This window comes from Taudactylus pleione, unplaced genomic scaffold (assembly GCF_031769625.1).
Source record: "Taudactylus pleione unplaced genomic scaffold, aTauple2 ptg000026l, whole genome shotgun sequence".
NCBI lineage: Eukaryota > Metazoa > Chordata > Amphibia > Anura > Myobatrachidae > Taudactylus > Taudactylus pleione.
This window is the reverse complement of record NW_028284428.1, coordinates 30,185,958-30,258,046: the sequence shown is the minus strand read 5'-3', so window position 1 is coordinate 30,258,046 and position 72,089 is coordinate 30,185,958. Positions and strand designations below refer to the sequence as shown.

At 39.8% G+C, this 72,089-nt stretch overlaps 1 pseudogene; it reads right to left on the bottom strand.

The window, feature by feature from the left end:
• Positions 1-14,187: 14,187 nt before the first annotated feature.
• Positions 14,188-58,732, bottom strand: LOC148539283 (uncharacterized; annotated as a pseudogene).
• Between the last annotated feature and the right edge of the window lie 13,357 nt (positions 58,733-72,089).

Below are 72,089 nucleotides of genomic sequence, written 5' to 3'. Positions count from 1 at the left end.
GCTTGACTTGGCCTTCACTCACCATTGTGATATTTCTGACTACTCTAATTCCCCATTCCCCCTCTCTGACCATCACCTTCTCTCTTTAAACCTATCCCTCTCTCCTTCCCTTCCTCTACCTCCTAAGGCCACCATCACCAATCGTAACATTGAGGCTATTGACACCATTTCTTTTTCTTCCCAGCTTGACTCATTTCTTTCCCCTATCCTGTCTCTCTCCTGCCCTGAACAAAACATTTCCCTATACAATACCTCCCTTACTTCTGCTCTGAACTCTGTTGCGACGGCGATCACTATTCACCCTCACAGTTTTACACCTCAACCCTGGCATTCCAAATGCACCAGATGCCTGCAAAAGTGTTTGCAAACTGCTGAGCGATAGTGGAGAAGATCACGCTCTAAGGCTTATTTTCTCCATTTCAAATTTATGCTCTCATCAAACAGTGCTATCCTTTCCCTCTCTAAACAGTCATATTTCAAGAACCTCATCTCCTCTCAGTCCTCAAATCCCCAACGTCTCTTCACCACCTTCAATTCTCCCCTCCACCCACCCCCTCCTCGACTCACCTCCTCGCTCTCTGCCCTTGACTTTGCTAGCTACTTTACAACTAAAATTGACTCCATACATCAGGACATCATATCCCACCAGTCCCCCTGCTATCCACCGCCACCTTTCCCAGATCACCCCTCTCCTTCCATTTTACCGACTCTAACTTTCTTCTCCCCTGTATCTTGAGAGGAAGTAATTTCCCTCATCCAGTCCTCCCCCCCTTCCACCTCCCCCCTTGACCCTATCCCTTCACTTCTCCTCCGCTACCTCTCTCCTTCTGCCTGCTCCCATCTTGCTCATGTCCTTAATCTCTCCCTCTCTTCTGGCACTGTCCCGTCTGCATTCAAACATGCCCTTGTCTCCCCCATACTAAAAAAACCTACCCTTGATTCTAACACTCTCTCCAACTACCATCCTATCTCTCTCCTCCCTTTTGCCTCCAAGCTCCTTGAGCATGTTGTTTACAAACGCCTTACCACCTTTCTTTCCTCCCACTCCCTCCTTGACCCTTTTCAGTCTGGCTTCCATTCTCTTCACTCCACTGAAACTGCCCTTACAAAAGTCAGCAATGACCTCCTTGCTGCTAAATCCACGGGCCACTGCTGTCTACTCATTCTCCTTGACCTCTCTGCTGCTTTCAACACTGTTGACCACCCCCTCCTTCTGCAAATCCTTCGCTCCCTTGGTCTACGTGACACTCCCCTCTCCTGGCTATCCTCCTACCTCTCTGATTGATCCTTCTCTGTCTCCTTTCATGACTCCTCTTCTCTCACACAGCCTTTTGCAGTAGGTGTACCCCAAGGTTCTGTTCTTGGACCTCTCCTTTTCTCACTCTATACATCCTCACTAGGTGAACTCATCAGATCTTTTGCCCTCCATTATCTTCTCTATGGCTGATGACACTCAGATCTACCTTTCCTCCCTTGACCTCTCTCTCTCTCCTCACTCGTGTCTCCAACTGTCTCTCTGCCATCTCTTCCTGGATGTCCCAGCAATTTCTTAAACATAATATGTCAAAGTCTGATCTAATCATCTTCCCACCCCCTACATAACCACACTTCCCACCATTTCTTTATCAATTGATAGCACAACTATCTCCTCTAGCCATAAAGTGTGCTGTCTTGGAGTTATCCTGGACTCCTCCCTCTCCTTCAAACCACATATCTATAATCTCTCACAGTCCTGTCATTTTCATATATTTCCAAGATTAGACCCTTTCTCCCCCATGATTCCACTAAAACCCTCATACACTCATTGGTAATCTCCAGATTGGACTACTGTAACCCCCTCTTATCTGGCCTCCCCAACACCCTTCTCTCCCCTCTACAGTTTGTCCTCAATGCTGCTGCTTGGCTCATCTTCCTCTCAAAATGCTCTGCATCTGCCTCCCCTATCCTACAAACTCTCCAGTGGCTCCCCTTCCCTTTTAGAACCCAATTTAAGGTTCTCCCACTCACTTACAAAGCCCTCAGCCATTCCTCTCCCATTTACATCTCTGATCTCATCTACCTTCACTCTCCTGTCTGCTCTCTTCATTCAACAAATGCACGCCGCCTCTCATGCAAATTGATTACTTCCTCCCACTCCCACCTCCAAGATTTTGCCTGCGCTTCTCCCCACCTTTGGAACTCTCTCCTGCTTCCTATCAGACTCTCCACCTCTCTGCAATCTTTCAAACAGGCTCTCAAGACCCAGTATTTCATCAAAACCTTCCAGCTCTCATCTTAACTTGCTGCTATATACTCCTTCCTCCCTGCCCACCCCATCTGTGTGACCACTGTTTGTTTGTCCCTCCCCTTTAGAATGAAAGCTCCTATGAGCAGGGCCCTCTACTCTCTTGTGCTTCTCCTTACTCTACCTTCATCTACTTCTTACTCTCTACCAGGGCACCTAACACTTGGCTGCTTTGCATTGTTGCTTATCTGGGTGTTATGGTCGCGAATGTAGCAATGTATATTATCCATGTCCGGTATTGTATTGTATTGTATTGTACTGTACTGTAAGTCACTGTAAATCAACCTTTTTGTTTATGTACTTTATAAGGCGCTGCGGAACACTTGTGGCACCATAAAAATAAATGATAATAATAATAATAATAATTCTTCATCAGATGTTGCACCAGGTGTTGTATGGGAGGCCAATAAGGTACCTCTTGCAGACTCCCCCATGTCTTCAAATTTCCTCAATTCCACACCTCACAATTTATTTGGACGGGTAAGCGACCTTGTGTGTGCTTTCGAGTTCTCCAAAAATCTACTCTGGGGGGTGGTTTGGGCATCCCTGATTTTAAATGCTATTATCTTTCTGCACAGCTTGCTCAATGTGTCTTTTGGAAAAGCTCTGGTTTCCCTAGAGTGTGGGTCCAGGTGGAGGCAGAGGCGCTCAAAATGATTTCTCCCACTTCATCCTCTGGCTCCCTCGGGCTAGTAGCCCAAAAAAGGTTTGCAACCACCTTATCATCTCCCTTTCCCTATCACTATGGTACTCCACTGTTCATTTATTTGGTTTCTCTCCATCTCCCACCCCAGTCATTCCTTGGTTTAACTCCCTGGATTTCCCCCTTAGACTGCTCCCTCTAGCTTTCTCTACTTGGTTAAAAGGTAGTATTAGATTTATAAATGATTTAACTACATACAGCTCCTTTCCCCTATTTTTTGACATTCAATCTAAATGTGGCATCCCCTCTACAAACTTTTTACAGTACTTGCAGCTCTGAAATTTTTATGACAAAGTTAAACACCATCTTGCTTTTTATTTTTATTATTATTTTATTATTTGAATTGCTGTGTCTCCATCAGTCTTCCACTGCCAGTTTGATCTCAAAATTATATCTGAATTTTCCCTACCATCAGCACCTACTTGTGATTCTCATGAGCTGTCTTTAGAGCAAAGACTTGGTGAGTCCATAGATCCTGATGGCTAGGCTGAGATTATCTGAGGTGCTGCCTCTAGCTCAATCTACTTTAAGATAAAAGAAAATGTCTTTAAAATCTTATATAGATGGTACTTGAGGCCTGATTCAGTCCCGCTCGCACTCACTATGCGCTCGGAAGCGGGTCGATGTTAGGCCACTGCGCATGCGCATGTCGGAGCCAGATCGCACCAAAAGGGGGCGGCTGTAGATTTTGATCGACAGCTCACACCGTTTTGGAGGCATGGTGTGGGTGTGGCTTCACAAACGGAGGTGTTCCCATGTCTATTAGAGGCGGTAGCTATCTGGGGCTTGTGGTCACGAGACCCTACCACAAGGGTCTTCACAAGCCCAATGGTCACGATGGTCTTGACAATCGTGACCATCATCCTGGCCGCTCGCAATAGCTGTGGGTGGTCATCCAGCCAGGAGGCCGTTCAAAAAAAAAAAAAAAACGCCCTGATTCAGAGCGAGCGCTCTTTCAGCTCTGAATCAGGGCCTTGGTCCCCTCTCAGCTGAAAAATATGCTTCCTAATGCCTGTGTTTATGTGTGTACATTCATATAGTGTGTGCACAGCCCTGCTATGCAGCGGTAGCTGTCACACTCTTAACATACATAGCCCTCACACTACATCTGCGTATGGCATCCAGTGGAGACTAGACCCACTACTGTTGTACTATATCAATGAACACAGGATTTGTCATCACTAAAGCTTCAACAAGCCCTCTAGTGCCAGCTGACACTAACCTTGCATTCCTTTCACATTCTCAGTGAACTGCAAGCTAGTCCTCACTTAACAACCAGACCTCATCAAAAGGGCTATGGCCCTGATTCAGACCCACTCGCAAGCAGCTGTCCGCTCGCAAGTGGGTCGATGGTCTGCACTGAGCATGCGCACGACGGAGGGAGCTCCGTCGTGCGCATGCGCCAGACGCAATGAGCGAAGGAAAGTCCTTCGCTCGTTGTGTCTGATCAAAGGGGGCGTGCTGTCGATGTTGATTGACAGCATGACCCCTTTGGTGGGCGTGCCGGGGGCGTGCCTCCCTGATGGGGGCGTTCCCAAGGGAACGCCTACCGTCAGAAGCCGGCCCACTGACATCACTAGTGATGTCAGTGGGAGTGATTTTGGCTCTGATAGAGCCAAAATCACTCCGGGCCTTGCGGTTGAAAACCTCAACCGCAGGCTCCGGCTCGCAGTTTCGATGGTCGCGATGGTCACAACCATCGCGGCCATCAAAATGCACGCTCGTATAGCCTGTGGGTGGTGACCCACAGCTATATGAGCGTCCAGGAGGACGCTCCATTTTCATGGAGCCCGGCCCTCATTCAGAGCGTGCGCTCTGCTCAGAGCGTACGGCTCTGAATGAGGGCCTATGTCTATAGGAAATACCTCTGGACACTCAAGTGTAAATATAACAGTATAAATATACTGAAAATAAAATTACATATATCCAAACTAAGGAAAATGATATTAAAGAATAATGTACAAACTGTATAAACTATATATAAAGACACATACAGTACTGTGTCACAAGGGCAGAGGCACTGAAAAATAAAACGAAAAAAGGGAAAAGGAGAAAAAATTTAAATTCTATGCTCCAAATTCGATTCTGCTTTTTCCCTTTTCTGGTAATTCTATTTACAGTTTACCCTGGGCATATACTACCCATGTCCACAGTGTTGTCTATTATTGTTTCCTTATGGCAGGTTATTTACTGCACAGTTTACCTGAACAATTGTATTGATGACCACCCCATTCACCATTGTCATTTATTTTTCAGTCCCCCTGTCCGTGTGTCATTTGACACTGTACTCCAGACCTGTTTCATCAGTGTTTACTTGTTGATCCATACATAGTTGTTATATGTCTGCAGTGCATGTCTCACTGTGGTTTAATCTCTATGTTTATTTAATTTTGTCTCCTCCCTTATATTCATGTCCACTATATGTCATTTATGTCCCCCATTTTTCAACTAGGTGTTTCCCACCCATTCATTTATCAGACTGTCTATGGATCTGCTAGCAGTGCTTATCCACTCTGTGATTATATTCATTATGCTATGTTTTACTTATATATTGTTGGTCAACCTCCCATGCTAACTCCACCACTCTGGCAGTGTATGTCACGGAGTGCTTACAGACCAAACAGCTGTGTTTGGTGTGGCTATGTCACTGAGCTGAGGTTGCTATGGCTGGTTGCTAAGGTGATGATGCTCATGTCCGCCACATCATGATGGTGGCGCCGGTCTCACACATGTGATGTCACTCACCCAGTGGACTGCGCTGGGCAGGCTGCACACTTTCACCATTGGATGTCTCTTGGTATTTAGGTATGTACTGTATCACTTTGTCACTTGTTCTTGATAAGTTATACAGACTGAAACAGTGATTGCAGACCATCTAGAGTTGTTAGTCTTTCTTATCAGGTCCTGTGAGTGCCGCTGTTTATCCATATGTATATGTATATATATATATATATATATATATATGTATATATATATATATATACATATACATGCAGGAGAGGGAGAGAAAGAGAGAGAGACCAACCATGTCGAACATATGGGCACTGAACACCCTTATATAAATATATAAATGTTAAAAAATATATGTATATACATAAGAAAAATAGCCTTTTTTTGGATCATAAAAAAAGAGCCACAACCTACATTATTCCAAAAGGAGTGACAACTAGATAAAGATATTGAAAGGATTCATCTTGTTCAATCCTCTCGGGGCCACCGTCCAGTTGGTGAATCCACCTACTGTAGCTTCCCTTTTTAATAACAACAAATCTCTGTCACCACGTTGGACCAGTGGAGGGATCAAATCAATTATCATATAGTGCAAAGTTGTTAACTGATGATGTTCTTTCAAAAAATGCAATGCCACAGGTTTATCAGTAGAGCCCGCAGTACATGCGAGATGGATTGAAGAGCGGTGCTGCGACATCCATTCCTTAAATATACGGATTGTTTTCCCCACATACATCAGCCCACATCAGCAGAGTTGGGAGTCAGCCCCTGTTATCAGCTTTGTCGTCTAAATAGACCACAAGCTGATCACTTAAAATAAAATAGTAAAAAACAAACACTAAAGCTGCATACACACACAACGTGTTTTGTTACCAATGAATTAAGAACGATTTTCTGTCAGATTATCTTTCAGATTTTTTAAAATGTAATGAATGATTTTTTTGAACTACAAACAATTTTTGCATATTCCCTTAATGAAAATCGTTCAGTTGACAAGTATGACTGAACTACAAACTACAAACTACAAATGTGAACACACATGAACGATAATCATTCATCATTTGACTCAGAAAGTGAACGATTTTTTTAAAAGATATCATTTAACGATAATCGTTCAAAAAATCACTGTGTGTGTATGCAGCTTTACTGTACTATGTATGTGACTGGTGATTGATGCTTTGGTGATGTTTTTTGGGACTCCAGTCAGCTGGTCTCTGGGCTAATGCACTGTGACACTGGTCAACTGCTACTGTACATGGAGCAGCTGACCAGGGTCACAGTACAAGTGTCCAGAGAGGAGACCAGTTGACTGGAGTCCCAGAGGACCTCACAGGAGCACTAAGTACTGAGCAGGTAAGAGTAAGATGAACAAGGGGGGGATCACGGGGATGTGAGAGAAAGGGGGGTGATTGCAGTCAGGGGGCTTTGGTGAGCTGGCAACACATGCGCAGTCACCTTCTAACTTTATTTTTTATGATAAAGAGTGAAAAGTGTGTAAAGTGGATGCATAGGGACAGTGCATTATTACAAGCTCTGTCTTTGCAAGCAATATTTGCTACATCCTTGTGATGTATTCAAATATCACATTGCGATATTGGGTGAATTTATCACAGCCGATCTGCATCTGAGATGTGGATTGTGATAAATATGCCCTATACAGATAATAGATATTCAATTTGCTAATAGAAGAGCAAAATAAGAAACATTAACAATATTTTTTCTTTCGTTTGTAGAAATCATGACATATTTATCATGCAACATTCCACTTTGCTATTGCAGTAATGTGCAATGGCACTGCCATCAAGCACATTATATCGCATTGCAAAATTTTTGCAAATTGTTATGTTTATACTTAATTAGTTTAACTTGTGGAACCTTTAATCTGTCAACAGTTGCCATAATGAAGCAATAGATGTGTGCATGAGCAGGTAGGCCCACAATCATATTAAAATTATTACTGAAGTTATAATTATATTTAGTGTAGAACAGCTCAGAAGCAAAATATTTTGGTGGGAGTTGATAATTTTGACATTTCTTGCAATATTCTTTATACAAAGTGCAGCAATAATAAACACTAATACTATGGGGCATATTCAATTGAGCGCTAGGTTTAGTGATGAAAAAACCTCATGCCCCTCACGCCCAATTTTGGATTCCGACTGGTAAGCATGCTCCCTATACCCATGGTATCCAATTTAAAAAAGTGTTAGCGTAAAAAAAAAAAATTCTGCACTTAACCTGCCTTGGTAATCTCTCTGCAGCACCCAGTGGCCTCCCCCCTATCTTCTCACTGGAGAGGGGGCTGCTGGGAGTCCTAGGGGCTGCTGGGAAGTTCCAGGGGCTGCTGGGAGATGTAGTTCTCCCAGCACCCATTCCGGGGGGCACACTGAAATTGGGGGGGTACACATACACTGGGGGCCATGCACCACACATACACTCACTCATACACACTTAAAAACACTAACAACACTCACACACTGACATACTCACCCTGCTGCAGAAGACCCGGCTTCCGATGCTGGATGCAGAAGACAGCGCTGCAGAAGGTAAATAATTAAGGACTAATTAAGCTAATTGGAGACTTTCAATTGCTTACTTAGTCCTCAGGGGGATGCCGTTGGGGTACCAGAGCAAGTCCTGCTGATTTTTTCTTAAATTAACAATTTAAGGAAAAATCACGCTTGCTCTGGATGGATGTGCGAGAATAAAAAGCTCCCAGCGAATAAAAGAGAACAAAACTGCACTTAATGGAATAGCAAAAATCCCGCACCTGCAGGAAAAACCTCGCATGTGTAGGATTTTTCCTATCCTTGCACCCAATTGAATATGCCCTATGTGTTTGATTTCACAATGTGTTTATATCCCTTTTGCACCCAAGTTTTCAGTTAGATTGTTTGCATTCATGAAATACTACTAGATCACAATCATTTGTACACTTATATGTGCCAACGTGGAGTTTATTCCAAAACTACTGTCTCAATATCACACACACCAAAATAAACATTAGGTGGCAAGTGTTATGGCTTTGGATTTTTTGAAGGTGGGGTGATTCTGTCAAGATAATCACTAGATATAAAGCATTTATTAGATTAAAGGCAAAACCACCCTGGTTTACTTTAAATTCTGAAAATCTCAGGCTATTACTGTACATTTGGCCCTAGATTTAATTTACAAACTGTTCTTGATGTTAACGAAAACAACACCGTCTGCTAGTTGCCTAGCATCTTGCTCTGTAAATGTTAATGCTTTAGACAAAATCTAGTCATGCTTGTGGAAAACAATGAGCTCAGTGGCACTGAATCTCTCTCACTATCTCATGCAATAATACAAACACTATGCTATATGCACATGTGCTTACTTCTTTAGATTTATTATATGCCAGTTAAGGCTTTTGTAGTCTGGATTAAAAATAATGAATCAGAGATTATTTATTTTGTTTGAAGTCTCAATAGCCTGACACTAGTGGCTTATTTGAATAGATGTCATTTTTATGGACTAGAATATAGACATACTGTATGGTACAAAATATTTTATCATGTCTTAAATTATATTGGTGTATATTTTCCTTTTCAATACTTTAGTGAAAATTATACTCAAGATAAAAATGTTCCTAATTAATATCAAAACCGTTTAGCAAATTTTACCAGCTTCCTTTATTTTAATAGTAACATTTTATTCTTTTTTTTTCTTTTTCTTTTTATCAGACACATACATTGCCACTTGACTGCTGCAGTCACTGAGGCAGGAGAATGGATCTGGAACAGTTACTGAAGTGTAAATTCGGCTTTAAGCTTTCTTATGGCCGAATTATTCTTTCTAAATGAACAGGTGGATCTCAGCAGCGGGATAAACACAGATGCAAAATTCCTAAGAAAAGCCCTAACATTTATGAAATAATCAGAATTCAAATGACTGTGTTTTGTCATGCAGAAATTTCATCCACACAGATTGTTTGTATGTGTAGATAATACAAATGAACAGCCAACTACATATGGTATATATGTTTATTTCTCTTATTTTGCCCAAGTGGAACATAAACACATCATCCTTCCCAGAAATAAAGACAATGTTGTGTACTTACATGACTGTAATTAAAGTGAACATATGAAAGCAGGAAAAAAAACAATAAGCACAAATGTCAATGGTGCTCTCTAGCTGTACAAAAACAATATACAGTACACAATATACAGTACACACACACATATATATATATATATATATATATATATATATATATATATATATATATATATTGGCCCTGTCCACACCCATTAATCCATGGATCATGGCATTTATTTGCAATTGGGAGGGGCTCTGATTGCAGCCCATCAGAGGGGGTTTATGAGTACTGCATGAAAAAGTTTGAAAAAATTTAAAAATATTTTATTGCAAGTTTAAAAGAATTTCCTGTATGCATTGAGATATTACTTCCTCTCATGATGATCTAAAAATTTTCACTTAAGGTGACCCTATCTTCTGCAACTCACTACCGTCACTCAGTCAGACTATCTATCAGTCTTTTTAGCTTTGAATGCACCTTGATGCAACTTGATATTGTGCTTTTCCACTACTTCATCATGTATTCTTCCCAGTTCACTCTCCAAATATTCAGGTGTTCCTCTTAATTTGTAAGTTCTTATGCCCAGGGTACCCCCTACCCTCTTGTTTTTCCCTAGCACACTCCATTTCACCAGTATTCCATTCTCTCCCCTTTAGTGACTAACTCTGTTTGCTTTCCCATATGTTGGGTACAGGATACCTGAATACTGAATTGATTTTAGAAAGGTGTACCAAACAAGAGTCTTGTCTTTTGATGGTAACTCCTATTAGAAATCCTATGTTTTACCAGGATTCAACCTCAGTCAATTGGTTACCATCCACTCCTGGAGCCTAGCTGCACAGCCAATGATAATGGTAGCATGTACTGTGTATTACATTTAGCAGGAGAGAACACTGCATGACAGGGACACTGGTGTTTTCCCATTAAAGTGATCAGTTTGACATGGAGAGGCTTGTGTCAGGCTGTAGATAGGATGGTTTGTAAAGCCTCTATGCTATAAGAAAAACCTGTGCTTGTCTGTTCTTCGCTGAAAAAATATACTTGAGAGGAATGATAGCTTCTTTTGGGTGATTGTAAACTGGTATTTATTTGCTTATATTCTACCTGCCATGTCAACCCTAATTGCCTTTCTAGACTGCAACAATTATTCCTCACTCTCTAATACTGTTGACATTAGAAGCTTAGTTATGAGATATATGTGGTTGTAGGGAACCATATCCAATAGTATCCATTGTAACTGTCATATACAATTTATTGAAATGGACAAATGGATCTTTAAAGGCATTAATTATTTTAGAAAGATCCATATTTGTTGTCTTAGCATGTTAAGTAACATTTCATATTGAAAAATACCTGGTTATCTCCAAGGAGGAGATCTATTAATCTATTAATAGGGGGGTTGGTCTGAACAAAAACTTGCGTTTATATTTAGGGCAGTGAATTATAACCCCATCTGAAGAACAAAATCAAGTATGCAATGGCTTTTATGTATAGTAGAGGGAATAATTTGTGTTTGACTCAGAGTATTAATTGTGCAGAGAAGGTCTTACCCAAGGTGTTACAGTTTATCATTGACATGCATTGTAATCAACCAGGATGAGCCATATTTGTTGCACCTAGATAAGACAAGAAATACTGACTTAAAGAAAGATTTTTCTACTGTATCTGCATGGTGTGATATAGTAGGTGAGGACAACACTTAAATCTAAACTTGTAGATCTGCAGAAAGTAAAACACTGAAATAGGCCAGTGTTTTTCATTGGTCCTAAGGTATATGTTTTTCTGTATAGTCAGTGTATGAGCATAGTTCAGTCTGCTGAAGAGGGTTCCTAAGATCCCTTTCCACTGATAGTATAGGCATAGGGCTGGTAACTACAGCTTCAGATGACATTAGTTATTTGGGTCAAGCTCCAAAAAGCTAAGCTTTAGGAACCTTTAAAAATTGGTTATGACCACAGTCCCTTAAGATATTTATGAGAAATGTGGCATTGTGCATTAATTAATCTAATACAGGAGAGATCTCTGATTTATATTGATTTTTTTTCAGTTTCCAGATTTGTGTTCCCTTATTATATATCTTGAACCAGAGATTAATAAACAAACCAAAGTTTGTTTGTCTATGCTGCAACTGAATGAAAGTCATTTAAAATAATTCACAACAAAGCCAGCGTTGGATGGATTCACAGATACTGTTTTCCACATTACCTTGCTTTTTGGCATTCAGTGCAGAAGACTTAAAGATCTGAATAAATGTTATGTGGATAGAGAAGTTAAATGTAATCAAATTTCAGTGCAGAAAGGCAATCTTTCAATTTTGGAAATATGTTGGCATGTAGTTGATAAGGCTGAAGGTACATTTTTAGATATTTAAGAATATTTTGTAGTAAATTGTGTTTAAGCTCTTTTACAAAAAGGTTTATGAACATGTAGAAAATGAGGAAGTCATTTTGGGCATTCTCAGGAGATTTAAGTAGCATACGGAAAAGAGCCATGGTAACACTTATCTAGTCTACTCTTTCTCTTCTCTAGATAAAGTCTGAATTCTGCCAAATTCTAATAATTCATAAATTGGTAATTGGTTCATATGCATCCTGAATTTGTAGATTAATATCCAACCACCGAGAACCAGGAAAATAACTGTACATAGAATGCCAAATATCCATGTTTTGGAATCCAATAGATTTACATATGATTTTATCTAAACAATTATGAATATTCTCCATATATTTAACCAATTGTTTCAAGTCCACTGTTAATATAAAGTCATGATCTGTATAGGTGTTCACATTTTCAGTGAAAATTAACAAATCTAAAACTATGTTACTGAAGAGCGAGAGATTGGTTGTCTTAGAGGAACACATATATCGCTAGTTTACTTACATAAATAACATAGTCACACTCAAGAGTTTGCGTTTCCGACGCACAAAAAATATTATATTGTAAACAGGGGATAAATGCCTTAATCTAAACAATGAGCGCCAAAGCACAGTAAATAACAATAAATTATACAATTACCACACAATTCAAAAGCACATTGGTCCAGGAATTACAGTCGTCTCCAAGATGCAGCCACTCATTCAATGGGAATGTCTGAGTAAGCAACTCAACCAGGGCTCGGTATTTATTCACTTTAGATTCAATTGTATAACAAACAAGCGGGCTCATTGGCCTTTATTATGAGTCACAGTAAATGCAGCACTTCAATGGTTAGTATACATTTGGTGTCACTAGGGGCTGAACTATGTTAGAGGATCCCATTGTTTCTAATCTCCCGTCCTAGGTATGTTAATTCAAAGGGCCAATGCATACAAAGCTGTACAGTAAATAATATGAATCCTCCAGATCTTCATAACTTGTCAGTGTTTCCTCTGATATTCATGCTGTCTGATCCATAATCCTGTGGAGACATAAGGAAATCGGTAGGTACCATACACGACCAGTTTATCTCATTCCTGGGGTCAGATATCATATACCTAGTGTTCAACATATATCATTCATATATATTCTTTATATGGAACATTTGCTGTGTCAGTTTGTATGTTATTGAAGTTTGTATATGCGCTATTTAGCACTATGCGCATTGGTAAATGTAAGTTATGTTTTGGTGTACTCAGCATTGGATTATTGTTAGAATGGGACACAGTTCATAGTGGTGAGGTTTCCAAATGGATTATTAAAAAGCTTGCTGTGCGATTGATGTACAACACATTATTTAGATATTGCTATATTAACTTATTTTGTCTAAAAAGGCGCCGAGCGCCCAGTCGCAAAGTAGCATGGTGTGCCATTCAGAATATGGCATGGGGCAGCTGTATGGGGATGCACCCACAACTGGATGATTGCATGCGCATTGGGATCGTGATCGCGTATGGGTGCGTGCGCAAATGTGCGTCGGGAGCGTAAATGATTTTAAGAAGTGACTGCGGATGATCAAATCGTCCAATGAATACTGTAAAGCGGGTTATGCACAATTATGCAATTGCTTACAATCTATTTGGTTTCGTCAGTCCACCCTTTGATAGCAACTATACACTATCACCATACGCAAGCAATTATCTATAATTTTAATCTGTGAAGCCATACACTATAAAATATTAGTCAATGTTATTTTTATGAGATGGCTTAAGTTGGTAATTGTTAACCATCAATGAAGCACTTCAGGGGGAAGGACATAAAACTAACTTTATGCGCACACCACGGACCAGATCATTGGATAGATGTGGGGATGCACCTAACCCATAAAGATAGCCTTGAATTATGTAGAGACTTCATTTAAAGATGTTTTGAAATAGCATTAATAAAATTTTTATGCACTGCTAAACAAATCCAAATCACATCATTACAAGGTACGCATTCTTATGGGGCTTCTACTACCATTCGGATCTTATTGATATGACTCCGTGTGGTCATTTAAACCGTTAGTAGTGCATCTCCAGGTGGGGTAAAATAGCCCTCATATGCACTCAGCTGATCATATACGAGACCATTGTCAGGATGTGGGAACTCATCAAGCCTATGAAGGTCGAGTGGTGGAAAAATGGAGACTACATTTGAACTAGGGTGTCCTAAAGAAACATTGACAATACTTAATAATACATGGCAACATGCAAGCAATCATTAGATCATACTCTCTAATTCAGGGTTATAATGTAGGGTATTAGTTACCTTAGTATTCACAGCATCATGGGTAACTACCATCATTATTTCAGTTTCCCTGTTACCTTTAGAAATACCTTTCCCACATTTCATAACTGCAGCAACACATCTAACACACATGCCAATTAATAAGATGACTACTAATACTAGGATCAGGAGATTTCCTACACTTGCAATTAGTCCTTGAACCCATTCTCCTAGACCATAGAACCATTTAACAGGGTTCAACCAAGAGGACCACTCTTCTACCTGTTCCTCTACTTCAGCCACTGAAGCATTATGGTTCTTATGAAATTCCCATTTCAGCTGCAGAATTTCGTCCATCTTCTGGTCTATCACCTCCTTGGGGTCACTAGTGCTATTAGTGATGTAGGTGCAACACTTAACACCAAACTGGGTAGCCAGGGTTATGCAATACCCTCCAGTGAAAGCTGTTAAATAATTTAGCACTAGTCTATGTTGGACCAGTTCTTTCTTGTACGCTTGTAACTCCTTTCCAGTATATCTAAATGAATCATCGTATAGCTCGGTGATATTATCTATCAATTTGGCAAGGTCTTGTATGTATTTAAAATTTAATGACCCCCGAGCGATCCTGGTGGGATCAAGTGCAACTAGGAATTGAAAGCCAGTCGTTTCACTAATCATCTGAATGGCTCTATGCACTTCACCAGGCACCATATTCCTTTTGTTCCTGTGTTCATACTGTGTATGAAGATATGGGGAAGGTACATTCTTGTGAATACCGATTATTTCACGATGTGCAACAGTCATGATCTCAGGAAGTACTTTTCCTAGATAACACAAACCACTGGAACTTGGAGAGAGCCACCTGTACGCTTTTCTACCACATATAAAATACACATCGTCAGGGAGAACATATGGGATAGAATGTATCATTATCATGGAACACATTTCCCTAGCAAATGTTCCTATCCCAGGTTCTCCCATCTGGTTAAAACAAGATTCTGGCTGTATAACTTGAGCGCAATACCCTTCTGGTACACTACCATCCATATCCTGGGTATGACCACTTGTGTATCTGTGCTGGAAGTGTCTCCCACTTGATCTAATTGAGCGTAACAATTCAAAATTGAATGGCTCATTATCTGCTCTTAAGGAGAAAGTCATTGTCTGATTATTCCCTGTTACTTCCCAACTTCCTGGTCTCTTGAAGTTAGTGATGTTAAAACATAACAGGGATTTATCCACTTGGTATTGATGAAGTCTAAAGTGTGGTGGTTTGGACATCAAGAATTTCCCACTCATTGCTTTTCTTTTTTGTAACCCCAAGATCTCTGTGACATTTAGGGGGAATGGCACTAACCCTACATTATACTGTCCCTGGGGAACATGAGAGCATACCCAACAGTCGGTCTGGTTAAGGACACATCTCCCAAATCCATTCCACTGATGTCCACCTCTCTCTCCATTCTTTGACCACCAGCACAGAACCAGGACATCCCGAAGCAAAATAGCATGAGATCAACCCTGGAAAGATAAACAACAGCAGTCACAATTTGAAACTCCATTACCAGACCAAGGGTCTTACCAGCCTCGTTCAGGTGCTACTGATACAGTTGATAGCTTTCACGGACTAGGCTTTCAATAGACAGGTCCATATTTTCTGTCTCTCCTCCGCCCTTGATATCGTTTGGATTGTTGACTTTCTTACAGTGGCTGGAATGGACCCAGGTGTCTCTCTCAGCTACTTTCACAGAATTTGTACTTGTCAGTAGCACTTGGTATGGTCCTTCCCAGCAATCAGTCAAGCAACCTGAACGTATAAAGTTTTGAGTCATTACATACTCTCCAGGTTCAACATCATGACAGTTCATTTCAGGCATATCTGGTGATAGCAATTTCAGTTTCTGTTGCTGTTGTTTGAGCTGCTTACTCATTTTTATAAGGTACCTCACTGTAACCTCATTGTTACATTTTAAATCTTCCTGAGGGCTTACAATTACATTAGGTTGCTTCCCAAACAATATTTCAAATGGGGATAAATTAAGAGGGGATCTAGGAGTGGTCCTGATACTATGGAGTACAAGAGGCAAGGCTTCTGGCCATCCCAATCCAGTCTCAGCCATGACTTTACTTAATTTATTCTTAATAGTACCATTCACTCTCTCCACCTTGGCACTGGCCTGTGGTCGATATGGGGTGTGAAGCTTACTATTAATACCCATTAACTTGCACATGCATTGAAAGACATCTCCGGTGAAATGGGTACCTCTATCGCATTCAATTACTCTAGGGATATCATACCTACACACAATTTCATGAACTACTTAGCAGTAAATGCAGCAGTATTAGTTGCAGCTGGATATGCTTCAACCCAATTAGAGAACACATCTGTACAAACCAATACATACTTCAAATTCCTGCAAGGTGGTAACTGGATGAAATCAATCTGTATAACCTGGAAAGGTCCATCTGCTGGAGGGATGTGAGATGGTTCGGTAGGTATTGTTTTTCCTACATTCTTCCTTAAGCAGGTCAAACAGGACATTGCTCTTTTCTCTGCTTGCGAAGAGAAGCCAGGTGCATACCAGTATGCTGTCACTAATTTGCACATACCCTGTTTGCCCAGGTGAGTCAGACTGTGTGCTACTTCAGCCAAGCTAGGATAGTACGCCTTAGGGGCTACTGGCTTCCCTTGTTCACTTCTCCACAGCCCAGAGGACTCTTGCTCACATCCCTTGTATCTCCTGCTCACCTTTTCCTGTAAGGTACATACTTCCTGCATTTCAACCAGCTTCTGTGCATTAACAGTTTCAAATAACATAACACTATTCATTTGATTATACTTTAACCCTGCTGCCCATTTGGCAGCTTCGTCAGCCCTATTGTTACCCAATGATATTGGATCATCCTCACAGGTGTGAGCCTTACATTTAATGACAGCTATGGTCTTGGGTAGATGGATTGCAGTCAATAGTCGTTTAATGTGATGTGTGTGTGTGATTGGTGTGCCTGCTGCTGTCATAACATTTCTCAAATGCCATAGGGCACCGAAATCATGCACCACCCCAAACGCATATCTGGAGTCAGTGTAGATATTGGCAGTTTTCCTTCCACCAACTCACACGCTCTCCTTAGTGCCACAAGCTCTGCTACCTGAGCTGAATGTGGTGGACCCAGTGGTTCCACCTCTATGACATCTTTGTCATCTATGACAGCATAACCTATACATAACTCACCTGTGTCAGTCTGTCTATGACAAATCCCATCCATGTATAACATTAAGTCTACATTCTCTAGTGGTATGTCGCATATGTCAGGCCTAGCTGTAAAATTTTGATTTAGATACTCCATACAATCATGCACATCAATACCTTTACCAAACTAACCTTCTACCATTGGCAATGATTCACTTTTACCTTCCACCCTTTGTGCATCATGAGGCACACATGGTAAATATGTAGCAGGATTTAGAGTATTACACCTTTTTATAGTTATGTTGGAGGGAGCAATCAGTGCTAGTTCCCATTTCATGAATCTAGTGCAAGAAATGTGTCTAGTCTGGGCTGAGTTTAGTAAAGCAGAGACTGCATGTGGAGTATGAACTGTCAAGTCAAGGCATAACACTTCGTGTGCTATGGAAGGTATACACATGCCCAGGAAGGTACAAATCTGGTGCTGGTTTCGCGGCAGTGCCATGGTCTGTATGGCGTGGATTCAGTCAGTAGTCAGATGTCATAGGCCCTGGGTGAGACAGTGTCCCAAGTATTTGACCCTGGTCTGGTATGGCTGTAACTTGTCCTTAGCAACCTTATGCCCTGTGTGCGAGAGGTGAAGCAGTAAAAGTTTAGTATCATTTAAACATGATGTAAACAAATCAGAGCATAACAATAAATTGTCCACATATTGTATTAGAACAGATCCATTGGCAGGTTGGAAGGACTGTAAACAATCGTGTAAGGCCTGTGAGAAAATACTGGGGCTGTCTATGAAGCCCTGGGGTAGTCATGTCCATGTGTATTATACCCCCCTATATGTAAATGCAAATAAATATTGACAGTCAGGATGAAGCGGAACCGAGAAAAATGCAGAAAAGAGATCAATGACAGTGAAATGGGTTGCATGTGGTGGAATTTGCAACAGGATGACAGCTGGGTTTGGCACTACGGGGAATTGGCTTTCTACCACTTTATTAACCCCTCTAAGGTACTGTACCAGCCTATTCCCCCTCCCACAACCCTTCTTAACAGGGAAGATGGGACTGTTGGCTACACTAGCTGTATGCACTAAAATTCCCTGCTGTAATAATCATTCAATTATGGGATAAACCCCTAATTCTACCTCCTGTTTAATGGGTATTGAGGAATTTTTGGAGCTTGCCTACCGCTTTTTAGGTTTCCTATTACGGGAGCTACATTAACGCAGTGTCCTGTCCATCCTTGGTCCAAAGGGAATCAGGTATTTGTGCTAACATATTGTTTACCTGTGCTGGACATTGTTCCGATATGGTAGTGTGCAGCATTAACCTTTGGGGAGTGTCTAGCACATCCCTTACCTCATGTGCGAACCTTTCTGGGACATCCATAAATATACCGTCAGGGGTACAATAGATGACACATCCCATCTTGCACAATAATTCCCTTCATAGGAGATTAGTAGGGGCCGTTGCTGCCAGAAGGAAAGAGTGTCTGGCATGCAATGGGCCAATAGTAATTTCTGTAGATTCAGTTAAAGGATAATGCTGTACATCACCTGTTACACCAATTGCTGACACTGTCTTGTTAGTAATTCACAAATTAGAAGGGGATTTTAATACTGACCTGGTTGCCCCTGTATGTTCAGTACCAGCTACATTAACCCTTATTACCGGTTCTTCTCTAGTACTTCCAGTTATCCTGACTGCCTGCAGATTACAGGTATGACCTGATCCCTATAATTGACTATCTTGACCCACCAGAGCATTTACTGCAATTATGTGGGCAGGGTTTAACTGATCATTTTTGATGTTATGGGATGGGTTTACATTTTCCTGGTTAGGTGGTCCGTGTAGTATAACTCTACAGTCTTTTCTAAAATGTCCTGGTTGGTTACAGTTAAAGCACGTTTTTTGTGTATGGATTTGACTATTTGTGGGAAATTGCTGTTTTTTGTGTTGAGGGTTATAGGTAGGGAATGGTTGTGGGGATGGATATGGGAGCTTAGATTGAGGATGAAAATTGTTTTGTGGCCGAGTGTGGTAAGTATAATATGGTTGTGGTATGTGTGACTGCGCAAAGGGGTGCTATGTGTTAAGTACTTTTAACTGAGCAGGTGGATAAGTGTCTTGTGGCTGCAAATGCATATCTTCCAGAGCTTGTATACTGACAGCCATTAGTTTTTCACTCTGTGATTCACGCTGAGTATGTTCTTGTCATGCTCAATAGCAGTTTCCTTAAGTACATCAACTGTTATTCCTCTCTATCCGGGGTGTGAGGTCTGAACTCTGGTCTATAGACTATCATTAAGACCTTCCATCAGAACAGTGATGACCATCTCCCGGTAGTGAGTGCTATCCTTAATGTTTTCTATCCCAGTGTACTGAGTGATAATCTGCAGCCCTCAATTAAAATAATCTTCTGCAGGTTCACTTTATTTTTGCTTAATGGTAAAGATTTTACTCCAGTTAACCACTAAGGGGAAAAATACGGCTAACTGGGCGACTATGCGGGCAGTGCAATCCTGATTACCTTGATCAGTCAAGGGGACATCTACATCCAGAGTACATGTTGTGATAAACTTTTTCACATCTGTACCTTTTGGGAGACATGCCCTTAACACCACATGCCAGTCCTTATTGGTTGGCTCATGGGCATTGCCTAAGTCCTTGATGAAATGCTGACACTTTGCCAGTTGTTTCCTAGGGTCAGGCAAATCAGACATAATGGAATGTAGTTCCGCCCATGTCCATGGACACTGCATCGTTACTTCCCTTGTGGGGATTACACCATTTGCATCCGCAACTCCACTGGGAACAATTATTGTCAATACTGGATGGATGCTTTCTACTTCTATACCTCTAATCCTATTACTGCAGTGAACAGCATTAGCAACCTCCGTTACTGAAGTGGTAGGTGTCAATGCTTCCTGCGCCCTTATTACAGGAACCTCCCCCACCATGGGTTCTACTAAGGCCTCCCCCTTTGGGCTAAGGATCCCTCCCCCACTCCTGAAGCTAATGGGTAATCTGCCTGTACTTGCTGGGAAGGGACATTCAACAATTGCACAGCATGGGACAGGGCTGACATTTCTATAGGTTCATTTTCTGCATCATAAACTTTTTCAGTATACAAACTCAGATGCGGGTACAGCTTACTTGGTTCAGTTACATTTTTATCATTTTTAGTGGATAATGTATCTTCACAGCCCATCACATATGGTGGTGGTGGTGCGCAAGCGCGAATTGCAATATCTTTGGCAACGCTACTATTCCGCACATTTGCGTTTTCCTGTGGTGCGCATGCGGCACTGTTCAGCATCACGTGCGCATCACCCCTTGACGTGCACGTGGTGCAACTCTGCATCTCATTCGCATCATTAACCCACGTGTTACTCTCATGCTGCCAGAGTTTCAAACAATCATTATACTCCACTCTTTTCTTCAAGGATTTCACTCTACATATGTGATCCTTGAGGTTATTTAAGATCTACACATTAAAGCTACCAATCTTTGGGAAAGGCCTCACACTCTTACTTGTCATCTTAACCCACATGGCACAATGCATTGTTGCGTATGCACCATACTTGGTGTGCATTATATGAAGAGCCGACCCAGTCAGACCTTGCAGAGGCAGCTCATGGTCTGCCTTCTTTGTTGCCTGTTTAGTGCCCATTTTGACTTACTCTAAACCTTCCAACAAAGAAGAGATCAGTGAAAGAGTTAACTTTTATGCTGCTTTCACGCACCTATACTACGGTTAAACAATACTAAAATAGGGAATACAGTAATACCTACTAAGGCAAACACATTTAACAACCTATTAATAGGGAACACAGGAATTATCTAACTATAGATAAACCACAGTTAACAACTTATTTACCCTTCTTTTCCCCGCACCCAGATCTCAATCACAGGATGCCACACCTATGTGGTAAAGTCCCAAAACTCAAAAAACCTAAATGACCAATGAATTTTACGACCACACTGGAAGCTATTCTTTATCGTTAATCTTTAACGAAAGGACATCAAAAGATCCCCTCTGCCAGTATACCTGCTATGTATACCCTAGGGATCACATATACCCTAGTTTTTTTTTAAAAGAAGCTCACACAGTACTTCTATTTCTCCAATTGCTAATATGCGCCTTTCACACTTTTCTATTTTTCTGGCCAGAAAACTTAAATGCCTTTCTTTGGATTTAGCAGTCTTTTAGTAGATCACACCCTACCACTATGATGTCTTGCAGTCTTAAAAAATTGCTTGAAACATTACAGAAATGTAAGAAACATGTGTATATGCCACTGTGTGCCTGGTCGCATTTGCTCTTATGCGACTGCTTACATGTGGCGTATAGTACTCCTAATTCCGGCTGAAACGCTAGGATGCAATCGCTGTACGTGGCGTGGTGACTTTTACAGCGCATGCGCTACAGAGTGGCCGCTTACACAATAGCGCGGGCAAATGAAAAGACACAAATTTCTCTCTTTTATCCCCAGGTCCCAATCAGCCCTCCCCGTAGTCGCTAAACTGCGATCCTCCATCTCCCAACAAACACCAAAGCAGGAGAAAGGTCTGCTGGCACACCAAAAAATCCACTCTTTGTTGCAAAACAAGGGGAGCAGAGCAGCGAATAGAAGGATGTGTGAATAACAACACATGAGCCCCCAAACTAACGAATATAAAATTACATTACTGAAGAGAGAGAGAGAGATTGGTTTCCTTAGAGGAACACATATATCGCTAGTTTACTAACATAAATAATGTAGTCACACTCAAGAGTTTGTGTTTCCGACGCACAAAAAATATTATATTGTAAACGGGATAAATGCCTTAATCTAAACAATGAGCGCCAATGTACAGTAAATAACAATAAATGATACAATTACCACACGATTCGCAAGCGCACTGGTCCAGGAATTACAGTCATCTCCAAGATGCTGCCACTCATTCAATGGGAATGTATGAGTAAGCAACTCAACCAGGGCTCGGTATTTATTCACTTTAGATTCAATTGTATAACAAACAAGTGGGCTCATTGGCCTTTATTATGAGTCACAGTAAATGCAGCACTTCAATGGTTAGTATACATTTGGTGTCACTAGGGGCTGAACTATGTTAGAGGATCCAATTGTTTCTAATCTCCCGCCCTAGGTATGTTAATTCAAAGGGCCAATGCATACAAAGCTGTACAGTAAATAATATGAATCCTCCAGATGTTCATAACTTGTCGGTGTTTCTTCTGATATTCATGCTGTCTGATCCATAATCCTGTGGAGACATAAGGAAATCAGTAGGTACCATACACGACCAGTTTATCTCATTTCTGGGGTCAGATATCATATACCTAGTGTTCAACATATATCATTCAGTCGACATCCTATTATAATTTAATATTCTTTATATGGAACATTTGCTGTGTCAGTTTGTATGTTATTGAAGTTTGTATATGCGCTATTTAGCACTATGCGCATTGGTAAATGTAATTTATGTTTTGGTGTACTCAGCATTGGATTATTGTTAGAATAGGACACAGTTCATAGTGGTGAGGTTTCCGAAAGGATTATTAAAAATCTTGCTGTGCGATTGATGTGCAATACATTATTTAGATATTGCTATATTAACTTACTTTATCTATAATGGCACCGAGCGCCCAGTCGCAGAGTAGCGTGGTGTGCCATTCACAATATGGCGTGGGGCAGCTATATGGGGATGCATGCACTACTGGATGATGACGGGTGCGTGCAAAAATGATTTTAAGAAGTGACTGCGGACGATAAAATCGTCCAATGAATATCGTGAAGTGGGTTATGTGCAATTATGCGATTGCTTACAATCTATTTGGCTTCGACGATACACAGTTCACTGTCTTATTTGTTGTATATTTTTCAATGTGGTAACTTCAACAACCCCACCCCCCCATAAAAAAAGAAAAATCATTAGAATAATTTACTCTCTTATTGTGCACATACAGGAGCTCATTCAGAGTCGGTCGTTGCGGCTGCACGGTCGTACGCATACGATGTTTCTCTTTCTGTGCCTGCACACGGCTAGCAGTGTGCATGTGCGTACGAGCTATACCTATCAAAAATACTGTCAGTCATAGGGCTTCTGACAAGGAAGTGCATTGTTAAAGTTGATTGACAGGAAAGACCGTTTGTGTGAGTTTTCCGGGGTGGTGGTCTGCAAACGGAGGCGTTCTTCAGCATTTCCAGGCATTTTAGGGGAGTGCATAAATTACTAAGGTAGGCAAGAAGCATCCGTAAGCCACAACAGTACAATCGTTAATCTGATGTTACCTGCGATGTTTCGATTTGGAACCACACAAACCAAGCAGCTAAGATTGCTGCATTGTAACTATTAACACTGCTAATTACCTTGTAACTTATTTGACTTGCGTGTGCATTAGGGAATTCGTAACACAAATGTTTATTTGTGCTTTTTAATCATTTACTTGCTAAAACAGTTTTTAAAACATCTAGCATTGTGTTTTGCGTAGCAGCCTTTTCAGGTACCACACTTTTTAAACCTTGTATACATTGATATAGTTAAAGATAGACATTTTTGGTATTACATTTTTTTATTATTTTGAAATTTACCTTTCATCACAATGTAAATAATAATTACTTAGGCAACATTTGCATATAATTAAAATAATTTTTTTTAATAAAAACAAAAAACTTTTTTCATTTAAAAAAAAAAAGAGCTTGAGACATTGGTGACAAGAATTATGGGGACTGGGCAACAGGTGAGGGAGGAGATATCCAGGGCTACTTGCGTTATTTGGGCCAGCTCGGAGGAAGAGGTAAGCTATGGACAGCCAACACACATGTGTTCTCCTGAGTTTGGGAGACCAACCTGGTGAGGAGAGGCAATGCTTGGTCTGATGGTTGCCCTGGAGTAGACTCCACAGGGTCCCCAGATGGAGTACTTGGATCCTCCCCTGCAGAGTCTACATCTGTGCTGCACCCAGACCTGACCTCAGGAGCAGGCACTACCTCCTCTGAGTCTGGAATATTTAAAAAAATTGTTATTTGTTTTGCCCCCCCAAAAAAATATAGACGTTTGAGCTTTATACTTTTTGTCTAACAAAATAAAATTACCTTCTTGCACATGTGGAGCATTGAAGTCGGCCATGTCAGTGTCCTTAGTGGACATGCCGACTATCTCCTCTTCCGTCACACATCCCTGAGCCAACGTCTCCAACCTTGTCAAGGCCAGCTCAACAGGGATGGGACCACCACCTGTCCCCGCAGCATGGTCCACCCTACTCCGTAGCTTCCTCTTCAGTTGGTACAATTCCGTCCAGCTGTCAATGTTATTTTGGAAATTTTAAGTGTTACTTTATTTAAATAAGATCAAGCTTTGGACTTCAGTACACTCACAATATCATTTTCTTACCGTTTTTTAACGACTTTCTGTGTTCTGTAGGTTGTCCCCACAGCATTAACAGCCCTGGATATCTCCTCACAAATCCTGTCTTTGGCTCCAGCAAACATATTTCTTGGTGCATTGACTAGGTTCTCCATTGTCATGGTCACCAATGTCTCAAGCTCGATCCGTGAAAACGGAGGGTTTCTTTGCCTTGGCTTTGGCCTGCTTGGGCCCGCTTCCTCCTCCTCTACTGGTGGACTTTGATTCCCAGCACCTACAACAATTTTTAAAATAATAAAAAATTTTAACATTTTTTAAGGGAAATATGACCAGTTCTTGTGTTGTGTAAAAAATATGAATTGCACTTACCTGGCTCAGTTGGCCTCTGCTCACCATGCTCCTCGCTTGACATTCTGCTAGCCTGTGAGAGAGCATGAAGAATACTGCTGGTGCAGACTTTTTTATAGATGTGATCGCATCCCTGGATTGGTTACCCGTGCATCCTTATTTCCCTAACTACAAATGCACACCTTTCCTGCATTTTGTAATTACTGCGTGGGTTGTGCTAGATGTGAGTGCATCCCTGGATTGGTAACCCGTGCATCCTTATTTCCCTAACTACAAATGCACACCTTTCCTGCATTCCGTAATTACTGCGTGGGTTGTGCTAGATGTGATCGCATCCCTGGATTGGTTACCCGTGCATCCTTATTTCCCTAACTACAAATGCACACCTTTCCTGCATTCCGTAATTACTGCGTGGGTTGTGCTAGATGTGAGCGCATCCCTGGATTGGTTAGACCATGCATCCTTATTTCACTAACTACAAATGCACACCTTTCCTGCATGCTTCAATAATTGGGGTTTAATGTCTTTATTTAAGGCAAAGCCAAATGTTCCCTTACTTGTGGGTTGTAGTTGGAGTGTTTGGTGGTGCAGGAGGTGTTTGATAGTAGTTAAATTGTTTGAAGTTGATTGAGAGGTGCTTGTGTGTGTTGATTGAGAGGTGCTTGTGTGTGTTGATTGAGAGGTGCTTGTGTGTGTTATTTGAGAGGTGCTTGTGTGTGTTGTTTGAGAGGTGCTTGTGTGTGTTGATAGAGAGGTGCTTGTGTGTGTTGTTTGAGAGGTGCTTGTGTGAGTTGTTTGAGAGGTGCTTGTGTGTGTTGATTGAGAGGTGCTTGTGTGTGTTGTTTGAGAGGTGCTTGTGTGTGTTGATTGAGAGGTGCTTGTGTGTGTTATTTGAGAGGTGCTTGTGTGAGTTGTTTGAGAGGTGCTTGTGTGAGTTGTTTGAGAGGTGCTTGTGTGTGTTGTTTGAGAGGTGCTTGTGTGAGTTGTTTGTGTTGTTTTTCTTTTTTTCTTTTTATTTTGGTTTTGGTGTTTTTTTTGTGTGGTTTTTTTTGTGTTCCTTTCTTTTTGGTGGTTGCTTTTTGTGGGTTCCTTTATTTTTGGTGGGTTTTTTTTGTTTAATTTATTTTTGGTGTTTGTTTTTTGTGTTCCTTTATTTTTGTAGGTTTTCTTTTATTCCTTTCTTTTTGGTGGTTGTTTTTTGAATTCCTTTATTTTGGGTGGGGGTTTTTTTGTTTACTTTCTTTTGGGTGGTGGTTTTTTTGTTTTTTTACTTTTTTTGGTGGTTGTGGTTTTTGTGTTCCTTTATTTTGTTTTTTTTTAGTGTTTTGTTTTTGGTGGTGGTTTTTGTTTGTCAAATTTGATTGGTTCTGACATTTAGCAAACCCCGTTAATTGTTGTGATTGAGCTGGTTACCTGTTCGGTTTGGTTGGCCGGGCTTTTGTCTCCTTTAAAAATCCAACATTATTTGAAGAATCAAGTAAGTGTGCCAGCCTACTGCATTTCATTTTTTTTTTATTTGGATCAACAATCCTAAAAAACTTTTGGTAAATTTTTTGGTTCAATTTTTAAATTTTTTTATTTATTAAAGGTGTTTAACTGTCCATTTTAGACTTGAATCAGGTAAGTGTCTATTTATTCTAACCTACACTTATTTTTAATTTTCTTTTTAAAATAATTAAAAATATTACTTTTAATATTGTTTATTGATCTATTTGGTAAATGTAAATTTGTACATTTAACAACAATTCATATTTGCCATTGTAAAAATTAAGCATGGTTTTAACAATAGTAGTAGTAATATTGGTTTTTACACCAAAAATCTAATTAATTTTTTTATTCCCTCTAATTTTAAAAATGTACAACAAATACACATGTAGTGATTTCCGAAGATGGCACTGCCCGACCCTGTAAGAATTATTTTTGCACAAATATTCAAAAAACTCTCTGTAGAACCAATTTAAAATATATATTTAAATTACAGAGCGATGTTGGACAGCTAATAGTGGCCATATTGCCCCCCCAACCAACCTTCCTCAGCCTGCTCCTGGGCGTAGGCATAAGAGGTGTGCAAGGGCCAAGATATATAGAACACGTGTCACCCTTTTTGGAATGCCTGATAATGTGGTTGTAACCACTTATCGCCTGCCTCCAAATATTATCCTAGACACTTTCAATAATAAAGAATGTTCTAGAAAGTCAGATTAACATTCCTACAGCAATCTCACCACTTACACAGTTGTTGGCGGTGTTACAATTCTGCACCTCAGGGTCCTTCCAAACCACTGTGGGGCTGGTGGGTGGCCTCTCCCAGCCCTCATTTTCATGGATCCTGAGGCGTGTGCTAGATGCATTTTTCAATCATCTAGCACATTTTATTAGTATGCCTTTGGTTACGGAAGCCCTTGATGTGGTAAAGCAGAAGTTTTTTGAAATTGCAGGCTTTCCACACGTCATAGGGGTAGTGGATGGCACTCACAAAGCACTTCAGCCCCCTGCATGCAGGGAACAAATATATAGGAACTGAAAACATTACCATTCCCTAAATGTAATGGTGCTATGTGATGCCTCCCTCCAGATCCTCTCCCTGTATGCCAAATTCCCAGGCTGCAGCCATGATGCGTATGTGATCCAGCATGCAGGGATTTGGCCAAAATTAAGCACATTGCAAGCTGGTGACGCTTGGATTCTTAGTAAGTAAAAATCCAGTATGTATTTCTAGTAATAGTGTAAACAGGTTCTCATGGTAAATGTATGTATCTTTTGGTGTCCCATTTCCATCAGGTGACAGTGGATAGCCTTGCACGCCCTGGCTGCTGACTCCTTATTTGACTCCCACACCAGGGCCCCAAACTCACTGTAATGCCACGTTTACTGCCACCAGGTAGGTGGTGGAGGGCTGTATTGGCCTTTTAAAGGGCCGGTTCCGGTGTCTCCATCACTCTGGTGGTGCACTCATGTACTCGCCGGATATGGTTTCTCGCAATGTGGTCCTGTGTGGGATTTTACACAACATTCCAATAAGGAGTTGAGTACCCATGCAGCCAGAGGAGGCCTTGCCAGAGGATTGCCCCCCAGAGGAAGGTGTTGTGATGCTGTCAGGGGGGGTAGATGCGATGATGTTGTTTCTCATTTTTTTAGGTAGGCATATTTACATTTTTATTTAAAAAAAACACTTTTTGCAAATGTATTTTAATGTGTAGCTTTTTCTTTTGTTTTATTTTCCTACCAACAAAATCACAACATTTTCCAAAACCTGCAAAAAAAATGGAACCCATTGGCAATACCCTGTATGTTTTTGGACAACTAACACATTTTGCACGGATATCCCCCTACATGTTTAGTTAATTTGCCTTTTTAGTAATTTGTACGTTTCCCATTCAAAAATCTGTTTGTTTTTTACTATAGTTGTTTATGTTTGACTAAGCCAGATATTTTATTTGCCCAAACCATGAGGACATTTGTTATGTGTGAATCTGTTATGAAATTATTTTTACCAGTAAAAGCCCGTTGGCAACATGTTTGTTAGTTAATAAATGTTTTCAATTAAATACAAATGTTGATTTTTGTTTTAAAAAAAAGAAAGCCATTTAGAGGTGGATAATGTATGCCAACCCATAATTAAAAAATATCCAACATTACTGCAAATGTTCTTAAGGTTTACTAATAAATGTTTTAAGTTCTTACACTGTGGAAAGGCACCCACCTTTGTTTACAAATTTGTTTACATGCAGAATTACACCCTTTAATGTGTGGCAAAAAAGAGGACAAATGTTTGAAATACAAAAACTTTTTTTTTTTGTGTCAGAAAAATGAAAAAATATGAAAACAAAAAAACTAAACATCCTCCAAACGCCCCACTATTCGTTGGAGGCAGCAGTAGGCCTGCATTAAATATCCTGAGGTCTCTCTGAGGTCCTCCCGAATTTCCCTCAGGATGTGGGGTAGATATGTGGAAAATATTATAATTTTGAGGAATAAATACTTCATTAAAATTACAAACATTTGAAAATTACACAATATTCAATGTACCAAAAAATGTTTAAACACAATGATGTTACGGTGTGTTTGAAAGTATCAGCCACACAACATTATTAATAGGTTACTACTTTTATGTTGTTAAACTAATTGGAAACCTTAATTTTGTGGCATAAGCCAAAAACCACTATGATGATGTTACAAATAATGGGAGGTGTATTCTTAAGTCATGATGGCCATATCATTAAAACACAATGCACATATTCACTTCTAGAATGTTGTGGATAAACCTAAAATACAATTTGTTTGTTTGCTATGAAAACATCACTATGCCTAAGTACACTAGTACATTTTAAACACAGTGTACACAACATCAACAAGGGTAGTCTGGTTCCTAGCACCTTGCCAAGTTTGGTTACATGTTTTTTTACATTGTAAAATACTAATCCAAATGTAATCATTATTTTCTAAAAATACAAAATTTTTTAATAAACCACTAAACCTATATTTTTGTGGTCCACAATAAAAAAAAAGGCCCAGCCACAAAACCTCAGGTCGTAATTCTTAAAAATAGCATTACTGTGCAATGATTTGGAACCCCATACAGAAAATTTTTAAACGAAAAAAAAGGTCATAAATTTGTACAAAAACATGGATAACAACAACACCCAAATATAATTTTTTTTTTTTTAAAACATAACCTCAGAGTGGTCGGATACAGCAACAGATGTGGGCGGAGATCCTTCCGGTGAAGGAGAATATTCGGGAGTGGGGGGAATGGTTGAAGGGGAAATGGGGCAGGAAAGATCCAAGGGAGGGGAGATTTGAGACATTTGGGATGAGTGGGCAGGGGAGGGAGGAATACTTGGGGTGGATTGGAAGAGGGAGGGTTACTGGGGGAGTATGGCGGTGGGGAGGGAGGGCTGGGTTGAGGAGATGCAGGTGAGGGCTGCTGGTTTACAACAGCATGTCTTTGCATTCTGCGTGCCCTTCTCTGTCTCCGCTGGCTACACAATACAAGTACACTTTACACATTCTGGACAATAGGGACAACATACAGGAGGGTTTTTTAACATTTACTGGCAAAGGAACATACATTTTTAACAGTCCACTAATTATTACTTTTAAACAAATGCATACTTACATCTGCGTATTTGCGCCTGCAAATTCATGAGTAGTGCAGGCAACCGGTGGCGCAGGTCCGACCAGCGCCTCTCTAATTGGGCAACATTGCACCTGTACCCCGCTGATCGGAGGGCTCGCCTCACCTCAACATAGGCCGCCCGCTTTATGCGGTTGGAAATGGGCGGCACAGCGTTGGTAATCTGCCTGTCCAGGATGTTTACCAGGACAAGCAACTCTCTCCTGGTAAAGGCTGCGGCTTTCATGATGGCAATGGCCAATTTTACAGAAAACATGAAATATACATGGAGTACAAAAAATATGATTTGCTAAAATATTTACACTTTCCTCAAAAAAAACACTGTTGGCCAATCCTTTAATAATGTGTCCTGAAAAATAAGGTCACATTTGATTGGCTACAACACGGAGTGTGCAATTGCAAAAATAAGAGTGCAAATGATCCTAACGCAAAATGCACATGCATTTATAAAGTTAACACAATTAGCAATCGTACATTCACAGTTAATAAACCTTACTTTGTTTTTAAAATTGTGTGAAAAAAAAAAACGGAGAAAACAACCACGAAATGAACAATAAAGTTTATTGACATATGATAAAAAACTTGTTTTAAAGAACAGCAAGAGTTAATCACTTAATTAGATAGTTGACAACAAGCTAATAACAAGCTGATCGATAGTCCATGTAAACATGACATGTGACCATCAAAACAGCACATACGGCCGCAAACATCAGAACATAGGGCCTGATTCAGACCCACTCGAAAGCGGCTGTCCACTCACAAGTGGGTCGATGGTGTGCACTGAACATGCGCATGACGGAGGGAGCTCCGTCGTGCACATGCGCCAGACGTGACGAGCGAAGGAAAGTCCTTCCCTCATTGTGTCTGATCAAAGGGTGCGTGCTGTCGATGTTGATTGACAGCACGACCCCTTTGGTAGGCGTGCCTCCCTGACGGGGGCGTTCCCACGGGAACGCCTCCAGTCAGAAGCCAGCCCACTGACATCACTAGTGATGTCAGTGGGAGTGATTTTGGCTCTGATAGAGCCAAAATCACTCTGGAGCTTGCGGTTGAAAACCTCAACTGCAGGCTCCGGCTCGCAGCTTGTGGTTGAAAACCTCAACTGCAGGCTCCGGCTCGCGGCCATCAAACTGCACGCTCGTATAGCCTGTGTGTGGTGACCCACAGCTATACGAGCGTCCAGGAGGACGCTCCATTTTCATGGAGGGCGGCCCTCATTCAGAGCGTGCGCTCTGCTCAGAGCGTACGGCTCTAAATGAGGGCCAGAATTAGCATACAGCGACTGACAGCGCCTGACTACGATTGACTCAATCGTTCGTTCAGATCAGTCGGTAGCTAGAGGAGGTGCAGTGCTAACGAATGGGCATCACTTTGTTTACGATCACCCTGCCGTACGATCGGATTTTGCGGTCGTTGGTCGTACGATCGTGCGGCCACAACGGCCGACTCTGAATGAGGTCCACAGTACCTAAGCAAAACATTGCTATATCGACTGGATATGTTTTCAATGTTCAGACTAAAGCTGGCCACAAACTAAACCAACTTTCATCCAACCAGCCAACATGTTGACTGGTTGGAATGAAAATCTGGTAAAGTATGGGAGTAAATGATGATCAGCAATTTGCTCCTAAATGCCAGAAAACAGATGAAAATGGCCGTCAGACAAGTTTATTAAATGTTTGATCAAAACAATTTGGTCAAACAACAGTTTTTAGTCCATTTTCCGGCATTTGGGAGCAAATTGCTGATTGTCATTTGCTTTCATCCCTTACCAGATTTTCATTCCAACCAATCAACTAGTTGGCTGGTTGGATGTAAGTTGGTCTAGTGTGTGGCCCGCTTAACACTTTTTTTTTCTGCATTGTTTGTTGTCACAAGTAAATTTGTGCAGTGGTAAAAATAAAATAATTTTTAATTACAATTAACTATAAATTTATGATTATGAACATACATAATTATGGTGTAGGAGCAACTGTGCTCAGACAACCCCTCATTACTAAGTTATTGTACAAGGCCAGATGCAATTCTTGTGTATATGTTGAGAAAATAATAAGAATGATGCAACTGTATCCACCTTTTTAGAAATATATGTAAAATGTAATTGGTTGCATTTTTTTTTGAATCAGCATAATTTTGAAATTTATATTCTGCACAGAAATTACATTCAAAGATCTGACTTAGTAGTAGTTTTTAAAACCAGAAAAATAAGTGAATGCAGACAAAAAAATATTTAAAATATTTTTTCTTCAATAATATTACATTGCATGAAACCCCACAAAGCTCACCTGTGTATATGTGAGGTAGTATACTAGAGAAGAGAACAAAAACTCTTTGTGGGACATTATTTAAATATTTAAAAGATAACTTGTATTTATTTAATTTAAAATACCTGGAAAAAAAAGAGGGTCTTACACTCACAAATATAAAAACACATACATGTGATTATATAATGTATGTAAGTGTCATAATTGCCCACTACTCTATCAGCAAAAGAAAGGGTAAAGTATACATGTAAATCACACAGATTACAAATCAGAGAGACTCCACACTGTAGTCATAATACATAATGTAAATCCACTACTCCAATCCAAGTAGACATTCAAATATGTTATGGACCTCTTGACCTCATAATGTTACAAACAGTGCTAGGGAAGGTGTTTGTAGGATGTTATCACTAGGAAGACTGTAAACAATATATTTTTTATTTGTACTTATAGATCTTGTTTTTTTATTCTTTCATTGCAAGAAGCTACTAATGGCTTCAGTATTTTATATATTTTGATTTCTATAAAGTTACATAATTTGTCCTTAAAATGTGGAAACAGATATTTCTGCCTGTTGTAAGTTTGCTTTTAGCTTAATAAATCTGTCCCAAAATGAGTATAAACAGAATCACTGGGAAGACACTAAATCATATATACACCAATCAGCCATACAGTTATAAGCCATCTGCATAATATCATGTATGTCCAAATGAAATTTTGGAGTCAATTGAGAAATGGATTCCACAAGACATTTAAAGGTGTCCAGTAGTATCTGCCTCCAAGAAGTTTGCAGCAAATCCTTTCAGTCCTGTAAGTTGCAAGATGGGGCCTCCATGGCACAGACTTTTTATTTTAGCACATGCAAAAGATGCTCGATTGGATTGAAATCTAGAAAATTTTGAGGCTAAAACAACACCTTGTACTCATTGCCAAGTTCCTCAAATCATTCCTGAACAATCTTTGCTGTGTGGCTTCGCACATTATCCTGCTGAAAGAGGCTACTGCCACCCGGAAATAACATTACCATTATGCGGTGCACTCGTTATGCAACAGTTTTTAGGTGGTATGTGTCAAAATAAAATCCACATGAATGCAAGGACCCAAAGTTTTCCAGCAGAACATTGCCCAGAGCATCACACTGTCTCTGCCGGCTTAACTCCTTCCCGTAGTACATCCTGTTGCCATCTCTTCCTAGGTAAACAACACACATGCACCAGGTTATCCACATAAAAGTTAATGTAATACATCAGACCACGCCACCTTCTTTCAATGCTCCATTGTCATTGTACTGTAGGTGCTTTTGGTGGTGGACAGGGGTCAGCATGGGCACCCTAACTTTTCTACAGCTATGCAGCCCCATATGCAGAAAGCTGTGATACACTGTGTGTTCTCACACCTTTCTATCATACCCACCAATAACTTTATCAGCAATTTGTGCTTCAGTAGCTCTCCCGGGGAATAGGTACAGACAGTCTAGCCTTTGCTCCTCACACATCTATGAGCCTTAGCTGACCATGACCCTTTTGAGAGTTCACCTGTTGTCCTTCCTTGGCCCACTTTTGGTAGGTAATAACCACTGCATACCAGGGACATCCCACAAGACTTACTGTTTTGGAGATGCTATTATCCGTTCTTCTTGCTATCACAATTTGGCCCTTGTCAAAGTCCCTCAGATCCTTATGCTTGTCCATTTTTCCTTCTACCAACACATACACACACATATTTATAATATTGCAGTAACTTCACATAATGTCTATCATATAATATAACCATAAGTCAGTCTTGCTTTTACAGCAGATCAACAATTATATACAGTATTGTCCAGTGATTGAAGAATACAAATAATAATTTAATTGGTAACAACTTAGTTATAGAGGCAATTTATTCCAAATAAGGATTGTTACAAATGGGGAAGTTAAAGACACTTCCAATGGTCAGGGCAAGCAACACACAGTCTTAGAAAAGAAACAGAGCTAAGGTCAAACACAAATATACAAAACCAGTTGCAATAGCACAGTTAGAATCAATTGAAGCAAAAACAATCACCAACACAGTTAAAATGGCTAGGCAGTTATTTAATGACATAGTAACCAATGAAGTTGGCCTGAGCTGGAATTCTAGCTTACTCCTAAAGCATGATAAGCAGCTGCTGAGAGAGAGCCTAGGGGAGAAAAAAATCTGCTTGTACATCCTAATTAATCTGTATAGGGCCTGGTTGGTTCTAAAACCAATAAATTAAACTCCTAGCTGTATACAAGTTTGAGTTGGAAAAACGTGATTGCAGTAAAGTTCACCTCTATCTAAATGTAAGACTTAAGGATAGACTAAATTGTCTAAAATATTGAAGACAATTGGTTCTAATTTTACAGAAAGAGGATATTGCTTGGCTCTTATTTTAAAGCCCATTTGTGAATTAATTTAAATCCCAAGATCCTTAATAATAATAGAAAAAAGAGCAAAGTGAAGAATATTTTTCAAATTATTACTGAGTTTTCTGTAAAATCAATTCTAGTAAGTTCATTTATAAAAAAATCGAATGGCCATTGATAAAGTCTGACCCTATTTAAAACACTAAGTGGCAGTCACTGTTCATTTTAAGAGGGGAAGATATTTAAATTACCTGTTGGTCCATTCTTTGACTGATAGTACTTTAGGGTATGAGATTAAATGTGCTTCTTGTAAAACAAGCACATTTATAATCATTGATTAATTATTCATACATCCTGTATATTTGGAAGTTTTCTATTAGACTTTATATGCTATACCCTAGTATGTTTATCAGCAATTACAAAAGCTTTAATGGCAGGATGTAGCAAACGACAGGCATGGACAATTGGGTCAAAAACATGCAACTCTATCAAATACATGATAATTGACCAAATTTTATCTAATACTAGGGGTGAAGACAAAAAATATTATTACTTACAGTAGACATGAAGCAAAGTGGATCTTTGATATGGATGCACATTTCCCAAAATGTATTGAATAAATCATTGTCATTACATTATTTTCTGTAGGAGGTGTTGTATTATTATTTGTTAATATACTGTGAGGTTACTGCAACTGTTTGTTATGTTCTCAAACATTTTGGGGTGTCATCGTTATATTGAACATTTCTCTTCTTTATTTAATGGTGCTTAAGGTTGAAAAGAATTATTTCACTGAAAGTGTATTTTTTCTATTCTAATTTATATGTGGATTTTAATTACTGTAACTGTTATATTTTTTGTTAGGATTACTTTTGTCTTGAAATGCTATACAGGCACTAAATTTGATGGGTGTTTGGTTATCACTTATGTTTATTTTTATGTTAGCATGCAATTCAAAATCAAGTGTGTTTTGTAACGAAAATATTTGCCCCTTTAAAAATAGCAGCCTATACCTTTGAAGACATGGCAGCTTTTAAAAGCACAGCTTATACTTTTATCCCCTTAGCATTTGACTTGGCTGCCAACAAATCTCAACAGATTTTCTCTTCTAATGCCTCCTGTCTGATACACAATAGATTCACCAGATTGCAGTAAAATGTCTTCACAGCAGTTTTGAATATTGTACTGAGGATTCCAGATTCTTATGTATGAACAGATAACACATTTGTAATTGTTTTACTTGGGAATGCCTTCTTCAAAATGGTACACTATTAAAAGATATGAAACTTTTTGAGTAGTTTAATAGCAAGTTAAGCATACCAGCAGATAATAGTTTGCATCCACGGAAATCAAAAGAGGTGAACCCCTAGTTCAGGAATCTTTACAGACTGAATTCAGGATCATAAACATATCTTCCTTTCATAACACATTTCCATCATACCTAGAGATGTAATGTTGTATGTGACACTCTTGCATTTTGAGTTAAATTCCTGTACTCTTGCAAAAATGTCTCAATATCACATAAAATGAAGGTTGCATATAAATTAGAAATCTGCATACCTATAATATTTGTATTTCTAATTTTGGTTCCACCTTACCTTTCTTCAAAACAAATAAGTTTGTGCAGTGACTGCATATCATATTTGTAAAAATGTGAAAATAAAATAAACTAATTAATTATTTGAGCTTATAACTGTGTCAGGCATTGTTTAAGTTATACATATTCGTTGTTTTGGGTTCTGGTACTTATATGGGTAAAGAGATGGGTGTAAGTAATTCCAAAAAGAATGAATGCGTAAGCAGAGATCTGCAAATGATCTCAATGCAGATAAGCGCTGTAGGATTGTGGGGATAGTGTGTAAGAGTTGTTCAGCTATCTGTAGTACACATGAAAGGAAATAACGATTAGTGTGTCAGGGGACAGTGTCTGCAGGAAAATGCAGGGTTAAAGGTGGAATTTCAAGACAAGGGAGGTCAAAGGGGCATGACAGGGGAGGCGACTTGGAAGGACAAAAGGCTAATGCACGGATCCAGCATCCTCTTTTACAAGAAATATTTGCGCAGTGGCATTATCATAGCCAATGAGGTCCAACCGACAACCCTCACCCTTTCAAAAAAAAATCTGTGAAAGTATTTAGTCTTTCTTTCTACCTCTCATTCCCTCGTCTCAGCACATAACCCCACTCTCTTTCTTCATTACTATTATATACTGGCTTACCTAATCTGAGGCAATTACATCTTGTAACATCAATTGCTGTTGTTTCATGATTGCTAGGGATTGCATTTTAAATTGTTATAGATTATTGCATATTGTAACAGCAATCACTGCATGTTTGTTATATAATCGCTGTATATTGTAGTTTAAATTGATAAACTAAGGTTTGCATTGGGTAACAGCAATTGCTGCAGGTATGTTCAAAAATAGCTGTGTTTTATAGTAAATTGTTAACTAAGGGTCAGATTCAGTCCCATATCAACACAGCCCTTCTCATTAGTTCCCCCATCCCCCGCATGCTTTGTGCTACCTAGTGGCCATTTGCTCAAGCAACTTTAAGCCTCCTAGGCCCCCTCCTTCCCTAGAAGCATCCTCCATAAAACTTAATACTCTTGCTATCCTGCCTTGTGTTAAAAAAAAAAGACACCATTTAATTTCAAAACACAAAGCACACATTGCTAAAAGCCCTGGACTGTTACATTCGCAGCCCTTTAGCACCCCTCCTGTGGTAATTAGTTGAGGGACCCTACCTCCAGCAGTATGTCTGCTTTTAGTTTGCCATGCAACCAGAGGACAATGAGTCCATATGGCTCCCTGGAGCATGGGGACAGCGTACGCCCCTCTTCAGTCCCAGCCATGCCGTAGCCAAACCCCTACAGGCCACGGGTGGGTTCCCAAAGTCACGCAGCGGTAGTGATGCTCATCGCTCACATGCATCATTGGAGCGTGATGCAGCCACATTACATTACCTCCCGCTACCCAAAGCCGCCCCTGGACACTCCATTAGTCAATGGAGAGTCTGTGACTGAACTTTAGCTACATTGCTCCGGCGTGTGTTGGGGTCCCCACCTCAATCACGCATCGAAGAGCATCAGCAGGCGCACACCTGGGATAGGCCCTCCCGATCTCTAGATCATCCCTCCCAGTCATCCCTCCCTTTCCTGGGATCATGGTCCCCGATCCAGCGGTCTGCGGATGTGATCACTGGAGCCACTGGACACCGATGTTCCTAAGTTGTGTAAAGGTGATCACAAAACCCTGTCCAGCAGCAAAAATGTTGCAGGCCATGTAGGGAGTAGCCCCACCTCTCGTGGATCAGACAGGCATATCAGGAAAGGCAGTGGGGACAGTTACACATCAGGGGCCCGGGAATCTTTGCGCCGGCGCTCAGCCAAGCCTGACCACGAATACACCAAAGTGCACCCCCAACACACATTGATGAAGGAAATAGATTTCAACCACACTATCAGCAAGGACCCTGCCGCTAGCCAGGGCAGCGGCCGTAGAGGCAGGGACAGGATCAGAAATGGCAGTCAATGTTCAGAAGGCAGATCAGAATCACCAGGCCATAGTAGCAATATAAGGGGAAGCAAATACATTAATCACAAGGAAGGGAGCTACAGCAGCTTACACAGGCAGAAGGAGGAGGGTTTTCAGATAGTCAACTCAGGAAGAGAGGCAATCGTGAGGGAGAGCTGGTCCACGGGGTAAAGAGGGTGCTCTCCCACCTCATACTTACCCCAGCACTATAGAATACACCATAGGGGTTTCAGTGAAGTAGCAGAGGAGGATCTAAGAGGGAGCAGTATACACACCACCACACAAACTCCCACGGAGGGACATAACCTCCTCACCAGTGCATTACAATGATCAGAAGCTAAATAATGAACCAGCTCCAACATTCAGACTCAGGGCTGACAATGCAAGATACTAATAGGCCTGTTTTCCCAGATGACATGAGGGCAAAACCTTATAAAGGGACAGACCAGTTATGCCAGTTATGCCAGATGAGGAGTCGGAAACATGGTGACTTTCGGTACAGCAGACAGAGACCAAGCAGTCGTTCACCATCCCAGTCATGGTCCACAGGCGCACAGTATGGTCCTTCATCTCCAGCTCAAGAATGTAAGTACACTCATGCCAAAACTATTTATCACAGTGATACAATGGGCTACAGTAGTTCAAGTAGCTAAGATGAGTCAGATGGGTCTAACAAGAGCTCGCGTAAGTTTATTCGCTTGGTAACACACAGCTTGCAGAAAGGGCACAAGCACAGGTGATCAGCAAAGGTGGTAGGTGTGAGCAGGACTGCTAGACAGAGGGACAATAGAGGGTGGTGTGATTACACTGCCATTAGCTGGGATCTACGGTGCAGAGTGCGGGAGAAGATCAAACATGGGAAATATGTGAACATGTTTGAAGTGACAGAAATTGGCTAAGCAGCCCTTCAGGCAGCCAAGGGAAAAGGGGGTAGTGGTGAGGAAACATACAAGTCATTTTTCTCCTGGATGGGAGAGATGTTAGTATTCTCAGCATGCTACCTATAGATGAGACCAGGAGAAGATTTAAAACTCCTGAGTTATTTACATATGATACATGACATGCAAGCCAATGCAGACCCAAGGAATTGGCTCGCATATGATGAAGCATTTAGAAAAAAACAAGATGGTAAGCACTACATAGATTTTGGGTCAAGAGACATGGATGTTTTATTCAAGGTAAGCCAGCGCATTCCCTAAGCATACATGGGGGAATAAGCTGGTTGAAAAACCAAAGCATACCTGGTCCTTTCTTAAACAAGGGCACTGCTTTGCTTACAAGAAAGGGCAATGCGGAATGGGCACCAAATGCCGCTTCAAGCACATGTGCAGTCAATGTGGAGGGGGACACCCCTTCAGTGGCTTTAGCAGAAGCAAGCCAGGAACAGAGGGTGGCAACCAGACTGCCGGAAAGCAGCCTGCGGTTAGCCAGCAGCCCCATTAGATAGCCGGCGCTGAGCAAATGGCTCGCCCAGTACCCAGACAAGAAAGCAACCGTATTCTTGCTGGAAGGGTTTAGTTATGGCTTCAAATTGCCCATACATAGAGAAGTGAGAACAGGGTCATCTAGAAACCTTAAATCCACTAGAGAATTCACAGAAAAAGTCAAGCAGAAAGTAAGAAAATAAATTTTATTAGGAAGAATGGCTGGTCCTTTTGAACAACCACCCATACAGGGCCTATGTATTTCATCAGTAGGGGTGGTTCCTAAGAAAACACCTAGAAAATTTGGGCTCATACAACACATATCCCACCCGACAGGACTGTCGGTGAATGATGGCATTCAGAGCAGCCAATGTAAAGTAGTATATCAATCATTTACAGACGCACTACAGTTGATTAAACACCAGGGTCAAGGAGTGCAAATGGCCAAGTTAGATGTAGAATCCGCTTTTTGCTTACCACCACTGCACCCATCATCCTTCAGATACATGGGTTTCAAGTTACAGAATGGCTATTACATCGACAAGTGCCTGCCGATGGGATGCGCGATTTCATGTGCCGACTTTGAGGCATTTAGCACTTTCTTGCATTGGGCAATACAAGCAGGAACAGGGCATCACAGGGTAGCGCACTACCTTGACCTCTTTCTATTCGTTGACTCAGCTGTGAAAAGTTACTGTTCTCTGCAAAGGCTCTATTTTGGCACCTAGGGTTGCCAGTAGTGCATGACAAAATGGAGGGACTCATCACTTGTTTATCATACTTAGGCATAGAAATTGATACAGTGGCAGATTGTTGCAGGCTTCCACAAGACAAGGTTAACAAGCTTCAAGCTAAGCTAGCAGATTGTTTGCATTCAAAGTATGCAATGCTAAGACGCATTCAATCCCTATTAGGTCTCCTCAATTTTGTATTCAGGGTTATCCCCATGGGCAGGGTGATGTGTCGTCAGTTAGAGAGAGCCACGGTAGGTGCAAAGCTTCCACATCACCAAATATGCTTGTCAAATGAGATTCGGGAGGACCTTAAGATGTTGCTGGTATTTGCACGAGACTTCAATGGTGTGCGGATATGGCAAAAGGATGATCAGCCAAAACCATGAACTGCGGCTGCATACGATGCAGCAGGTAACACTGGGTTTGGAGCAGTATTTGGAAGGCATGGGTGTTCTGCACCTTGGCCAGAAAAATGGGTAGCAGCTGGGTTAACCAAGAATTTGTTGGTCCTGGAGCTTTTCCCAATAGTGGTTGCAGCAGAACTGTAGGCGAAATGCTGGCAGGACATGCGCATTGTGTTCTGGTGTGACAACTTAGGGGTAGTGCATGCAATTAATAATCAGCATGCAATGACACCCGCGGCTCTGCGCTTGGTCAGACACTTGGTGTTGTGTTGTCTTAAGCACAACATTACGTTCAGAGCACGGCATGTTCCCAGAGTCGAGAACAGAGTTACAGATGTGTTGTCTAGATTCCAATGGGAAACATTCTGCCAGCTAGCACCCGAATCATGTTTGATTGGTGAGGAATGTCCATCTCATGTTTGGCAGATACTCGAGCCTGCATCGAGGGACTCGCGCTTAATGCCCTAGCTCCAGCTACATATCGCAAGTATAACGCAGCCTGGAAGGACTGGCAGCAGTTTCTAGAGGTTAACCCAGGTAAAACAAATAGACAGGCTATATTAAAATACATCTGGGAAAGCTACAGGTCTGGGCGGTCAAATGCCGCCATGTCAGGCACACTAGCAGGTATGTCCTTCTTCATGAACCTAACAGGTAAGAAAGATGTCACCAGGGGGTTTCTTATATCAAAGGCCCTGAAAGGGTGGGGAAGAAGCCAACCTGGAAAAGAGGATATAAGGAGGCCAATTGACACACAAATGTTAGCAGACTTAATGGGTGCGATTGGCAGGGTGGTCAGCAGTCCCATGGAGGCTGCACTTTTCCAGGTGGCTTTTTCATTTGCCTGCTTTGGGGCTTTCAGGATAGGAGAACTGGTGACGGCATCCAGAAAAGCATACAACACAGGTTTGTTGTTTGACAATGTAATAATCAGGAAGTCTGGAGTGCTTTGCAAAAACCACAAGTCCAAAACAGATCAGGCGGGCAAGGGCCAATGGATAGCACTGTTACCACATGAGAACAAAGAGATATTCCCACTACATTTGGCATCACTCTATGTGGCTTTAAGGAGTGGTTACAGTTCAGCCTGGCTATTGCATGACAATGGTGCTGCACTAACGAAATTTCAGTTCCTGGCAGTTTTCAAGAAATGCATTGCAGAGTTAAACTTAGATGGGAAAAAGTTTGGTTCACACTGTTTCAGGATCAGAGCAGCAACTAATGCCGCTGTCTCAGAGCTGCCATCAACATTATAAAGGCCTTGGGGAGATGGAAAGGAGACAGTTACAGGATATACATTAGACTGGGGAAGTAGGCAGATATGGGCTCACACTCATCATGGTTTCGGGCAAAGTGAGGGGATCTACCTCTGAGGGGGTTTTTATTTTTACTCATGTCGATATAAATTCTAACTTCTCCAATTGGCTCTAGATATGAGGTTTTTGTTTTCACCCCCTTCAAGGGCCTTGAACCTCAAGTGAGCACGCAATAGTAGTAGTTAGAACAAAGGAAGAGGGGTTGAAAGTTTAGTGCATTACAATGTTACTGATATGTTTTTTCCAAATTTCAGAGTTGCACAGTGGCTGAGACCCTGGATCATGGGGCATTCTTTTGTCTTCTGGGCAGAGAGATATGTAAGGGAGAATGGTTTGGTGCAAACTGCAGAGAGACTGTGGTGTCGGATCAGGTAGTTGGGAAGGAGAGGAATGAAGTGGGAACAACTCAACACCAAAATTGCTAGGGCAGCTAGGCAATACAGATATCCAAGGAATATAATATTACACTTGGGGGGAAATGACTTGGGCAAGGCAAGTTTCTGGAGCCTAGTCAGGGCAATCAAAATAGACATAAGCAAGGTGCACTCATGTTGGCCAGACACAATTCTAGTTTGGTCAAACATAGTTCCTAGAAGGCAGTGGCAGGCAGCAGCAGGGCAAGCTATGCACAGGACAGGGCAGAAAGTAAATAGGATAATAGGCAAATTCATAATCAACTTAGGAGGTAGGGTGATTAGGCACCCTCGTATAGTGGCTTCGCTGGAAACACTATACAGGGCGGATGGAGTACATCTGTTAGACTATGGAATGGCCTAGTTGATAGAGGATCTACTAGCAGAGGGCGAGGAGTAGGCAGTAAGTTGGTGGTAGGCTAGTTCCTAAAGTGGTTCTAGCTGTGGCAGGAAATGCAATTGCAAACTAAACCATAATGAAGTCACAATGGTAATAATGTGGTGAGAGGATGATATGTCCTCCGGGGGCCGTGCAGTGATTTTGCTAGTGATTTGGCTCGTCTGCCTAACGACGGGCAGCGGGCCCCTATGTTGATGTGACACCTATGCCAGTGTAGGCAGCAGTGCTGCGGTGATTGTCATGGCTCCCATTGATATTGAAGATCATGAAGGCTACTCCCAAAATGAAGCAGTGGATGCGTCTAGATACGGACTTTGCACTTTGTAGCAAGGGAGGCATTTTGGCTGACTTCACGATCAGTGGGATTGGAAGAACCCAATCCGTGGGTAGGATTACCCACTTGGTTGACCAAATATTGAGTAGTACAGTTTGCAATTGCTTATCCTAGGCCACCAACTTTATGGAAGTGATAAATATAATTTGGACCTTCTTCCTGCCAGCTATGGTGTGTAGCGTCTTTATTTTATTAGGTATTAAGAGGTAATGATGAAGAAATCTATAGGTGGCTAACAAATTATGCAAACACATGGAAGCCATCATACTTAAGCGGCTTATCAGCTGCTCACAACAAGTGAATGCTGCGTGTTCACCAAAATAAACATAACAAATTGTAAGTGATCTGCTATGCAAATGTATATTCTTACCCAAGAGACTTAATTATATTATGATAAAGAAAGCTACCTGGAGTTTTCTGGAAGTTTGTGGACTGCAAGTTAAGCATATATACTATCCTCCAGTATTACAGATAAACTTTTACAACTAAAGAATACTCATACTTACAAAGTCTGAAATTATACCTAGAGGGAACAATTTACAGGAGAGATGAAAGGGATTTATTGTAAAATATCTTTTTATTAGACGTGAAGGACTCAGCCTCAACACCATCTGTATCCAGCACAAGTCCAACAGTGACTAAGATTTTAGAGAAACTGCACAGATGGACTACTCTCAGCTGTGTGGCACAGGAATTACACAGAGGATCCATACTAACCATTTTTTAGTTTAACAAGCCTTTCACATTTAACCACAGACAGAATTTAAATACACACAGATGTAATAGGTTACCTTTATTTAAGAATCTGCTAGTCCATATTACTCTGGATTGTGCAATATTTAATATAAACTGATGATATCGTGTATATGGCACTTTGCAATAGTTTGATACTTCAGTCACTGTCTTAGGAATTATACAGATATTTCATGATATATTTCTAAACTTAAAAAGATAAATTCCTTTGAAAATACATCTTATTGCTGAAGATCTTTGATCAGTATACTATTTTATGCATAGTGTTACTGTTTTGTGATGATTATTCTACTTTGATCATGTGCATATCCCTTACATTGGATTTGATAGTGCAACAACAATATTTTTGATACAAATTTTGTACAGTGTTTGGGGTTGTAAATATCAGGTATTTAAAAATATGGGGATATTTTTATTATGTGAAATTAGCTTTGGAAAGAATATTGGCAAATATTATATTTCTCCTATTTTTTAGTTAATTATTCTACTATATAGTTTCCATAAAATAAATATTATTTTAATGTGCTAGTTATAAAGCTTGATATTTTTATTTTATAAAATCACTTAAATCACTTGTGTGGACTAAATAATAAAAGACGTATACAGATTTGAATCAAAGCATTTCAAAATTGTACTATAAAATCATCATCAAGGGATGAAAACCTAGAGTAATGGATCAGTAATGGTATATGCTATAGATCATTTTTTTTTTTTTCTTATTTTAAGTGATAGAATGGTATTTTCTAGGCAAATTTCTTAAATTGACAGGTCTCTATTATGATATTAGGGGTTCTGTAAAATGAGTGACAGAGTAGGCAAAATTTTGGATTTCTCCCCAAATTATTTATATTGAAAATATATTCAAGCACATACAAACAAGGCAGCTGTGTTTATGTATATTTTTTCTGAAAATGAAACATCATGGAGGTTAACAGAATTCAAAGTATTTGTTATATGCCGACAATCTTAAAAGTCTGTGTAGCTAAAAACATCATCATATTGGATTAAATATGACAAATGCAATGCAAGGCAATTTACTATTTCACAAAGAACTAAATCTGGATATTGCAAAAAGCTCTGCTCAATTCTATATAAAACAACATAATCAAAATGAATGTTGGTAGCATAAAACCAATTTATTCCACTTAACATTTTCAACAAAACTACCTCATATGCAATTGTATCTGTCCTTTATTGTCTATGTCTTTATTCTTGCTTTCACTTATACCTCTCAATTCACTAGAAATAAATTCAAAATAAAAATATTGAAAAAGCATATGTGGATGGGACTATGGTATCTTCATGAACTAGATTGACTATTGTTACTTATGTATGACACAGCTGATAATTGCATCTCATAACTATTTCTTACTTGCATTTACCAAACAAGGTCAGTTAAATGTCATTCTCACAATGCTTAACAATAACCTTGAACATTTTCTGTAAGCAGCTTCGTGAAGCACAAAAAGTGCCTTGAAAATAATAATGTAATATAATAAAATCCTTGAAGGTTTAAATGACTGAAACTAGTTAGAACTTTAAACCCAGTGTCCTACATAATTTCTACAGTACATTTGAAAAAAATTTATAACATATCTGATTAATTTCTAGTTCAGAAATAATAGTTAACAAAATCAAGTTTCACATTTCTTAGAAACAGTAGTATCTACAATTCACATAGCATAGCATATAATATAGCAAATAAATGCTATAGTGAATAGTGAAAAGTATAGTAAATATAGTGAATATTTGCAGTTTAGTTATTTAATTATTTTTTATCCTGTTAGGGACTTTGCAGTCAAAAAGAAATATGCTAACATCATCATCATTTATTCACATGGATCCACATATTCTGTGGCTATATCACAATTACAAATTACACATATTAACAATTGATACAAGAAGTACAACATACAAATATACATCATACAAGTACAATTACAAGTTGCAAATAAACAAATAAAAAAAATTCTAAGTAGAAATCTAATATAAAATAAAACAAATACAAGTTATACATAACAAATTCTTGATATGGAATAATGGAAGTGGTGGTATAAATTCATCCCGGTCACCCAGAGGCAATCTAGATTTTGTTGCAACTCCTTCCAGACAAAAAGGGAAAAAATAATGCATATCCTATCTATCTTTCTATCTATCTAATGCGCAAACACATTAAAATGGAATATTTATATTTATATTTTAATATGTCCACAAAATGACAGTATCCCCTGAATGTATTTTTGCTTGTAAAAGCAGCTCCCATAGACCCCCATGGAAAAAAAACAAAGACATTGGCCTCCACAGAAAAAAATAAACACATTGACCCCCATAGAATACAAATAAAACACATTGCCCCAACAGAAAAAAATAAAACACAGATTCATTATTGCCCTAGCCCCTCACTTACTGTACTTGACCTGTCATAGGAAAGGAGAGAGAGGAGATCCCAGTCCATCATCCACAATTGACACTGGCACCCAGAAATGGCTGCAACTTCAGTCATTGCAGAGAGAGTGACAGTGCACTGTGCAGGCAGGACTGCAATATGGTGTATGGCTGTGTAACCAATGATGTCACACCACTGTGTCTCCTTAGGTCATGGCTCAAGCTGCATCTGAGCTACCTGGAAGAGCCTACTGCTGCCCAGAACCAAATTTAGAACTGGACAGACACTAGACTAATGGAGGAGGTGTCCCTTCAGGGTTAGCAACTGGTGGAGAGCGCCTCCAATGTCTCCAGCAGTTCCACCACTGGGAAGTGGAGACATACAATTTATTGTAAAGTGGATCCTAGTCTAAAGGGAAGGGATATAGTAGGAGATAAGGGTATACAAATTGACTTGGCAGGTGGAGGATGTACAGGGAGTAGCCTAGCAGTTTAGCTATAGTGAAGAGGTAGATTTTGAGAGAGTCCTAGAAAGCCTGGATGTTTGGGGAGAGTATTGTCAGGTAGAACAGGGAGTTCTATATGTGGGGAACACTTCAGTATAAGAGGTGGTTTTTAGAATGGGGGATAGATGTAGGTTAGAGTCAGACATTAGAGGTACAAAATACTGTTATTTGCTTTCAGTTTCTTTTATGAATTTTCAATAAAACATAGAAATTGTTAAATCTATATAGAGAACAGAATTGCATTAGCACATGCATGTTGGCAAAGCCTGGCCTGATTAAACAAAAAGCTAATACTATATGTGTGGGTGCCATATACTATACCCCGAGTCTACTTTTGTTATATGTTTTGTTCAGTTGCCTTGATAAGGCCCTATGTCCACAAAGAAATATTGTGTTTTAAAATTGTACTTAGATGGAACAATAACTTGCATGGAATATGAAAACAAATACGAAAATTACAGTACTGTATGTTCTAGATTATATTACAATGTACATTTGGCCCTACAGAGATTAAGAGGATACATGGCAAAATTACAGATAATCTGACCTATGTGAAAACCCTTTCCACCAAAGAAACCATGTGGGTGTTGGAATCCAGACTTTAAGAGTTAATGCAAACATTCCAAACAAGAAAAGCAACTTCTGCACAAGTATTTTCCCATATTTGTTATAGTTCAAGTTACATAATATTTATGTTGGGGGTGTAGCCTATGCACAAACAGAACCAATAGAACATTAGAAACAAACCAGATGTTGTTTTTGGATGGCACGCTTTATTAAAACATAACTTTTATTGTATTTAGATCAAATATTGTATATTAGTACAAAACACAGCAAAATATTTAAAAATAGATAGTGGATACTAATAATAAGTGTATCATAAGGAATGTGAATAAAGAAAATTGTGTTTAAAAAGAGTCCTGTTATGTGTTTTTCTAGATTTGCAGTCAAAAAATTAATATTAAATATGTTGAGGGCTTCTGGTTTTGGGTTTGATGGAGTAAGAGGTACCACAGCAGGGCTCCGCTCTCCATCCACCTCTCTGACTTTTTTCTCGCTGTTTACAGCCTATCTATTGTCCACCACCTCTGCTGCTGCTACTTCACTACTGTCCAATGGATTGCTATGTGTCAGCTGGTCCCCCATCTGACACTAAGCCACCACACCAAGTGAAGTATCGGGCAATGTCCAATATGGTGCTGGACCCTGTAACTGATGACTGTCAGCATTTGCAGCTTCCAGCCTAAAGCACTGCATTAATTACTGCCTGTCTGTGTGCACTGTCAGGTGCATGCTAATTAATTCCCCTGTCTGGACACTGGTCTATCATTAAGGGAGACTTGCTCTGTTTGGGCCTAGTACCTGTTAAATTCCAGCCAGTCCATCACTCCATGCTGGTGATAGAAGATTTTTCGTACTTCTGGTTCCTGTCTACTGCTTGTCAGTTGAGTTCCTGAGTCAGTCTAGCTGTATTTCATGTGTGCTGTTTACTCCATCCAGGTGGCTCCACATGCATCCCATCCTCACATGCTGCTTGTACCATCTGGGCAGCATGGTGCGCTTCCTATCCCAGAAGCATCTGTCACCATCCGGTGGCCAGTGTCATCCCGGCGGCACTGGTAGTAGCTCTGCGTTCCAGGTGCGCAACCTCGCACACCGTCACCAGTGTCATCCCAGTGGCATTGGTAGAAATTCTGTGTTCCAGGTGTGCACTCTAGCACACCGTTGCCAGTGTCATCCCGGCGGCACTGGTAGCAACTCTGTGTTCTAGGTGCACAATTAAGCACATCATCACCAGTGTCATCCCGGCGGCACTGGTAGTAGCCCCATGTTCTGTTGCATACCTCACCTGAGTGTCATCAACCCAAAGGCTGCAACAGTCCTGGGGCCCCAGGTCACAATCAGCCCTCAAGGCTGCTGCAATAGTCCAAAGGCTGCATCACACCATTAGTCCCTTGGCCATGACTATAAAGGTTACAATCAGCCCCCAAGGCTGCTCCAACAGCCCAAAGGCTGCTACACACCATCAGTCCCTTGGCCATGACTATAAAAGCCACAATTAGCCTCCAAACCTGCTACAACAGCTCCAGGCTGCTTTGCATCACCAGTCTCTTGGCCATGACTATAAACGCCACAAACTGCCCCCAAGGCTGCTCCTACAGCCCACAGGCTGCATCACACCTCTTGCCCTCGGCACAACTAGTACTATACATTTCAGCCCTCAAGGCTGTCATCAGTTGGCTCTACATTTATACCATCGATTCTCTCCAGGAATCATAGCACTATCACCGGCCATAAAATTTTGTAGAGCCACGGATTGTGATCATAGAGCCAGGTCAGAACCTAGCTAAAATTCTAGCTGCCAAAATACAGGGCCTAACTCAAAATATACAGTAACTTTCTCTCCAGGTAGAAGAGACATGGGCAGCTCCCTCCTCAGTTACTGTTTCTGCCTCAGCTTGGCCCCTCAAACCTAAACTCAATCTTCCGGATCGATTTTCGGGCAACCGTAAGGACTTTCTTAACTTCCGAGAAAGCTGCAAACTATACTTCAGGCTTTGGCCTGCTTCTTCTGGATCAGAGACTCAATGGGTCGAAATTATAATTTTTCTGCTCCAAGGTGACCCTCAGACATGGGCCTTTGGTCTGCCTCTGGATCATAGTGCTCTGCAGATGGTGGATACTTTCTTTGCTGCTCTAGGCCTCCTCTAAGATGACTCAGACAAGGCAGCTTTAGAAGAGTCAATACTCCAGGCTCTGTCACAAATTCAAAGAGTTGCAGAGGATTACTGCACAGAGTTTCGTAAGTGGGTGAATAACTCCGGTTGGAAAGACCCTGCGCTATGAAGTCAATTCCGTCTTGGTCTCTTAGACCAGATTAAAGTTATCCTTGTCCAGCATACCGTTCCAGAGACATTGGATGACTTCATGCACCTAGTCATTCCTATTGACTGCCACATCCGAGAATGTAGAATTGAGAAGGAGCTTCCGACACCTGCTCCTCGGTCTCCAGTTTGGGTAACCCAGCCGGTTCCAGGAGAGCCTATGCAGTTGGGTACCTATTGGATCTCAGCCAAAGAGAAATGAAGAAGATGCTCCCAGGGACTCTGCTAATACTGTGGAGGAAAAGGGTATACAGCCTTGAATTGTCCTGTTAAATCGGGAAAAAGAAGGGTCTAGGTGTTGTAGGAGAGCTACACCTAGGCCTTGCATCTGTCTCTCCTGCAAATTCAGTCCTAATGCCAACCATTATTCTAGGAAAAGGCGGCCAAGTTTCTGTTCCAACATTCTTCGATTGAGGGGCAGCAGTGAATTTTATGGACAACTCCTTCTTCGAATCATTGGGACTAGCATCTGAACATTTAATACAACCTCTTTCTGTAGTTGAGCTCTATGGAGAAGACTGTTCCAGAGTTGTCGTGGTCTCTCAAACATCTCCCATCCAGTTGTCCATTGGGGCCCTATTTTCTGAGGAGTTCACGTTCTTATTACTCCATTGTCCACTGGCTCCATTAGTGTTAGGTCTTCCTTGGCTCAGAAGACACAACCCTGTCATCAACTGGCCCATTGGAGAAATTGTCCAGTGGAGTGATTCCTGTGCCTCTACCTGCCTTACTCTCCCTGTCCGCCTAGTGGCTGCTGTCCAATCCGTATCAGCTTCCAGGATTCCAACTCCATATCAGGACTTGGTAAATGCCTTTTTTAAGAAGAAGGAAGACACCCTTTTTCCTCACCGCTACTACGATTGTGCGATTGATCTCCTTCCCAGTGCTAACCTTCCCAAAGGCAGTCTCTATGCTTTTTCCCTTCCTGAAAGCAAGGCTATGGAAGAATATATCCATGATGCTTTGGAGAAGAGATTCATTTGGCATTCCAAATTGCCGGAGCAGGCTTCTTCTTTGGGCAAAAGAAGGATGGCTCTCTTCGACCGTGCAGTAACTTTCGAGGTTTAAATAATATCACGGTGAAGAACCCCTATTCATTGCCCCTGATTTCTGTGTTATTTGATCAGTTTTGAGGGGCCTCCATCTTCTTCAAGATAGATCTCAGAGGCAAATATATAATCTGGTCCACATTAGAGAAGGTGACAAGTGGAAAACAGCCTTTAACACCCATTCCGGCCATTATGAATATCTGGTGATACTATTCGGCCTGTCAAATGCCCCTGCTGTATTCCAGGACTTCATTAATGATGTGTTGAGGTAGTATCTCAGGGTATTTGCAGTGGTCTACGTCGATGATATCCTAATTTATTCCAGCTCCCTTGAGGAACACCGCAAGTACATGAGACTGGTGCTGCGTAAGCTCTTGGAGAACCAGTTATATGTGAAACCTGAGAAGTGTGACTTTGAAGTTCAAGAAGTGTTGTTCCTGGGGTACATTATCTCCTCTCAAGGATTTTCAGTGGATCTGAGCAAAGTCAAGGCCATCTTAGATTGGGTTCAGCCCACCAATCTAAAATCAATACAATGCTTCCTTGGCTTTGCCAATTATTATAGGAGATTTATTGACTCCTTCTTGTCCATAGTCATGGCTATTGTGGAGCTTACCAGGAAAGGAGCAGATGTGGCAAACTGGCCAGCCACAGCTCTTCAAGCTTTTGTCTCATTAAAGATTGCCTTTACCTCCACTCCAGTTCTTCGGCATCCTAATACTACCTCACATTTGTTGTGAAAGTAGATGCCTCAGACATCAGTGTGGGGGCCGTAGTGTCTCAGAAGGATCTTGAAGATGGCAAACTCCATCCCTGCACTTATTTTTCTCAGAAATTCGCCTCAGCAGAGAGGAATTACGATGTAGGGAATCGTGAGTTATTGGCTATCAAGTGGGCATTTGATGATTGGAGGCACAGGCTGGAAGGAGTGAATCATGTCGTCACGGTGCTCACAGATAAAAAAAAATCTCTTATATTGAGTCCGCCACAGAGTTGAGCGCCAGACTTGCTCAGTGGGCATTATTTTTTACTAATTTTAATTATGTCGTCTCGTTTCAGCCTGGCTCCAAGAATTTTAAGGCAGATGCGCTGTCTCGAAGTTTTCAACCACTTCAATCACTCAGCAGACTGGAAGAAAACATCATCTCTACCACTAATATCCATTTTGCTGTGACCAGGGATCTTGCAGATCTTATTTGTACCTGTCAGTCGGAAGCTCCAGCAGAAATGCCACCGGGGGTCTTGTCCATTCCAAAAAGATTTCAGAAAGCAGTGTTATTTGACTTCCATTCTTCCAAGCTGTCAGGGCACACAGGAATTGCAAAATCTACCAAATTGCTGTCCTGTTTGGTCTGGTGGCAATCTGTGGGTCAAGATACTCATTTTGGCTTGTGATGTATGTGCTCATAACAAGTCTCCTTGCACAGCTCAGTCTGGGCTCCTGCTTCCTCTTCCTACTCCTTACAGGCCTTGGACCCATATTGCCATGGACTTCATTGTGGACTTAACATCTTCCTCCCACTGCTCTGTCATCTGGACAATTGTCGATCGTTTTAGCAAAATGGTTCACTTTGTTCCACTCATCAAACTGCCTTCTGCTAAAGAATTGTCTTCACTATTTGAACTCCACATATTCAGAGTTCATAGCTTACTGATTGATATTGTTTCCGACCAAGGGTCTCAGTTTGTGGCACAATTTTGGAAAAATTTCTGCTCAGCCCTGGGTATCAACATCAGCCTATCTTTTGGGTACCATCCACAGTCAAACGGGCAGACAGAACGGATGAACCAGTCATTGGAGCACTATCTACGATTCTTCACTTCCAAGTACAAGAATGACTTGGTGTCTCTTCTTCCCATTGCAGAATTTGCATTTAATAATTCTTGTCACTCCTCTTCATCGGTTTCACATTTTTTCTTCAACTCTGGGCTGCACCCTAGAGCAAACTCCTTTGAGGCAGTTTCAGCTGGTATGCCATCCCCCACATCGGTGTCTCCGGTCTGTTTGGAAAAAAGTTTGCCAATGTCTGATGAAAACATCCAGTCATGGCAAGATCTGGGCAGATAAACATTGACGACTGTGCAATTTCAAAGTGGGTTATTTGGTGTGGTTGTCTTCCAAGAATATTAATATCCATCAATGATTGCAGAAATTAGGTCCCAGATTCATTGGACTATTTAGGATTATCTCTCATATCAATCCTGTGGCCTTCCATCTGAGGCTGCCTACTAACCTGAGGATTAACAATATGTTTCACTGCTCCTTACTCAAACCGGTTTACTCTTCTCTCAGGTACAGCTCTAGATGGCCAGCAAAACCTCCACCCATCCATGTCCAAGGACGTCAAGAGTTTGTGTTGGAGAAAATTCTGGACTCCAGACTCTCACGAGGGGCCCTTCAGTTCCTGGTCCATTGGATGGGGTATGGGCCAGTAGAACACTCCTGGGTGCCATTGAGATCATTGAATGCTCCTGTCTTAGTAAGCAAATTTTCTCAAGATTTTCTGGAAAAACCAAGGGGGGATACTGTCAGGATATGCAGCTTCCAGTCTAAAGCACTGCATTAATTAGTGCCTGTCAGTGTGCAGTGGCTGGTACATGCTAATTAATTCACCTGTCTGTGCACAGCTGCACACTGGTCTATCATTAAGGGAGACTTGCTCTGTTTGAGCCTTGTACCTGTACAATTCCAGCCAGTCCATCATTCCATGTCGGCGATAGAAGTTTTTTGTACTTCCAGTTCCTGTCTCCTGCTTATCAGTCGAGTTCCTGAGTCAGTCTAGCTGTGTTTCATGTGTGCCGTTTACTCCATCCAGGTGGCTCCACCTGCTTCATATCCTCACATGCTGCTTGTAGCATCTGGGCAGCATGGTGTGCTTCCTATCCCAGAAGTGTCTGTCACCATCCGGTGGCCAGTGTCATCCCGGTGGCACTGGTAGCAGCTCTGCGATCCAGGTGTGCAACCTCACACACCGTCACCAATGTCATCCCGGTAGAACTAGTAGCAGCTCTGCATTCTAGGTTCACAACTTATCACTCTGTTGCCAGTGTCATCCCAGCGGCATTGGTAGCAACTCTGTGTTCCAGGTGCGCACTCTAGCACACCGTTGCCAGTGTCATCACGGCGGCACTGGCAGCAACTCTGCGTTCCAGGTGCACTATTAAGCACACCATTGCCAGTGTCATCCCAGCAGCACTGGTAGCAGCCCCGCATTCTGTTGCATACCTCACCTGAGTGTCATCAGCCCAAATGCTGCAATGGCCCTGGGGCCCCAGGTCACAATCAACCCTCAAGGCTGCTGCAACAGCCCAAAGACTCCATTAAACAATGAATCCCTTGGCCATGACTATAAAAGCCACAATCAGCCCCCAGGGCTGCTCCAACAACCCCAAGGCTGCTATGCATCACCAGTCTTTTGGCCATGACTATAAAGGCCACAGCCAGCCCCTTAGGCTGCTCCTACAGCCCACATGCTGTGTCACACCTCTTGCCCTCGGCACAACTATTACCATACATTCCAGCCCTCAAGGCTGTCATCAGTTGGCTCTACATTTATACCATCGATTCCCTCCAGGAATCATAACAGTGACTTTCCCATCTTCCAAAAAATCTGCTGCAGAACTGGACCCTGCAACAGATCAGAAGGCAGGCAGATCATCTGATGCTCCACTTTCATATGGAGATGTGGTAGAAGCAATCAAAATTACCATGGGTCCATTCCTCACACAGAGTGTGACTGATATTACACATCATCTCCAGCAGCTCACAGGCAAGGTTACTGATGCTGAACATAAGCTTAACTCTCACTCATGAGACAGCAGATCTCATGCACACTGTAAAAGGCTTGGCAGATTTGGAATATTCTGGAAAACCAGTCACGCCGGAATGATATACACTTAATCAGTTTATCAGAACCTATGAAGGGGTCAGCACTGATTCACTTTGTCTGAAACACACTGCCATCTATATTAAAAATGGAATGAGACTGTTAAGATCTTGACATAGAATAGGTGCATAGAGTTGGCCCTGCTCCTGCATCCTTATCTGCCAGCCCATGGGTGACCCTCTTTAGATGTCTTAACTACCTCCATAAGGTGACTATTTGGTCTGCTTCCAGAAAATGAAAAACCATTACCTGGGAAGGCCACAGATTATTTATATTCCAGGACTATTCCATTGAATTAACCCGGGCAAGGAAGGCCCTCTCCTCCATTTGCTGTCAACATATCAAAGATGGCTGCAAGATTGGATTATTGTGCCTAGCTCGGCTGCGATCATCATACAAATATTTTAATTCCCCAGCAGATGTTATTCCTTATTTAGTCAAGGAATCTTGTGTTGCAAATGCAGATATTGCTGATCCACCCCCTACTAACACCTGAAGGCTTTTCTGGTCAGGTTTATAGGAAAGGTTTAATATTTTAGCCTTCAAAAATTGTCTTAAGTGAATGATATCCTTTCCCCACTAGCACTGTGCGACCACTACTTTTTGTGTTCCCTACAATAAGATGATGTAATGCTAAATACTGTAATGTTTTATTGTTTATATGTTTCACTCTCAAGTCTCTGGTTCTTTATACCACTATATTAAGGATCGTGTTTATATATATATATATATATATATATATATACAACCTTAATTATTACTCATATTTTGTGCCTCCTAAAATTCCTCTGCTACATCTACTGTACCCAATAACTTCGTCCCCACTGTTGATTGGGAGTCTCTGTATTACCCAAAGCTTCCATCAGATTATAGATTCCTATAAGTCGCTATTTAGTGCTGCAAGTTGCTTAAGAAATAATTGTTTTCCAGTCTAATCATGTGGTTCCAAAGCATAAAAAGTTATATATGTAAAAGGAATAACATGATGTAAGAGTTAACAATTAGAGTAAAAAGCATTGAAAATAGTACAGCCTGATACATACGTGTGCGCACAGGTAATAGTATACAGTCATCAATCCAGAAGTCTGTGGCCGCAAAAAAGATGTGTGTAGACTGAGGTCAGGATACAGCCTTTATACCTTACAGGTTCCAGAGTTAACAAAGGGACAAATTGACAGGTTCTCATTGGTTCTTGCTTCTGGTCAATCTGGTCATTGGTCAGTTCATACGGTGTCATCATGGGTAAGGCTCATTCTTCCAACAGTCACATTGTGTAGCTTTCCACCGAAGAACTGGTTAAAACTGGCTACACCACTGCATACAAGTTCTGACATTCTATTCAATAACTCCCTATCATCCATAACTAGCGGAAGCATGATGCGACTGCTTTGCTGATAGAAACGGATGTCTGCAAATAAACAGGGATTTAGTATGATACCAAACATGACATGTCCACTGTATTCTGAACCTTAGATATTTTTTTAAGTACATCTCATATCATAATTATTAGATAACAATACCTTTAATAATTCTGGTTATTAACTACAATGTGTGGGAACCATTTTATATGTATGCATTCGCATATGTGCATCTGTGTATGTGTATTGTGGATTTGCATTTCTGCGCATTGGATTGCACTGACGCAAAGTAGCATCCTAGTAACACGTCATCCGACCATAGATGACTATATCATCAGATAATAATTGTCAAGCGATCATATCCAATTGTTGGTCTTTTACAATCCACCCTTTGATAGCAAATATAAAACTATTGCATTATATTCTTAACCTTTTTAGCCATGCATAATAAATTATTATTCAATGTTCTAAACGGTATGACAGAACTCGGTCATTGAACCGTCAATAATGCATTTCAATAAAGGGTAAAACAACCCTTATATGCCATCTGCGGATCTATAGGGGACCATTGGTAGGATGTGGGACCTCATCGAACCTATATAGGAAGTTTGGGGGAATTGAGACTACATCATCTATGATGTTTAACAGAACATTTACAATATATATTATTTTACATGACCAAGCCTATTCACATGTTATTATCTGATGGTACATTCAATTTCAGCATTGTAATGCAGTTCTTTATCAACCTTAGTACCTATACCACCACCACTCACCACCATTAGGATTTCATTTTCAAGGTTTACCTTGGTGGTAAATTTTCCACTCTTTAATACAGTAAGAACACATCTGTCACATAAACCAATTACTAAACAAGTGTAAGAACAAAGAGCTTACCTACACTAGCAATCATTTCCTGGGCCCAATGCCCTAGACCGGTGAACCATTTTACAGGGTTTAGCCATGACAACAATTCCTCTACCTCGTACAAGGAGGTATTATGGTCCTTCCAAAATTCCCATTTCAGTTGTAGGGTTTCATCCATTCACAGTCAATCACCTCTTTGGGGTCATTAGTATTATTGGTGATGTATGTGCAACACTTGACACCAAATTTGGTGGCCAAAGTCACACAATACCCACCAGTGTTAGCTGTCAGGTAATTTTACACTAGCCTATGTTGTCCCAATTCATTATTATAAGCCTGCAGCTCCTTACCCGTATACCTAAAAGTATCATCATACATCTTGGTTTTGTTGTCTATTAATTTAGCCAGGTCTTGGATGTATCTAAAATTTAAAGTTCCCCGAGTGATCCTGGTGGGATCTAATGCTACCAAAATTTGGAAGCCAGTTGTTTCACTTAATCAACTGTGTGGCTATATGTTCTTCACCAGGGATCATATTTCTTTTGTCACAATGTTCATACTGTGTGTGTATGTATGGGAGTTGTGCGGTTTTATGGATACCAATCATTTTATCATGTGTAAGGGTAATTACCTCTGGGACCAATTTACCTATAAAACATATACCCTTGAAACTCAGACATAACCAAGAATATGCCCTTCTTCCACAAACATAGTATACATTATCTGGGAGGATATATGATATTTTACGATCTTGCACAATATCACATAAAGTGTTATCAAAACTACCCATGCCTATCCTCATCTGCTCAAGACATGTTTCAGCCTAAAATAACATTTTTACAATAATCCATAGGAACTTTTCCAATAGACACCACATTTGGTTTGTTCCTATGTCCTTGTCTCTGGGGTTCATTACTACTGGTGTGGCAAGCCATTGTCTGATCCAATAAGTCTGCATCCCAATTCTCCAGTCTTTCCATGTATGAAATGTTCACACACAGCAAAGACTGATCTATGGAGTATTGGTGCAACTTTAAACTAGGGGACCTCGTGATGTTATACTTCCCCTCTATGGACCTCCCTCAACATAATTCAAGGACTTCAGAGACATTTAATGGGAATGGTACTAATCCTACATTATGTTGTCCCTGAGGCATGTGAGTGCACACCCAACATTCAGCCTGGTTTAAGACCTTATCCACTAAGGAATGGTAATCCGCTAAAGGATGCCCACCCAAATACAGATTACTCTTGGACTGGCATTGCTGGATGCATTTCTCATCAACTAGTGATCCACAGTACTCACAAATACAATATTCCTCAGATAATAGCCCTTCACACTGTTTCCGAGTTCCATGGCAAACAGATCTCTTAACAATCCCTGAACTGAGTTTGCCCATAGGTTGCCCTGATCATTCTATTGCTCTCTCCTCTGACTCCACTCTATTGACATCACTATCGGCCTCCCTCTCCGTCATCTGTCCTCCATCACAGAAGTAGGAAATCCTGAAACAAATAAGAATTTGAAGAACCCTGGAACAAGAAAAAAAGAAACAGATCGCCACTCCATTGCTGGAATAGTAATCTGTACACGTCTCTGGCTCAGGTGTTTTCACTGCAGTCTTTAGTTTTCCTGGAACAGGCTCACAATCGACAGGTCCACATTGTCTGTATTGATTTCGTCTTGTACCTCCTTCAGGTGGTTGACCTTTCTGCAGTGAGTGGAATGGACCCAGGTATCTCTTTTCGCTACCTTCAAAGATGTGGTACTTGTCATCAACACCTGGTAAGGACCTTCCCACTGGTCTGTCAAACAACCTGAGTATAAGAAATTTTGGATCATAACATATTCTCCAGGTTCAACATCATGACAATTTGTTTCTGGCATATTAGGTAACAACATTTTCAGATTATGTTGCTGTTGTTTCAACTGTCTACTCATTTTTATAAGATATTGCACAGTAACCTCACTATTACTCTTCAAATAATCCTGTGCACTTATAATCAAATGAGGTTGCCTCCCAAACAGTATCTCAAAGGGGGACAGATTAAGAGTAGATCTGGGAGTGGTTCTGATGCTATGGAGGATGAGCGGTAAGGCTTCTGGCCATCCTACAAAGCAGTATCTCCTGGTTATTCAAGAACAGTACTATAATTAAGTAATGATGTGTTGCTAAGTAGGGCATGATACAGCTGTCTATACACCATACTGGTCTATAGACAGTTGTATCATGCCCTACTTAGCAATGCATTACCTGATTCTAAGCGTCACACCGGTGTTACCTATATAACTTCATTATATTACTGTTCTTGAATAACTAGGAGTCACAATTTCTTTAATAATAGAGTCGGCTGTTCAGTGTGTCTTCAGTCCTGTAAAAATACTCTTTTTGGAAATAAAACTATTACATATCTTGTGCAAACATTAAAGAAAAAAAAATTAACACAAGCAAGTTTTTGTCAGTATTACTGGGAGATTTCATTGCTGGATTGCCTTTCTATTGAGATATCACCTTATACCCAAGTTAACATTCCACCTATTGTAACCTAGAATCCTGATTCTGGTCAATACATGATCACAGTGAACCTCTTTGTAAACAACAAATTAATCTATTGTCTAAACTTCTTAGTAGATCAAAGAATAACCTGTTCTTATTAACATATCTTAATCTCAATATTTACTGTAAACAAGGACACTTGATCTTCCCAAAATGCACAATGACGGAAGCTGCATACACTTTAACAAATACATACTGGTGTGTTCATCATCTTCTACAAAAAAAAAATTCTTAAAATAGGGTATAAGTTACTTGTTACAATTTTTTTATTTATTTTTGGTATCGGCTGTACTTCCACCTGTGGCCGCAAAGGGCGGTGGAGGTGTGCATGTGCTCTCTTCTTTATGCATGGTAACGCAACTACCTTGCAGTGTGGGTATGCTACCTTGCGGCATGCTGCTTTGCAGCAGGGGTACGCTGTTTTGCTGCGTGCTACTTTGCCACAAGTGTACACTACTTTGCGGCATGAACACGCTACTTTGCGGCATGTGCACGCTACCTAGAGGTATGAGTACGCTGCTTTGAGACGTGTATACACCATCCTTCCATGTGTTCCCCTCATGCTGCCACAACTTCAAACAATCATTGTACTTTACTATTTTCTTCAAAGATTTGACTAAACATATGTTGTCTCTAACATTACTTAGTACCTCCGAATAGAAAATGTCAACTTTGGGAAAGCGTTTCATACATCCTTTGGTCATCTTGACCCATATGTCGCAGTATGCTGTAGCATATGCGCCATACTTCACATTCATTATATACCATGCCAAACCAGTTGGCGCATCCATAAGCAGCACTTCATTGACCATCCCTAGTGACTGTTTAGTACCCATCTGGGACAACGTTTTCACTACTTTCACTAGAGATTTCGACCGATGGACGAATTAAACAAGCTGCATCCAAACACTTACACCCGCTGTGCACAACTGACCGCTAAGTGTGTTTTATCTGTTTTGCACAACAAGGAAACAGAAAATAGCCTATGCAATTATTCTGCTTTCCAGACAAATTATACCAAACTTTGTCCGACCGCTTCCTACTTTGAGTCACTCTCCAACTGGTAGCATTTAAGTATTCCACTTACCCTTGCCAGTGATTTCCTCCACCACAACCAATTCATAATCATGGTTCACACAACCATGCGGTCCGATCGCATTGCCCAGAGACACTAACTTATCAATGGACTTTGCGATAGCAATTGGAAGTAGACCGAGAAACAACTTCCAGTTTCTTGCCCAGGTATACCTGCTGTGTATACTGCTACTGATGTCCTACCCGCCTCTTGGACACCTTGTCGGCCCTGTCTATTTTCAACAGTTCGAAAAGCAACAACCTTTTCTTAGTTTTTCTTTTTCCTTTTCACATCACAAGCATACATTCACATTCATATACCTTTGTTTTCTGGCCAGAAAAATGCTTTCCCCAGTGTCAATACCTATTCAGAGGTTTTAACAAGCGATACAAGCCTATCTATCAAAATGATTGCTTAAACATGTGGCAGTACTACAGGGAAGATGCATATCATGTTCGATGTCCCGCTTCTTGTGCAAAATGCACTACCGAATTTTAGAGCAACTCATAAACTTGGAGGGTTTGAAATCCCAGGCTTACACTCCTTTTTCCTACCAGTATTTTTTTGATACATCAATGACTGGTTCTGGGAAATAATGACTTATACTGATTACCAGTTAGAAGCTGCTATGTTGCTCCTTACTTCCCCAGTGCTTTATTGATGCTAAAGTGTCTGATATCCCTCCTGTAATTTATGACACTTACATATTCTGTTAATATTTAACCAAGAAAAATATTAGAGCTCCAATGAATTCACAATTTCTCCCTATATGGGGCAATCCTTCTTCCCCAACATCTCTTTCTTATTCTAACTTTCTGTTGTGGAGAGACAAGGGACTTCAGCTCACCTCCAATGTATTTGATCCAGGAGGCATTTTATAAAGCTTTTCAGATCTTCAATGGCAATTCCTTCTTCAAAATAATCAGTCCTTTATGTATTTGCAAACTTGTCATCATGTCACCTTGCTGCCTCCTGCAGCCTCTTCTCAAAATATGCCTGACCCTCTACATACTTTGTTAAGGTTTGCAGCCACAAATCCCTTTAAAACTAATTATCTATATCTAGACCTAATAATAACCCCAGCAAAGGTTTTGTGTGGCAAATTATTATTATCATGGCAAAAGGACATTCCCAGTATTAATACCTCTAATGTCCAGTTTAACTATAATAATAAAGCAATGAAAATTATTCGTTCTGCTTATTTGCAGGAAGTACTTATGTGCACAATTCACAGAGCCTATGTTTCCCTCAATTAGCGGCGACATATAGTCTCTGTGGAGACTGGTTATGCCTTAAATGCCACTACTCTAATGCTTTCTTCATACACCGCTTATAAGAATAAGATACTGATGTGCATACTGTACATGAGTTATTTGCACTCACTCTTCCCCCAGACTCTCTGGCTTGCTTGTGCATCAATTTCTCTAATTGGGAATTGGATTCTAAAAAATTCTCTATAACTTCTTTTCTGACTGTATTGGTGACTATGTAAAAAAATCATACTGCAACATTGGGTTTCTCCCTCTTCTCCTTCCCTTATTGAACTGAAACAGAAGCTTTTACAATTGATGTACTTTGATAGTAAACATTGCCAGACCTTGAGAAGAGTGTAGAATTATTTTTGTGAAATGTGGATGTTTTATTGATTCATTAGACCCCTCCTTGAGGTTATTTGAAAATACTGAATGGTATTTACACTGCCATCTTCTCACTGAGAGCTACCAATCCCAGACATTCCCTTCTACCATGACGAATTGTTCTCTCAGATACTATGACAACTGTAATATGTAGTTTCAAGATCAGAATTTGCGGCATAAGTATTGTCTGGTTTTGTTTATTTACATTATTTACTTGGTCTCATTCCCCACCCTCCACCTCACCACTATATTTAATTATTTAATTCATTTGCTGTTTATCGCTATCTTTGGGGTCATCTACCATTAGATTACTTGTATCATTCATCAACATTTACTATATTCATAACTGGCACTTTGGTTGTCTAATGATGGTATGTTTTCTTTGTCATTACAACTAACCATGCTGTCATGCCCCTGAATCTGACTTCTTGAATGTTATATATATTTTACTGCTTTGTTGACTCAATATCTTTGGTGTATGTTTATTCTCAGTAAAATAGATTTTTAAAAATACTAATATGTCAACACTGCTTTGTGAGAATCACAAGTGTGTATTACTAATCTATTTATTTTACCTTGTACAGATATGTGCTGTTACATCTTTTGCTGCGTACACAGCAAATCACACTAATGCATGGGGTGAGGCATGTGCCTGTAAGTGGGTATGCGCAATGCGATTGCACACACGCCACCATAGGAAAGCATGGTTCGATCGCAGTGCATGCCATAGTGTAGATTAGCCTATGCTCTTGTGGGTAATCACATGGCACGATGTGTGCACACATTTGTAGTGCAATTGGCAAAGATGTAGCAGGACACATCTGTATATCCAGACAGAGGTCATCTCAACAACATTATTAATGTAATCATATTGACACAAACCTGGGAAATATTACTGATTCTTAAAATAAGTCTATGAATGGCTTCCATTTAAGATTTCCAAATATTAAATTCCAAAATGACTCATATATTGCATATATTGCAATAAATGTTATATTGCCTATAGTATATTATATCAGTCTTGCTCATTATTTAGTATAAGCTAGAGATAAATATTAAAATGCACCATTTTAACACAATTATAAAATATTGTCCATATTTAGCCTTAGTAGTGCAATAAAGAATTATCTGGACAAATTAGTGTTGTAAAGTTGTTCACAGATCCTACTATAATAGTATGGGTGAGATTTAGAACTTAATATGCTGGGTAGGTTATATGCTGTAAATTTTTTTACTGGATACATAGTTATTAATAGTTTTATGGTTGTATTTAATCTGATAAATAATCAGACATATCTTTATAATCAGGAAACTTGTAGGTATCCCTTTTAATACATAGATCCCACATGCACTTTATGTTAAGCTCTTAAGGCTTTATATAGATTATTTTTCATTTTCCATATGTCATTTATAAAAACATGTCTTATGTCATTCCTAAATATATTTTGTTGGTTATATCATATTCTGTTAGATATTAGATAATGCTTAATAAGTAATGTTAAAAAATAGGTGACCTGGATGCTTAACAGACAAGGCTAAAATAGTCTGCTACAAAATAATGCTATTCATATAATCTGCCAGTGTCTGTTTAGCTGCAGTAGTTAATTAGTTTCCATAATATTGACACTTAGTATAATAATGTCACTATTTAAATTTTTATGTTAAAGATTTCAAACATAGCAAGATATGTTTTTTAAGAGGGAATATCATTTGCAGGGTTATGAGTATTCTGTTTTGTATGTTCACAATCGAATACTGTCTGCTCTATGACATCTGCATTTGCTAATGCTCTAAAGCAATAATGTTCATTAGTTTGTATCAATTCATGTAATTAGAGCACACAGCCGGCGTCTGCTGCTAAGTCATATAAGTTCCGTTCATTAGTATCACAATCAGACACTATCTGCTCTATGACTCGCAGGAAACCTCTCTTTCTGGCTGCACAGGCTAGCAAACACACATTTTTTTCATTGTACATTGTCAATTGTTAAACCATTGTCATATAACACACAGAAGCATCTTCCAACAATGTGCATTTTGCTGAGATAATTCTGTTTTTCAAGGTTTACCTGATTGCCTCAAATGTCAGCATTAAATTAGTTTTCAATAGCTAATCAAATTCTTCATAATGATCATGTGGGAAGTACTACAAATCAGGGATTTTGCTCTTCCATTAGAGTCCTCATTCCCAGTGTTAATGCATAACCAGATAACACAAGATTAAGCAGATATTGAACATTTGTGTGTTTATTTACATAGTGTTGGGTTGTAAAACCTGACATACTGTATCTCTACATGTTTATGCTAGATATTTAAAATATTTAAAAGGCCAGTACATTTACTAGCAAGTCACATCAAGTAAATCCACTGCCCTTTTAAATATTGGGCATAAACATACACAGAAGTGTCGGGTTTTATAACCCAACACTTCATAAATAAACAACATGGTGTCACAAATCACAGTTTTGGAACTGCATAAAGATGTTTCTGATTATCTCCTTTAGCAACTACATAACACTGCATCACAAGAAGCCATGTAAATGAGAGACAGACAATTTAAGATTGATTATCTTGACAATAGGGATTGATAAACAATAACAACATTTAAGGCCTTCCTAGAGATATCCTCACACATGGTCTTATTGATACTTTCATCAAAATCTTTGGGGAAATACTGGAACAGAACCACAATGATCCTTAGGCTAATAGTCCATCAGTAGTTGACCCTGTTATTTGATTGGCACGCTCCAATACTTTTCGCAATGGCTCTTCTAGAAAGTCTACATCCTAGATTGCATTGATTTTAACGGCAATAAATTACAAATCTTCCATGATCTCTCATGGTGCACAGCCCAGCAGTGCAGGATTCTGAAACACCTTATGAAGGAATAATGAAATATGTTTCCATTAAAGATAGGGGATTTCCCTTCAACCTTTATTTGGTGAGTAGCTTGAAACTGGACATCCTGATGGTACCTTCTGAGCTTGCTGATTTATTTGCAATACTGGTACCAAACAAGATTGATGTTGTTGACTTGCAAAACTTCACTCTCCTGTCTTCTGATGTACTATGCATTTAAATATGGGAGATGGTCCAGTGATTTAATAAGAAAGCTAGAGATGAAGGGTACTCACAGGCACCTGATACAACTTAAATATCTAGAAATTTTACAGACATGATTCAGATTTTGTACATTATTTTGTGATATTTTTGCATATGATTCAGCTGTACAGTACTATACTGAATTTCAACAGCCTAGCAGTCAAACATGCAAAAGGGGTTCCTACCACAACTTCATAACTACTGTAATACTATTGACAGTAAATACTCAATACCATAGCCTAAAGATTATAGAAGGTTTGGTGTACAGTGTAGCTAGACTTAAGTAGCATGGTTTGTGCATACTGTAAACTATGTTATATTGTATCCAATGGAAATAATCCATATTTGGTTACATAGCGTATCTGTAGAATTTCTTCTTCTTCCCCTTTCCTGGAGGTACCCTCATTACCCCGCACCCCTTTAAACTACTTGATTTTTTTGTGTATTGTGGAAGACTTTTCTTTTTGATATAATGTTAATCAGAATAATAAGTTTGATTAAAATTATTAGTAGTTTGTTTGACTTTGAAAAGGGTCCATTTTCATATATCAATTCCACTTGTTTTATTCTGTATGCTTTTAAGAAACCGAGGTAATGTGGCATACCTAACCATAAAAGAGGTAGATTAATATGAAGGGTATATTATTGCTATCGGTTATACTGGTAATATTGACTACACAGAGTAGGTGAATATATGATGGTTTTTGCGGACCATTGATCTCTATTCACTGTGGTTATATATATATATATATATATATGAATTGTGAATTTTCCTTTTTTAATTAGGCTATTGTATAACTTTTTTCATTTTTATTTATATATATTTTTTATTTTTTATATATTGTTTTTTATATATTGTTATTTAATCCTCTTATATCTCATAGTTATGTGCTTATTGTGATCTGTATATATTGCACACATATATATTTTTATCTATGTGTGCACATATATATATATATATACATGTATTTTTTCATTAAAATATAGAATATATATATTTTTTTATATATTATGTAGGTGTTTTTAAATTGTTGGTTTTTGGAGTTTCCTGAGACCTTGATGCTACTTGACTGAGCACACTTGAGAAATATGTAATAATAAAAAAGTCCATATGTATTTTAACATGCCAAGGATGTCCGGGTGGAAGATTTACATAAAGCTTTATGAAACGATCATGTGGCTTTTTCCCATAACGAGTCTTGGTTTGAGACCCAGGACGCATGCGCATAGCGCTGTTCCCCGTGATAAAGACCGGGTGGAGGATATGCATAAAGCTATTTTAAATTGGCATGTGACTTCTTTCCATAATGAGTCTTGGATTGAGATCCAAGACGCATGCGCATAGCGCCGCTCCCTGTGATATAAACCGGGTGAGTAAGACAGTGTAGATACACTTCTGAGGAAGCCGCTGAGTGTTAAGGAGGCGGAGAAATGCGTAAAGAGAAAGCCTGCATCTGATCACACTGTGTTTGATCATACAACCAGCTGGTTTAAGTGTATATATATTTTTGAATCTCCCGGGAGAACGGTGAACTGTGAGTACCAGCTCATTTTTTTGAGCTAAGGATTGGATTTGGTCGGTCCTAATATTTCCAAAGAGGTGGATTCAAACCTGTGATGTATGTGGCTAAATAAATCCAACTGCAATGCTGTCTGAAATATTTTTGGGCATTAATCATGCTAGCTGCTACTAACAGACAACCGCACATCTAATAGGATCTATATCCAAACCATCCATTTGTTCTCTTGCTGGAGCTCTGCTATAAAGTATATATGGTTGCTTGGATGACTGATGATCTGTTATATGACTAACACAAGCTATAATACTGCTGTTTATGCTTCACTAACCAACTAAACAAACAATCATCATGTGCCAAACTGTGCTTGATTACTAACACAAGCCACGTTGTAGCCATCACTGAAGTCTCATCCACTGAAGGAATCTATTCATTTATTTAATATTATTTTTTTCACTGACCGGTCGGTTGTTTTTGATCTTGTAATTTTTGAATTAATTTATTTTGTTATGTTATTTATGTAATATTTTAACTATATGTATTAAAATTGTTCCTATCTGTGAGCGCTGTCTATCCTTTGCTATCTCTTTTTCAGATAGGTGTTAGAGCATATACCTATACTTGGACAGCAGCTATAGTTTAGGATTTTTATGATTATTGTCTTTGTCAATATTAAAATTTTTGGGAATTGTGCGCTTTCATCTTTTTTGCTTGTAACCATAAAAGAACCTTTATAAAAATATATCTAGTCTACACCAAAGTTTTAGCAAAATATATTGGTGAATAAATACATGTCAAAATGATTTCAGCATAATTAACCATAATTCATTATTTTTGTATTATCAATACAATGAAACATAACTAATATAAAGTATAGATACTCCATTGCTAGATAACAAAATTCACAAAAGACTACATTGTTATGGCAAAAAGAAAAGCTCTGGAATATTGATAGTTGCTATTGGAACAAAATTTTACACTGGATATATTCTTCTATTATCTCCTCACTTACTCTAAAGAAAATGTAAATATTGGTGTTTATTTGCAACATGATACCTTTCAATGAAATGTTATAAACAGTAATTAAATTATTTTGGAAATGCTATCCTATTCCACATACAACTTTTTAATTGAAACACATTTGGTCAAAATAAAATATAGATAATTAAATTACACAATTATTTCTTGGTGCAGAGAACTGTACATATGTTGATTTCTAAAAAGGTTTGAAATATCCAAAAGTATCTAATGTAAAAATATATAAAATCTATTAAAGTGGAGATCAAAGCCTTCTTCTAGCCAACTTATTTATACACAAATCATTTATTATAATAAAACTACAGAAATGAAAGTTGCCCAGGTAATTTCTAAGGTCACATTAGGGGGTTCATTAACTAAAGGTTTATCTTGGTTAGATTTTAAAATTGTCCAAAATTGATTGTTTTTCCCATTGTGTTTGAGTGTCTAAATTGGGGATTTTCTTAAAGTCATTTTTGAGTTTCATGTCAAAGTCAACATCAATGTTAGTCAATTTTGGTTGTGTCAAATTGAAATTTTTTTGTCCAATCCATTAAAAATCACTGTCAAACCGATTAAAAAGCAACATAAAATCTACCAGAAACCAACTTTAAACCATCAAACACTTCCTACTGATTTTTTTTTGGCCAAATCATACCACATGTACTATAATGTAAGCATCACAAAGCCCTTATAAAAAAAAGCTCTGAGAAGCCCTATTAAACTGAGGGTGTAGTTTGGAGTGTGGAGAAAGCTTTTGGCAGGAGAGAAAGTGCAATTTGTAAGGGTTGGTGATAGAGAAAATTATTGTTGTAAATAGTCTTCAGTAATTTTGTGTAGGCTGCTATTTGTAACTGTGTTACATTTTTAGTATAGTGACCTTTTTAAGTCTTGTCAGTGTTTCTGTGTGTGCCTGGGGAGTGTTTGCGAAATTAGATTTGTTAGTGTTAGGTTTGTTTGTTTTTCTTGTTTGTAATTTGCGTAATTTTTTTGAAGTGTGGAGATGGAGGAGGAGGGATAGAGAGGAGGATAGGTAGGGTGAGAGAAGGAGGAATAAATATGGGTACAGGGAAAATGATAATTCTAAGGCTTAACAGGAGGAGGACCAGAAGAACTGTACCAGTCAGCGTAGGAGAGGGCTGCTGGAAAAACTTAATCTGGCTGCAATGTTAGATTTTCCTCTGATGAAAATGTGACCCCAGTCAATTTTCTAGTAAGGCAAAAAAAAAAAATGGTATAACCATATCAATGTGGGCGCTAGTGTCCTAATCACCCCAGACAAAAAATAATAAACCTGGTTTAAAAGTTATCATACTCAAGACTACGACTGATTGCAGCTAACCTGAAGAGGAGCTGTGCCTCACCATGAAACCAATAAAGGAACTGAAAAATTTAAGAAAGTGCTGTCTGTTCACAATTCTCACATTATCATATTTATTCAAAGTATAATAATATTAGTAATACTGAAAATAACAATATACACATTAAAAACTTTTGGCATAGACATATCATGAAAGACATAATCAATAAACTAAAATAAATCTGCAAATCCTAAAAAAATGTATACACAGATTCAAGCAATAAATTGATTATAATTATCTACAGTGTTGAAGTTTGTCACCAATACCATCATATGAGATTGAGTATTTCCTAAACTGCCAAATCAAAGTATGTGATCTATTGTATAACATGTGGCTGCAGAATTCAATACGTAGGCCAAACCATAAACAATTTAAACTTCAGGCTTTTATAACATAGAAGATGTATTTTTACAAATCAAAGAGCACACAGCCTAACACAACACATCACCATGTGCCCCATAGGAAATATTAAGGATCTAAAAGTAAAAGCATTTGAACAAGCTACGCATTCTAGAAGAGGGGGAGACAGATAACAGATGCTGTATAAGAAAGTAATAACACCAATAAAGAAATAAAACTTTTTGACAATGACACCAATATTGAACAACATAATAATAGAAATATATTTAGAAATAAATAATGTTTTTCCTATTTCACAGAAAAGTTCATCTATACAGTTGTTTTATAAAAACACATTGAAGGAGTTTGAAAATCTTTATAAAAATCATCAAGGTAGGGATTTGGGGAGGTTAAATTTGACAAGGGAAGAGAGAGAAGCCCGAAGGTGTCTCCAGGATGATGTATCCATGCTCATCAGACCTGCCAACATGGGGGGTGGAGTCTTCATCCTGGATAAATCTGATTATGTTAAAGAATCTCTTAGACAGTTACAAAACCCCCAATTCTATTGTATTTTGTCTAAGGACCCTACTGCAAATTTTAAGGAAGAGTTAAGTGTTCTGCTAGAGTCAGCCTCCACAAATAGGGTGCTTAATAAAGAGGAATTTCACTTTTTGTTTCCACCTCAACCTATCACACCAGTTTTTTTATTATATATCTAAGATTCACAAAGCACTGACCACACCACTGGGTAGGCCTATTAGTTCTGGGATTGGTTCACTTACTTCTAATTTATCCTTTTATGTTGGTCACTTTTTACAGGGCTACAATGCCCATCAGAGATCACATATATTTGACACCATACATTTAGTGCAGAAATTAGAGGAGAACACTGGCGCCCGGGGTAAGTTTTTTTTCACCCTAGACATCCAGGCGCTATTTACTAACATATTCTTTTACAGGTGTACAGGGTGGCCATGGGCACCAGGTTCACTCTGAGCTATGCCAATCTGTATATGCCAATCTGTATAAGGAGGACCACGTATGGAGTGGTCATGCTTGGTCAGGCCTGGTGTACTATGGCCATTACATAGATTTGTTTTTTACTTGGAATGGGGATCACTCATCTGCAGGGGAATTTACTAAGTTTTTGAATCAGAATAAGATACATTTTGATTTTTTGGATTTCACCCTACCAGTGGAAGGTGACAAATTTATTTTAATTTCTTATACTAAACTAGTAGACTGTTGTTCCTATTTGTATTTAAACAGTGGCCACTATCTCCCTTGGGTTAATAATATACCAAAAAGCCAAATAGGAGTCAGACAAAATTGCACAAGGGATATATATTTTGAGACTCAAGCATCAAAATTGTGACAGAATTTCTTAGAAAGGGGTAATCCAGAAGAACTAAAAGATGAAGCACAAAATCATGCTAACAAGGTCCATAATCTTAAAATAAATAAATAAAATGAAAATATGAATACAATATACAGTCAAAGGAATTTGCCGACCCTCTTGATGATAAGAAGGACAAGGAGAGAGAGAACAATCAGATCATCTCACATCTACAGTATGTCTCTCAATTTAACAATAGTTCCAGATGGATTAAGTCTATAATCAATAGGAACTATAAAATATTACCTCATGATCCAATATAGACACAAATAATAGAAGGGAAACATATAATATTCTTTAAAATAATAAAAATAAAAAATGTTTTGGCACCACTTATGTTTAAAAATGGACAAAGTAATGATAAATTGATGACATGGCTCCCAAAAAAATGATAGGTAATTTCTACTATAATCATTTGAGATGCCTTACCAGTTTATGATAAATAGAGCTATTAGGGTTTATGCTAATAATGGAGACAGCTTTAACATCAAACAATTAATAAATTGCCAATCAAGCTTTGTCATTTATGTCCTACAGTGTAAGTGCCCCATACTATATGTAGGTTGCACTACGAGAACCTTGAATGAAAGATTTAGGGAACACCGTATTAATGACAAGAAAGGCCTGTAAACACAGTGTGTCCAGGCACTTTAAAGATAAAACATGAGTGCAATCTGCTGTTATGAATGCCAAAGCCTGCTCCATGTGAACTACCTAGTACCCTGCTAGTGAGGTCTTCCCCAACTAACAA